Source organism: Canis lupus, chromosome 29 (genome assembly GCF_003254725.2).
Source record: "Canis lupus dingo isolate Sandy chromosome 29, ASM325472v2, whole genome shotgun sequence".
Taxonomy (NCBI): Eukaryota; Metazoa; Chordata; class Mammalia; order Carnivora; family Canidae; genus Canis; species Canis lupus.
The window spans coordinates 39262277-39331863 of record NC_064271.1 but is presented as its reverse complement, the minus strand read 5'-3'; the positions used below and the strand labels follow the sequence as shown (position 1 = coordinate 39331863).

The 69587-nt window shown below is 53.3% G+C and overlaps 1 protein-coding gene and 2 long non-coding RNA genes across 7 annotated transcripts in view; 2 read left to right on the top strand and 1 right to left on the bottom strand.

The window, feature by feature from the left end:
• Positions 1-10931, top strand: part of LOC125754004 (uncharacterized) — a 16015-nt gene extending 5084 nt beyond the window's left edge. The window contains exons 2-3 of the long non-coding RNA XR_007407158.1: positions 5871-5967; positions 10833-10931. This is a non-coding gene — a long non-coding RNA (uncharacterized LOC125754004). The remainder of the gene's footprint in view (positions 1-5870; positions 5968-10832) is intronic.
• A 29872-nt stretch (positions 10932-40803) lies between these two features.
• On the bottom strand, positions 40804-41920 carry LOC112650725 (uncharacterized). Its single transcript, XR_003130396.1, has 2 exons — positions 41263-41920; positions 40804-40912 (listed from the first exon to the last, which is right to left on the bottom strand). It is a non-coding gene; the product is annotated as an uncharacterized LOC112650725 (long non-coding RNA).
• A 561-nt stretch (positions 41921-42481) lies between these two features.
• Positions 42482-63754, top strand: GEM (GTP binding protein overexpressed in skeletal muscle). Of its 5 annotated transcripts, XR_007407068.1 has the most exons (7): positions 42482-43010; positions 44240-44579; positions 51385-51461; positions 52363-52567; positions 61682-61801; positions 63218-63356; positions 63543-63743. XR_007407068.1 is itself a non-coding variant. In XM_049103864.1 (6 exons), the coding sequence occupies exons 2-5, from the start codon at positions 44249-44251 to the stop codon at positions 61783-61785; spliced, it is 717 nt and encodes a 238-aa protein (XP_048959821.1). In that variant the 5' UTR covers positions 42482-43010; positions 44240-44248; the 3' UTR covers positions 61786-61801; positions 63218-63754. The 5 variants fall into 5 exon arrangements, 3 of the variants coding, with proteins under 3 accessions (XP_048959821.1, XP_025289379.1, XP_025289380.1); XR_007407069.1 differs by lacking the exons at positions 63218-63356; positions 63543-63743 and adding an exon at positions 62192-62280 and having other exon boundaries at positions 61682-62142; XM_049103864.1 differs by having other exon boundaries at positions 63218-63754.
• Positions 63755-69587: the final 5833 nt, after the last annotated feature.

The window sequence follows — 69587 nt, the reverse complement described above, 5'->3', positions numbered from 1 at the left end:
GCCGGCCACCGAGTGGCACGACGGTCATTGGACCCCCTTCTCTGACTTCGCGTCCTTGATGACGACACGAGGTGTGAGGGCAAGGGCGAGCCGGGCCAAGGGGGTGCTCGGAATGCGAATCGCCTGCTTAGAAGCTCGCTTATAGCCAAAGCAGCATAGGATATGTGTGAACAGTCGGAATATTTATGCTTTAGCTAAATAAATTCAGCAAATTCAGTTTTAATCCTACCCAGAGGTCACGAGTATTACATCTTCCCAGGAGACCTCTAGGTGTGAAGGCCCAATTTAAGAACAATGGCAGGCGATTGTGCGTGACATAAATTTTACTGACTCTACTGGCCATCTCCGCCCTGCCGTCCTGATCTCTGGTGCCCTGGCGGACAGAAACCCCTCACTGGATTTATCCGGCCTCCTGAGAAGAAGCATTTTAATCAAATTTACTCCTAGCCTGTTCTTCAAACTTGTCATCCACATTCATTCTCATTACCCTCCCCGACTCTTCTGAGTCATCTCACCTGAAGGTCCCAGAGCTCTGTCTGAGGCGCTGTGGCCAACCACGTAGACAGATCATGTTTGTTCTTTCCTGATCTCATGAAAGTAGGATTGTGACTCAGTGACATTCTCCAGAGAGCTAAGCTTTTATTCCTGTGTCCAGGCAAGGAGTCCGTCACACAAACAGTGAGGGGTTGCTAAGCAATGTAATACACACCGCATTAGTAGTAGCCGTGGTGGCGTGTGCTCCCAGGGCCAGGATATATGGGGGATTCCAAGCTAACGTCCTGGGGACGCAGGTACCGTGAAGGCCGGAAGGCTCAGGCATGATAATTTGGTTTGAACCCCATATTCTCCTTTCTCCTTCCCAAATCCCTTGGTAATCAGGGGTGAAATAGAAGTCAGGATGGGAGAGGATGCTGATGAGCTGGTCAGTGCTTAGTGTGTCCATTGGCTGAGATAGCAACATATCCGGGCTGCGGGGTGGGGTGGGGGGACTTAGTTCTATGAACACTCATGACCAACATCTACTCATTCTTTAGGTTTCAGCTTCAATATCACTTTTCCCCAAAGCCTCCCAAGAGCGAATTAGGTATCTCCTGCTATGAACCTTTATTGTTGTTTCTGGTTGTTAACATCCAGAACCCTACTGAATTGGGGGAAGAGTTCCCTCATGTGTAGTATTTGTGGGATCCCTTCCTCTTCTCATGGGGGAAGCTCAATGGGGGCAGATTCCTCTCTCACCCCTTGGCAGTCCAAGTCTCATCCAATCAGATTCTATTTTCTGGAATTTTGGATTGTGAGTGACTGACACAGAGAAAGAAGAGATGGCCAGAAATCATTTCCTATTTCCAGTGGCAGGAGCAGTTGCCTGTTGGAAGAATTGTCCTCCCACTTGGTGTTTGAAGCCTTCTGGAGTGCTTCCGCCTTAGTGAGCCGCTTCCTTCAGCTTTTCTAGATCTTTTCCTTTGCCTAAATTAGCCAGAATTGGTTCCCAGACTTGACCCAGGAACCCTGGAGGAGCTACTCTACTATGAGCTCCCAAGGAATCTGTATTAGTTCCTTATGGCTCTCCGGATAAATAGTCATGAATTTTGTGGATCAAAAACAGAAATTTATTCGGTCACGGTTCTAGAGGCCCAAAGTCCAAAGTCAGTAATACTGAGCCAAAATCTGAGTATTGGCAGGGCCCTGCTGACTCAGAAAGGGAGAGTCCCTTCCTTGCCTCTTCCAGCTTCCAGCTTCTGACGGCCGCCACCATCCCCTGGCTGATGGCTCGTGGCTGCATCACTCCAGCCTCAGCCCCCATGGCCACATTGTCTTCTCCTCTCCTGTGTGTGGTAAACCTCCCTCTGCTTTGCCTTTTATAAGGATCCGTGTGATTGCATGTAGGGCCCACGCAGATCATCTGTACTAATTTCCCCATCTCAAGATCCTTAACTTAATTATATCTGCAAAGACCTTTTTTTTTGGTCACGTAAATGAACATTCCCAGGTTCCAGGGATTTGTCCAGGGTCGTGGCTATCTGTTGGTGGCCATTTTCGGCCCATGGTGCAGTAGCCTCAGTTTACGTCTCTGTGGTCCAGGAGATTGGTTTAGTTGTGTGTCTCCCTTACTAGACTGTGAACTCCTGGAGCTCGGCAACATTCATCCTGCCTATAGTTGATTCCTAGTGCCAAGCTTCTGGTAGGCGCACAGAGAGACTTATTGGACGAATCAATAAACAAGGTAAATCCAAGATAATAGTCACTGTCGCGTCCTTTATTCAACACAAAGTTTGAAATGTAAGATTTTAGGGGCAAATTTCCCCTTGTAATAGGCATGTTGATATCAACACCGTCCCACTGAGTTAGTTTTGCTTTCAAAGCTCTTGCGGCCCTCCTTCTTATAGGGCCAAGCCAGCAGACGCGAGGCTTGCGCATCCTGTCCGACTCCCAGGGCGGACACTGCTACCTCGTCATGGCCCTTCTCTCAAAAGCCCAAGCGCTGCCTGAGAGCCTTGACATAGCGTCCCGGGCAGGTGCTCCCTATCAAATGAAGTTGGCCTGCAAGATACAATTTTTCACATCATCATAAGCAGAAGATCAAAAGCCAACCTCCTCCGTCTGGTCCCATCCGCATAGCCAGTTTCTCATTATCCCCAACATTAACTCTCTCCGTCAGCGGGGATCACTCATTCTCCACTCTAAGCTCCTAAAGCTCCTCTCTCTTTCCTACCCAGGTGATAGCCCCCCTTCAGGCTCCAGCACAAGTCCCCACATCAAAGAGATCTTTCTTTAACCTTGACACATCTTGTCATTTCTCTTCGTGCTGCCAAGTGCAATTCGTTTTCTCCCCACGTCTCCAGTTGCAATCAGTACCTACTTACCCCAGTAAGGTTCCTTTACTTACTCCATCATACTGACATTTAATTTATTATCTCTCCCCAAATTCCAATATGTTAAACACTTTGTTTCTATTCTGAGTCGCTCAGAGGAGACTCTCAGGACCTGCCAAAGGCTCCGTCAGTTGCCAAGTGCTGTTGAGGTGGCCCCCAGCTATATTACGTCTGATTAGAGCCAGGTTTCTGATGTGTCTGGTTCTGACCAGTTGGAACTCTGTTTCGGGCCAAGTTGGAAGGATCAGACTTCCCATACAAACAGTGTAGTCACTAATCCATACACCCTTTCCCTGCCTTCATCGAGGAGAATACAACAGATGTTCCCCCACAATAATTTTCAGCTGCGTTATGTGCCACGAAACCCACTTAACCTTGGAGAAAGGACAATGTGCAAAACAAAATCACCAAGCTGTCGTCTGGCTTCAGAGTTAGGGGTTTCGGCTGCCAGGTACATAATATTAACAGGTACAGATTGTATTGTACCATCTTTCTTATAGGAAGGTAAATGTAATGTGGGACCTATCACCTGAACCTGGTTTTTGATGACATGTGGTTTTGATAGTATGTAGTTAAACTTTAAAAAAAAATTTTTTTATACAAGGCTGCCATGGTTTGGATATGTTTTTTTTTTTTAATTTTTGGTCATTATGATCTCTGGGATTGATTCTGATAGGTTGAATATTGCTGTTCATAATGATATGTAGGTGGTGGTAGAGTCAGACTCTGTTGGAAATGGCTTTTAGTTGGATAAACCTCCTAAGACAAGGGAAATAAAAGCAAAAATTAATTATTGGGACTACATCAAAATAAAAAGCTTCTGCACAGCAAAGGAAACTTCCAATAAAATGGAAAGACAACCTACTGAATGGGAGAAGGTATTTGCAAATGACATATTTGATATAGGGTTAACGTCCAAAATATAGAAAGAATTTACACAACTCAACACCAAAACCAAATAATCCATTTTAAAAAGATAGGGTGGAAGACATGAACAGACACTTCTCCAAAGAAGACAGACCTATAGAAAGCCAACAGACGCATGAAACAAATACTCATCATCACTCATCATCAGGGAAATGGAAATCAAAACCACCAGGAGATATCACCTCACACCTGTCAGAGTGGTTAAAATAAAAAATACAAGAAACAACAAGTATTGGTGAGGTTGTGGGGGAAAAGGAACGCTTGCATACTATTGGTGGGAATGCAAAGTGGTGCAGCCACTATGGAAAACAGTATGGAGGTTCCTCAAAAAATAAGAAATAGAACTACCATCTGATCCATAATTCCACCACTGGATATTTACCCAAAGAATATGAAAATATAATTCAAAATGATATAGGCAAAAAAAAAGAAAAACAAACAAACAAACAAACAAACAAAAAAACCAAAATGATATAGGCACCTCTATATTGACTGCGGCGTTATTTAAGGTAGCCAAACTATGGAAGCAGCCCAAGTGTCCATCCATAGGGATAGGTAGATAGATGTGGAGTATTACTCAGCCACAAAAAGGGAATGAAATCTTGCCATTTGCAACAACATGGATGGATCCAGAGGGCATAATGCTGAGTGAAACAAGTCAGAGAAAGACAAATATCCTATGATTTCACTCATATGTGGAATTTCAGAAACAAAACAAAGAAAAAAAGAGACCAACCAAAACCCAGACTCTTTAGAGGACCAACTGGTGGTTACCAGAGGGGAGGTGGGTAGGGAGATGGGTGAAATAGGTGATGAGCTTGAGAGCACCCTTACCGCGATGAGCCCGGAGTAATGTATGGAATTGTTGAGTCACTATCTTGTACACCTGAAACTGATGTAACACCGTGTGTTAACTACATTGACATTGAAGAAAAGACTAATAAAAATGCTAAAAGAGTAAAAAAGAAGTGGCGCTTTAGGGCTGGGAGCGTGGGCTGCAAGACCTGGCCCTCATCCAGTGGCATAGTACAGGTGGGTATCTCTTCAAGTCTTGGGACGTGCAGCTGGAGCCGTGAGGGGACCCACGTCCTTTCCATGGTGTGCAGGGAACACCACCAGGGCCTTAACTCCTCAAGCAGCTCCCCGGCTGCTGTCTTGGGAGCAGCCCCACGGGTGTCCACGGATGGTCAGCCATGGTTAGCCTGCCCCAGCTCCGGATGGTCTCCCTCCTCTCTTCACCTTCCCAGCGGTGTCTCCACAGCCCTGGCCTGAGGGCCGCAGAGACCATGCCACGTGCATTCTTCTCTCGCCTCCACATCCACCATAAGGGAGGCACTACATGCGGAAAAAGCTCTTTGCGCTTTGGCAGAGTTTAGGAAATCCTTTACGCTTCTCACGGGTGGAAAGAGGGTGCATGTGCTTTTTTTTTTTTTTTTTTTTGTGCATGTGCTTTTGTATCAATTTCTAAAGTATTTGATTTTTCAAAATATTTGGCTCAAAATTCTTCCATCCTCCTTGATTGAATTGTCTCGTGATTTTGATCCTTGGACTCAAGGAGCACCACCGGGAAAATGGAAACATTGTCCACTATTGTCCCCAGGCCTCCCAAACAACAGAGGCCTAGCTAACCTGGCTTTAGTGACCTTTACCTTCTCCCACTCCTGTTTTGGAGGTGGTGTTGATGTGGGGGAAAAGAAAAAAAGATCAAAATGAAGATATCCGTGAGACCAAAGAAAGGCAGCTGGGAACTTTGGGCTGGGTTGTCACCCCGAGGACCGGAGCAGCACAGGCTGCAGAAACGCCTTGCCTAATGTGACGGGGCCATACAGAAAGGACGTGATGCTTTCCAACCAGTTTTGTGGTTTAGCAATTGTCAAAAACCTCTGACATGACTGAGATAACATCTCTCATGTTTTAAAATAAAAACTGCAAGGAAAAGTCCCTATTATATAGATATTAGAGGTGAGCCTTCTATGCCAGTATCTTTTGGGGGATGGGGCAGCCTTGAGCTCCGGCGACTACCAGAAGCTGCCCAGAGCAGCTCTCCAAACCCAATTTCTGCTTGTCCTTCAGGCCAGAAGCAGAGCAGTGAGAAGCCAGGCCCCAGCTGTACCATTCGCTTTGCAGCATCAGAAGATGGAAACGTTGCTCGCGCCCCGGTGATTCCGCGGTACGCAATGCCAACCATCTGATATTTGTGCTAAGTGGGATTGCTGAGCGAAACATCCGGGGGGCAGCTTACCAACATGACAGGTGGCGGGAAGGGCTCTGGGCTCCAGCAAGTGGGCATCTGGACTCCCTAATATCCATCCAGGAAGGGAGATGCGAGCCCACATTCCTCCGAAGCCCGGGATTGCAGCCTTGGTTGCCGCCTCGCTCAACATCTGGTCAAGGCTGTGGGGCGGGCAGGCCACGTTGGTTGGTGGTGGTGACAGCTGTCGTTGACAGCCAATAACGAATCACCTTATTTGGAGAAGAGTATTTGCCTGCCCCCCCATCCCCCCACCCACATTACCTGGGTCTGAAAGGCTAGAATGTTCTCAGAGAAGGAACTTTTCTTGGCAAATGTTGGCTTCATAAAGGATGAAGTCATGACGAAAGAGAAGACCTTGCAAGGGCACGAGTCTCATTGTTTGCAGGGACAGCGCTGCTTCTCGAACCTTAAAATGCTCATTGGTTTCAAGCCGCAATCGTGCTTCTGCAGTGGGGCCTCTGATTCAGAATTTCCATCCCGCGTTCATAGGGTGGTGCTGGCCCCATGGACCCCTGTCCGAGGACTAAAGGCTTGTGTCCATGAGTCTTATGGGGACGCATAGATAAGAACCACCCGGAGGGAATTCTTCCCCTCTCTCCCCCACGAGGACTGCCATAGGGGGTGATGAGGGGCAGTGCATAATTTTAAAAAGGATTTTTGAGACCTAAGTCATATGCCATAAAATCCACCCATTTTGAGCGTACGTACAGTTCAATGGTTGTTAGTATTCGTTGTGCAGCCTTCACCACAATCTGAGATTAAATCATGTCCCTCACCCTCTCCTCGTTCCTCTTCCATCATTCCCCACGCTCATCCCCCAGCTCTCGGCAACCACGAATCTATTCCCTATTTGTATAGATTTGCCTTTTCCAGGCCTTTCATGTGGGCAGAATCACCAATATGTGGTCTTTTGTGTCTGGCTTCTTTCACTTAGTGTAATATTTTTGAGATTCATTCATGTTGTAGCCTATGTGCCAGGACTTTGTTCCTTTTTATGGGCACATGTGCTTGTGAAAAGCTCAGTGTGATTTCGTGGCTTCCTGGTGGAGGACCACCCCATAGAAACTATCAGCTTGGAAAGCATCATCTTTTTTTTAATTTTCAAAATGGGGAAGCAGAGAGGCCGAATAATTCCTTTGTGCAATTAGTAATTGGACCCAGTGTCTTTTGACTTCAAACCCCAGGTCCTTTCCTTGATGCAATGTCCATGAACCCAGCAGATAACACATCTGAGGTCACCTCAGGCTGTAGTGTTCTCCCAGAGCTTGCTCGCCGGAAGGCAACCGGGATGCCTTTGCAACAGTCTTGGCAAAGGACAACATTCAGGGGAACATTTCCAGCTTCAAGAAGGTCTTGTAAAGCCTTTTGAGTTTTTATTGAAATCATTGGAGGAGACACATTACACGTCATGATACATAGCAAAATCATCCTTTTTGAGTGTCACATCCCCACATTGCACAGTACAGCAGCTGTCCCCTCCTGGGGTATCCCTCTTTCTTTGTGTTCTCTCTCTCTGTCTCTCTTTCGGGCTATTGGCTGGGTTTTTTTCTGCTTCCTCCACCAGGAAGGAGTTATTTTCTTTGTTGCTTAGTCCTTGCACTTTAAAGCAGATCAACTTAGTCATTCTGGGCTGTTCTCTCCTTCTCTGTTTATACCTTTATCCGTTTCTCAGAATGGTGCTCTAAGGACTGGTGAGGTTGGAGAAGGCTATGGCAAGTTTGGAAATATATTTTTTTAAGATTTATTTCCTTTTTTAAGAGAGAGAGAGGGAGCAGGTGTGTGTGAGCACACACAAACTGGGGGAGAGGCAGAACGAGTGACTCCTGTAGACTCCGCTGAGTGTAGAGCCCCACACAGGGCTTGATCCCACAACCCACGAGACCATGACCTGAGCTGACACCAAGACACCAAGAGTCAGATGCTTAACTGAGCCCCCCCACCCCCAGGTGCCCCAGTTTGGAGTATTTTCTGTGCTGTGCTACAGGTGTTGGAGGTGGGTCATGTTCTGGGCTACCACGGCCTATCTTTGGAGGAGGCGTCCAAGGGCCCAGGCATCAGCCGCCTGGCTGATGTCCAGTCCAAAGAGGGATGAGAAGCCATCCTTCTTCTTAACCTCAGCTTCAGGCCAGAGTCTTCTTGGTAAAGGCCTCATGAAAAACAGCTTCCTCAAGAACTTTGACCCTTTTATCAGTCACTGGTCTTCCTCCCCCCCAGCCTCCTGGTTCCCCTCTAGCTCTGGACAAGCTGAATTGTGTTCAGAGCCTCTTGTAATTGAGGCCGTTACATGCTGGGCTCAGAGCAGAGCAACTTGGCAACTCAACAGCTTTAGCGTCCCTGCTCTCGACGTCGCCCGTGCCCCGGTGCCTCTCCCTGCCTTGAGCTGCCTTTGCTCATTGAAAAAGGAAGACCTGCCTGCTTGGGACCTCAGCATCTAGGACAGGCCTGCAAGGGCCCTCCGAGTTTATCTTCTCCAACACGCCCAATTGTCAGGTGGGGAAACTGAGAGCGTCAGGAGCCAAGTGTCTTGCAATCGTCAGGATGTTAGCTCCGAGTGTGTGTGTGGCCGTGTGAGAGTCAGAACAGAAGCAGCAGAAGAGAGCAGATTCTATAGAAAGCAGAGAGCAGAAAAATATATCGCAAACTGGGAAAACAAGAGCATTTGAGTTGGAGGTAAATTCCCGAACCGTCTCTGTTGCCTCATCGTCTGGGGCAGAGGAGTGATGGGAATATTAATGTGCCATGCCGGCCTTTAGTTGCAGAGTGCGTGAGTTCTAACGGGGAAAAAGATCCTGGAGAGCTTCTGGAAACCACGTGTCCAACACAGTTCTGGCACACAGCAGGCGCTCAATAAATATTTGTTGATTGATTCAAAGTAGAACAAGTAGGCATGCTCCACATGTAGCGGCAACCCTGCCAAGTATGTGCTGCTTTTTAAAAAATATATATAATTTAATTTATTTTTCCTTCTCTCCCTACCCCCCGCCCCCGGTAAGTATGTGCTTTGTTTAACAGGCTGCAATTTCTGCATTTGGCTTGCAGGTGTCTGTGGGTACCAGCCCCGGGCATGAATGTCACCCTTTCTTCCCGTGTCCCTTGTACGGGTCTTTGAAGCTGCCCAGTAGTGAAGGGACCGTGTCCCTTCACCTGCAGCACATCCAGTTGAATTCGACTTCACAATCAAGACATTCTGAGTGCTCCCTCCTCATTCATCTTTCCTGCAGAGTGGGACTCAAAGGGGATAGAAGGGAGGGGCAGGGAACATTATGTCTTGTAGGTCCGATGTCTGACTTTTGTTTAATCACAACGTCTAGAGGTAACAGTGCGTAAAGCTTGCAGGACAGTATCTCATCCATTTTCTCACTTGGTTCCTTCGATAGCCCGGTCAGGGGCTCCTGGGAACGAAGGTCAGGCTGCCCACCCCAGGTCAGTGCCCAGCTTCCTGTCTGCTCTGAGGTCTTTCAGGCCCCGCCACCCAGTGCGGTTTCCCCGGCACCCTGATCGGTTCACCCCAGCACCTCTGACGGGGCCTTCCCAGGGTGCTTTTGGAGCAGGGCTCCCTTGGGCAGAGCTCCCCTTAGGGCTCGGGGCCCTGCAGCCATGGCTTCCCTCGGGAGATGTTCTGTGCTCAGAGACCGTGACTCACAAGCTACAGGAAGTTCTTGGCAAGCTCCCTGCACGCTGCAATAAAATTAATGGCTCAGAAGGTGTGTTTGGTGAAGAAGAAGGACACAAGCAATGACTGTACAGTTCCTGGCTGGAAAGCACCTGCTGGGACCTGGGGAGGTCGGGCCCTGGTTTGGCAGGACGGCTGCGGCCTCCATGGCATCAGGGGCCAAGCGGTCTGTGTGAGGGTCCCCGGGAGGCCTCCATTCCCTTGAGCTTGCCCCGCTCGATCTGGGTCAGGTTCTCTGGACCTTGACACATCTGTTGGGATTCTTGCTTCACCCCGCCCTCCTCAAAAGGCCACCCTCCTCATCAAGCCATCCTCGTTCCTCTGGCGCCTCGTCTCAGCTAGCACCGAGGAGGAAGGTAGCCGCCGATGCCAAGCCGCGCGTAGCCTGACGAAGGCCGTTCTATGAGGAGGCGATTGCCCCTTGTGCATGCAGGGGTCCAGTCATTTTTTTTCCAAACAGTGAATATTTATTAAGGTCCCACCATGTGCTAGATTCCTGGGATACGATGGCAAGCAGATAACACCTGCTCTTCACACGGATAGGGCTCCTCAGAGGGCCTGGTTCTAGGGCAGGACAGTTACATCGGCAGCAACAAGACGGCATGAAAGGGGAAGGACGGGGGCCTCAGAGCATGTGGCAGGACCCTCCAGTCGCTTACGGGTGCGGAGTCAGGGCTTCTTAATTCAGAAGGGAACTCTGATGGTGGAATGCCAGGCAGTGCGACAGACTCCCATGGGAGAGGCCAGTGCCACGGGCTCTGGGTCCCAGGCCCCGCCTCGGGCCTAACCAACCACGTGGCTTCCGCAAGTCAGCTCACTTCTCGGCCTTGTTCTCCTTCTCAGCACAATCAGGACCCTGGTCTTGAGGGTATCTAAGGTCCCCTTGAATGCTGAAACATCCGGTGAGCCCCGGCTGCATCCGGTGTTTGTTTGGCACATCGATTCTTTTAAAATTTAATGTTCTACTGTATGTTAGTAAATTGAACACCAATAAAAAATAAATTAAAAAAATTTAATGTTCTAATTGAGTAATCGACAAATATAACCATATATTTAAAGTGTGTAACGTGGTGATTTTTACCCAGAGACGCTGTGGTTTGATTACTAGGTCAAGATGATTGACGACACATGCATCACCTTGCAAGTTAACCGCCCCCCCTTTCCTGTGGCGAGAATGCTCACGGTCTACTCTCAGCGACTACAAGGTACACAATCCCGTGGTATGAACTATAGTCCCCAAGCATCCGTCAGGTCCTCAGAACTTAGCCTTCTTAGGACTGGAAGTCTGTACCCCTTGGCCTCTGTCACACCATTTCCCTCTCTCTCCAGCTCCTGGCAACTGCCATTCTATTCTCTGTTTTAACGAAATTGGATTGTTTGTCTGTTTAAGGTTCCACATGTAGGTCACATCACGCATTATTGATTTCTCTGTCTGGCTTAGTTCACCGAGCCTCATGTCCTCCAAGGTCATCCGCGTTGTAGCAAATGACAGGAGTTCCTTCTTTTGTATGGCTGAATAATATTCCTCTGTCTGTGTGTGTGTGTGTGTGTGTGTGTATCACATTTTCTTTTTCTAGTCATCCATCGAAGGACATTTGGGTTGTTTCTATATCTTGGTGATTGTGAATAATGCTGCAGTGAATACAGGCATGAGGAGGCTGATTCTTTTTTTTTTTTTTAAAGATTTTATTTATTTATGATAGTCACACAGAGAGAGAGAGAGGCAGAGACACAGGCAGAGGGAGAAGCAGGCTCCATGCAGGGAGCCCGATGTGGGATTCGATCCCGGGTCTCCAGGATCGCGCCCTGGGCCAAAGGCAGGCGCCAAACCGCGGCGCCACCCAGGGATCCCGAGGAGGCTGATTCTTAATCTTTTTGGATGACCAGATCCCCCAGAAAACTGTCGAGTTTCTCCCAATGCCACCCAACATTTTGCATATAAATTCAGGGGACTCCCATGGCGTTTGGCAACCCCTGGTGAATTTCCGATGGCTTGACGCCAGGGCAGTGGAAGGCAACGCATTTGACCGTGTTTGCGGAACACCGACACCTCCCTTAAAGCAGAGAGAGGGCTTTTCACTTTCAGAAAGTGACCCCCTGGAAAGTGTCTAATAGACTCCCTTCTGCTTCTGTGTTTGGGGAGCTGCTTTGCCTTCCAAGGCTCTTCTAATTCTCTGAGGAGTGGCGTAGAGGAGCTGTGCGAGCGTGGGCTTTGGTGTTACGCCATGCGGTGCAAAGCCTGCCTCTGCCACAAACTGGCTGAATCATTTGGGCAAAGTACTCAACTTCTCTGTGCTTCAGTATCCCCATTTGTAAGCTATTGAGGGTAATAGCACCACTTACTGATCTCACGGGGTTGTTGGGAGAATTAAGTAAGATGAAATCTGTGGCCTGGCCAATAATCAAAGCTCAATATACAAGAGCTCCATAACAAGAGTGGACATCAACATTAAAGCAACCGTGTGCGTTGCTTTTCTGTCTCCCAGACTGGGGGAAAGACTCCGGAGCTTGGAGACCTGGAGAATGAATTTAAAACTGCTGCCTCATACCGACTATCAGCTGCAAGTATCGAAAGACCTAATAAAAAGCTGCCTCTGTGGTAAGGACATCTGGTATCTCACACAGGACGTCTGGAGTTGGTGACTTCAGGGCTGGTTCATGGAGCGCTTGAGGGGTTATCCATGAGCTGGTCCCTTCCATCTTCTCAAGGGTCCTTGGCCATTGGCTCATTCATGAAGTTGTCTCTTTTGAGTCAGAATATGGCTGCTGCTGCCTTAGGCATCACGTGTGGAGGGTCTCCTGCATGAAGAAGGGGCATTTCTTCCCATGGATCTCTTTTTTGGGAGAGGAAGCACCCTCCCCTGAAGCCCCCGACCCCTGCTTCCCCCAGCAGTCTTCTCCTCAGGACCCCTGGCCAGGACTGGGCCACGCGTCCGTGCTTTCTCTCCAAGGAAGGCCGTGTTGGTAGCTCCGGCGTGGCATGGCTGTGGGGTGGCCCATCTGTGCCACCTGCCTTACCAACGTTGGGGTGGCCTTGGCCCAGACTTCTCACATCAGCATACCAACCTCAGCCCTCCGTGTCTCTTCCATGACAAGCCCATGCTTCTTCTTGGACTAAAATATATTCCATCAATACCGCCCATTGAAATCGATGCTTTGGGAAGGTATCCAGCGTAGACTATGGCTTCCATGACAGTAGGTCCGTGTGGACCCCGGTGTGAAAAATCCAGGGAGAATAGGTTTTTGCGGCATTCACTGAAAGCTTTTTGAAAAATGGAGGGATTCCGACAGAAAACTGGGGACCCCCAGATTCTAGGTTCCGAGCTCCTTGGCTGGAGTGGTTGGTGGAAGGTGTGGAGCGGCGGCAGGGGCAGGACTTTACTGGGATGGAGAGAGCGATGGGCATGGCCAGTCCTTGGCTGGAACGTGATTTCCGGTGAACCCCCAGCCCTGGGCCTGCTCCTTGCCCCAGGTGAGGAGCGGAGGGAATTCCTTGCACAGCGTCTCTGGGAAAGGGCACTGTGTGCCCAGAGGCCTACCTGGCAGCCGTCCGGCAACGGAGTCGGCTGAGGGAGATTCCCAGGTCCCTGCCTGCTGTTGAGCCCTTATCTCGTCCCAGGCTGCGTCCGAGCACTGAGCGCTGGTCGCGCACTTGGGCTTCACAGCAGCCGGTGACATTCTGGTGACGCTCCTTCCCCGCTGCAGGTGGGGAGCGTCTGAAGCAGCCCGGCCCGGGTCACTCAGCTGGTAAGGGGTGGCGCTAGGGCCGGGGACCCTGCGGCTGACTTGGGGGCCCTCTGACCCGCGGCGAGGGGTGTCCGTGTGAAGTGGGCCCCACGCCCTTCTCTCGCGGCCTCCTACCCTTTCCTCAGCTTCCCGCAGTGGCTCTGCGGCCTCCCCGGGGATGGTCAGCACGTGGCCCCTCCCGGTTCGCTCGTAGTTTGCTCGTGTGCACCCTTGTCCACACACACGCACACGCACACACGCGTGGGACTCTGGCTTCCCAGGGGAGCAGAGAGGCCCCGTCTGAGGCGTGGGGGCAGCGGGAGAGGCGTCGCGCCCGTCCCCGGCCCCGCGGCTTGGGTTGCGGCCCTGGGGCTGCAGGGGGGGGAGGAGGGCGCACAGGCCGGGCCCCTGCCCTTCCTTGTCGCCGCACCCGTTGCCGTTGGCTCTCAGTACTTGGCCTTGTAGGAGGACGGGGGTCGTCCGGGTGGGTGACAGGTGGACGGCTGTGGGACTCTGGCCGCGAGGTGCGCCCGGGACCTGCTGCGGCCCGAGGGCGGCCCGGGTGGCCACGGCTGGGAAGGCCCGTTTGTTCTCTGCTGACGGGGGCCGCGGCGCTGTGGACTCAGCCAGCTGTCGGGGGTTACTGAATCCCGCGGGGCAGAGGACCCCCAAGTCAGACGCAGGGTCCCCCGAGGAGGACTCCGGCTCGCCAGCTCGTAGCCGGGCCACAGGTACGTGTGTCCCCCCCCAGGGCCTGGCGTTCAGTCAGACGGGTTTGTTTTTCATTCCAGAGATTGGCTGGAAGTTGGCTTTTCAGGGGATAACATTTTTTTTTTTTTTGACTTTCAATCAACTGATTTTTTTTTTTTTTAAATCAACTGATTCTTTTCAGACAATTCCTTCCTGTAGCCAGGACTTCAGGACGGGCCTCTCCTGAAAGTGCTGGACAGGAGTCGCGGAGAGGGCCAGGCCCGGGCGGGAGCCGGAGGGGGCGTGGGGTGCTGGGCCCGGCTGGCGGGTCTCCGGTGACAGGCCAGGCACCCCGGCTCTGTCTTGGGTTTTTCCCCCCAGATGCACTTGGTTCGTGTGGTGGAGAGGGGCCACAGTGCCCCAGAATGTGCTATTTCTCCGTTTCCTTGGGCTGGAAAACCTTCCTGGCAGTGTTTCTGGGAGTGTGTAGAGGCATAATGTGGGGGGATGCTGAGGGGTCGCCCTCTGTCACCGAATAATCCTGTTGGGAAGACAAGACGGACACTTCCACAGCGACATGACGTGACTTAAGCAACAGAGTGAGGGTCACTTCCGGGGGGCGCCTGGGTGGTTGGGCGGCTGGGCCGGCCTTGGGCTCAGGGCGTGACCCCGGGGTCCTGGGATCCAGCCTGCTTCCCCCTCTGCCTGGGTCTCTGCCTCTCTCTGTGTCTCATGAACAAATGAATAAATTTTTTTTTTTTTAAAGGTCCTCTCGCTTGGTACCCAGGGACCGGAGGAGAAGCTGGTGACTGAGGGGCAGAGCAAGGGAGGGACGCGGCCAAGGAGACCGGGAGGGCGCACGCCCAAAGGGCCCCCAGCAGGCTGGGCTTTAAAGACCCGTGGAATTGGGCCCCGGGGACATCGGTGACGGTGGCAGTGTGGGCCCCGGTGAGCTCTGCGGGGCACCGCGCTGCAGCCTAACAGGCAGGTGCTAACTTGACCTATGACCGCTCCATGGTGAATGCAGCTCTCTGTGTTTTATAGACGAGAAAACTGGTTTGGAGAAATCCAGAAACAGGGGCAACGTCGCCCCACCAGTAAGAGGGGTCCAGGGGCTTGAACCCCGTTGCGCCGGGCTGCGGAGCCTCTCCCCGTGGGCTACCGGGGTCTTGGCAGACACCTGTCGGCGGCTCCGAGCTTCTGGGGCCCGCGTTCCAGCCACGTGCGCACAGCCGTGATGCTCCCCCTGGAACAAGGGGGGAGGGAAGGTCCGGGTCCCTAAGCGTTGGGTCCCCGTCCCGTCGGGGAGCCTCCCCGGGGCGTGTCCGCAGTGGCCGGCCTGCGGGAGCTGGGGTGCAGGGACCGCCCCCGCCCCGCCCCCCACCTCCCCCCCCCCCAGCTGCTGGCTGCGCGCTGAGCAGCTGCTCTTGTTTCAGCCCCCCCCCCCCCCCCCGCCAGCTCCCCTGGGGGCCTCACGCCCTTCCTCCCTGGCCCTCCCGGGGGCGGCATCGGGGCGTCGGGAGGGTCAGTGCACAGGGGGGGCTCGCGCGTCCCGGGGGTGCTGGCTCCCCGCCGGCTTTGCAGGTGGCCCGAACCGCAGCTGGGGATGCGCGGCCGCGACCCGCCCCCCGACTCGGCGGGGGTTCACAGGCCCAGGCAGGTGTTCTAGGGCCCCGCGGGGACGGGACGGGGACGAGGGGGCGCGGCTCACCCGGGAGTGGGGTGACCACCTCCTCCGCCCTCCTTCCTGGTCGCTGGGCGCCTTCCCTGGCGTCCCTAACCCTGCGGGGCGCGTGCCTCCTGGCCCGGGGCTGCAGGTGCGCTGGGAACGGGGGGCGTGGCCAGGGGCGTGGCCGGGGCGTGGTCTGCGCTGGCCCCGCCCCCTGGCGCTCCGGGCGGACTGCGAGGCCTGAGCATCACTTCAGGAAATGCATGGAGAAAGGAAAGAACCAGTAACTAATTAATTAACTAACTAACTAATTAATTAATTTCAAGCTAAGGGGCTTCATTTATTTATTTACTACCCTTTTTTTCTCTTTCTCTTTTTTCCCCCATACATATAACTCTATTGGAGCTCGATTTGCCGACATAGAGCATAACACCCAGCGTTCATCCCATCCAGTGAGCCAGTAATTAGGTAAAAAAATATATATATATATTAATCCTAATTAGGTTTTCAATTTTTTTAAATTTATTTTTAATTTTTTAATTTTTTAAAATTTTTTTAGGTTTTAAGCTGCTTTTTGTCTTTAGAGGCTTTTGAAAAGAAAACTGATTTAGGTCCACTTCAATATCCACCTGTAAGAAAGGAAAATTTTGTTGTTGTTTAACTTGTCTTTTCTGTTATCCAAATGAAGACTATTTTTTTTTAATGTGTAGTTCTGTTTGTGTTATTTCAAATATCAAAAGAAAGATTCTTCCACTAAATTGGCTTTGTAATATGAAAATGTATTAGTACGAACGAATAAGATATGTACTATATATATAAAAAAACAAGAAATGAATGAAAAAAAAATGAACTGAGTATCAGTGCGTTTCGGTACCACCCGAGGGGTCTACACCAGGTGTATGATTAGAGTCCCGGGAAGGGGGTGGAGGGGCAGGAAAACAGGTGAAGAAACGGCTGCCTTGGATTTCATCGTCCTAATGGCCCATAACTCGTGGGATCGAGCCTTCGGGTTGGACATTGGGGTGATTTCCAGTTTTACACCCCCGGGAATAACAGTGTAAGGATGCTCCTGCGTGCAAGTCCTTGCACGTCCTTCTCTTGTTTTTAAATCTTTTTTTTTTTTTTTTTAATTCATGAGAGACCCAGAGAGAGAGAGAGTGTGAGTGAGCCAGAGACACAGGCAGAGGGGGAAGCAGGCTCCATGCAGGGAGCCCGACGCGGGACTCTATCCTGGGACCCCCGGGTCATGGCCTGGGCCCAAGGCAGGCGCTAAATCGCTGAGCCACCCAGGGATCCCCATCCTTCTCTTGCTTTGGGGTAAACGCCCGCAAGCATGTATGTGGGGCCAACGGTCATGAGCACTCGAGGCTCCAAGACTTACCCTGGCCCTCCCCTTGGGCAGCCTGCAGTGTGCCCGGCGCCTCGTGCCCACATGCCTTGGCTGGTGTGGGCCCGTCCGACAGACTCTCCGTTGTTTTCATTATTGCAGAATTTCATTTCTTTGGTGAAAACTGACATCGGATATTACGTCTCGTTCTCATGTTCAGAGCTGTCTGTCCATGTCCGCACTCACTTCAGTGCTGTGTTGTTACCCACTTCTTTTTTTCCCCTCCCTGGTTATATGATCTTTCTTCCTATGTTGACATCCATCTGGCCTCTATTAGCAGGCATTTCTTCCACTTTCTCATACTTGTATTTGGCATTTTATACATCAGTGTCCATCGTGGTTTGTTGCTAATCACCTTCTGGACTGGTGGCACCAAAACATATGATGACCTTTTGCAGCCCACAGTTGGGGTGTCCGTCGCTACGTGCCATTCCTGGTGTTAAGAGTAACAAGGACTACGAATAATAAGCCCTCTGTTCGATAATGAGTTGGCCGTGCAGGATGTGTGCACGGCCGCTGTGCAGAGTCGTGCAAGTCGTGTCGTGCAAGTCGTGCAAGTCGTCCTAGGGTGCCAGGAGGCCCTCTTCCTCTTCTGGTGGGGGCCAGTCACACCTTTGGATACCTACTTTTAATTCTCAGGAAGACACTATGTTCTTCAGGGTTCTTCAAAGAAACAGATCCAGTAGAAGATAGATAGAGATGGTGCCCAGGTTACGATGGGTTACTTACAACTTTCAGACTTTAAAGGGGTGTGAAAGAGATATGCGTCCAGTAGAAGCCATACGTCACGCTTTAAATCTTGACCTTTTCCCCTGGCTGGTGATATGCCATGCGATACTCTCATGATGCTGGGTTGCAGCAGCGAGCCTCGTCTCCCAGTGAGACACAGGCAATCCTGCAGGTAAACAGCCAACACACTGATAGTCATTCTGGACCCATCTGCCCACTGTGTTTTTCACCCTCCGTAGGGTGAGATGACGTTTTCAATGACGTCTAGGAGATATTCAACACTTTATTATAAAACAGGCTTTGCGTGAGATGACTTTGCCCAACTGCAGGCTAATGTGAGTGTTCTGAGTGTGTTCAAGGTCCGCCAGGCTAAACTCTGATGTTCTGTAAGTTAAGTGTTTTATTTTTTTTTTAAATATTCTATTTATTTATTTATTCAGGTGGGGAGGCAGAGGGAGAGGGAGCAGCAGACTCCCTCCGTAGTGAAGAGTCTGATGGGGGCCTCGATCCCAGGACCCCGAGATCATGACCTGAGCTGAAGGCAGGTGCCTAACAAACTGAGCCACCCAGGCCCCCCAAGTTAAGTGTTTTTTTTTCAAGTTAAGTATTTTAAATGCATTTTTGACTTACAACAATATTTTCAACTTGCAATGAGTTTATTGGAACATAACCCCCACTGTAAGTTGAGGAAGACATATATAAGATTTTTTTTTAAAAAAAGATAAATTGGCTCATGCAACTACAGAGGCTAACAAGTCCAGCCTGCAAGGTGGGCCAACAGGCTGAATGTTGGACCCAAGGAATGTCCAACATTCTAGCTTGGAGATTGTCAGGCAGGAACAGCCAATGTTGCAGATGAAGTTAGATGAAGTCAGAAGGCAGTCAGCTGGAACATTATTACTCAGGGGAGGGTCGGGCTTTTGTTCTATTCAGGCCTTAGCCTGATTAGATGAGGCCCGTTCATATTATAGAGGGCAATCTGCTTTACTCTGCTGATTCACATGGGAATCTAATCAACTGTTAACGAGAATAAAATATGAATGTTAATCTCATCCAACAACACCTCTGAAGAAACACTCAGAATAATGTTTGACTAAATGTCTGGGTTCCCCATGGCCCAGTCACATTGATATATATAATGAACCATCACAGACATCCAGGGACCAGCAGTCCCTGATGATGCAAGAGGGTAAATTTGAGCCTTGACCTCTGAGTAAAGAACTTAATCCTGAAAATACTGATCTTTAAGAGCCTGGAAATGAAGTAATTTGGAGAAAGTTGTGCTAGAATGTGACACAGATTTGTTTGAGATGAAGTCTCAGCTGTTACAATGAAATAGCCTAAGCGAGGGGAGGAATATGATACAAATATTAAAACAAAGTAGAGTAGGGAAGCATTTTGCTCTCATCTTTACTTCAAAGTGATATGGCTGTTAACATACAGGTTTGTATCCACACTTTCCTCAGTAACTTGGATTGAGTGACTTTGAGTTTCTTCTCAAAGCTTGTTAAGGTTTCTTCTTACATTTCATCCTTACAATGGTCCTGTAGGGAAGACAGACAGACACTAGGATTCTTTACACCTGTTTGTCTCTCAAACTCCAGTTACCTGCTTTCCACCTTCAAGACTGCCTCGGTGTAGTGGAGACTATACCTGTGCCATTACTTACTTTATTGTGATTATTGCCACTTTTTATTTAAATCCTTTTGATATATTTTAAAGCAGAACTTTGTATTACTTATTTGTTTTATTTTAAAAATATTTTATTTATTTATTTGACAGAGAAAGAGAGAGCGCTGGGCAGGGTGGACGGAGAAGCGGACTCCCCCTAGGAGCAGGGAGCCCCATGCGGGACTTGATCCCAGGACCTGAGATCGTGACCTGAGCCCAACTGAGCCACCCAGGTGCCCCTGTATTACTTATTTGTAAATGGAAAGCCAGTATGACCTGTCTTAGACAATAGGTACCCATGACAGTAAAGATAGTGAAGAATAGAACATTGAAAAGGTTTAGCTATTGTTATCTGCAGAAATCTCTGAGCTGGAGGCCTGCTCTTTATTAGTATTTGTTAAAAAAGGGAAATTAGCAAATAGTAGAGTCTTGTTTAAGGCTACGGCCAAAGGGGAACTTTCTCCTTGATAGAATCCGAAGGCTTGAAAGGGATCTGGAAAGAGATTTCCTCCTTCTCCCTCCGATTGAGTGTCATTTAATCATCAGAGTTCGAAGTGTAAGAGATGTTTTGTACCATTTGCCTTCCACATATTGGAGAATGCCGCCATCTGCGTAGCTCTGCTATCTGTATCTGTATAATCTAGAAAGAACTGTTTTTACTCATTTCTGTATTTCTGGGACTCAGTATGGTCAGCGAGCAACAGATAATGAGGGAAGGTAGGAAGGGAAGGAGGGAGGGAGAGAGGGAAAGAGGGAGGGAGACAGGGAAGGAGGGAGGGAGAGAGGGAAGGAGGGAGATTCCCTGAGGATGCTCCGGGTGCCTGAATTAGGATCAGAATGTACATCAAGCCCCCGTGAGCTCTCCTGGATCCGTCAAACACTCGAGTTTACAGAGGCAGTCGTGAGGGTTGGTCCTGCTGGGTGTCTCTCCAGCTGTAGGTCTGGTTCTTTCCTCAACTGGCTCCTGGCACCAGCCAGGTTGTGCATCCACTGGCCGAGGACCGCCGACAGAGCCAGGGAGGATGAGCCCTCAAACAATCGCTTCTTTAAAAACCTCAGAATAATTAACAATGGAGAGGCTACTGCTGGGTTTCCTTGGGGGGGAAGGACAACAATCCTCCAAGGCTGTGCTTCTACTTGCCCGTCCTTGAAGGCCCACGTCCTTGTGCCAGAAGAATATTGCCGAGACTTGGGACCCAAATCAAGGTAATTAAAATAAAATCTCGGAATCTTCCTAGGGAACAAATGAAACTTTTCATAAGGGACTGATTGTGAGGCCATCTGTAGATACTTTGCAGAGCTGAGTAGCTGGTTCATATTAGCCGGGGCTATTTTCCCTTATTGCTTCCCTTGCAACAGACTGACTGTTTTCACTTAGGTGCCGCTCTGCCTGCTGCATTTTTCTTCTCTCCAGAAGCTACTGCTGATTCAGTTCATTAAGATCTTACGGGGAATGACTGCTAGGCCCTCTGCAGGGACATGAAATGTAACGTGACAGCCTTGCCCTCCGTGCCATGAGGGTAATAGCAGGTAGCCTGTGGGGTTCCAGGCCACGTGCTGAGCATCCGACACGCGTTATTTCAATTTCCTTCTCACAATGACCCCGGGAAGCAGTCGTCTTACTGGGGCCCCGTCACCCACGCGGAACCTGAGAACGGAGCTTGCCGTCGCTGGCCTGGGTCACACAGCCAGGACTCACACCTACATTTTTCTGGCCTCAGAGCTTGAGGTTTCAGCCGCTGCCCTGTCCAGTGGACCCTTGAACAACACAGGTTTGAGTTCTGCGGGTCCACCTACACGCAGATTTTTTGGATACGGTACAATATTGTAAAAGTATTTTCTGATGACTTTCCTTCTTCTTCTTCTTTTTTTTTTAAAGATTTATTTATTTATTCAGAGAAAGAGAGAGAGGCAGAGACACAGGGAGAGGGAGAAGCACGCTCCATGCAGGGAGCCCAATGCAGGACTCGATCCCGGGTCTCCAGGATCACACCCCGGGCTGTAGGCGGCGCTAAACCACTGTACCACCTGGGCTGCCCTCCTTTAAAAAAAAAAAAAAAAAGATTTATTTATTCATTTGTGGGGGTGGAGGGGGAGAGGGAGAGGGAGAGAAAATCTCAAGTAGACTCCCTGCTGAGCGTGGAGCCCAGTGCAGGGCTCTATCTCACAACCTTGAGATCATGACCTGGGCTGAAATTGAGAGTTGGACGCTTAACCAACTGAGCCACCCAGGCGCCGCCACCTCCCCCGCCCTCACCTTATGACTTTCTTTATAACATTTTCTTTTCTCTAGCTCACTTTATTGTAAGATTACAGTATACAATACATATAACATAGAAAATCTGTGTTGACAACTTACGTTATCGGTAAGGCTTCGTGTCAATAGTAGGCTAGTAGTCGTTACCTCTTTGAGAAATTCAAAGTTATACTTGGATTTTCTGGGAAACCTGGGTGGTTCAGTCGATTCAGTGTCCAACTCTTGGTTTTGGCTCAGGTCATGGTCTTGGGGTTGTGGGACTGGGCCCCAAGATGCTTGGGTTGTCTTCAGCACAGAGTCTGCTTATCCCTCTCTCTCTCTGCTCCTCTCTCTCTCTCTTATAAATAAATACAATCTTAAAAAAAGTTATACTTGGATTTTTGACTATGCAGGGCCAGCTCCCCTCCCCGCCCCCAACTCCTGCATTGTTTAAGATCAACTGTATACTGTTTAGGGAGCTTAAGGATGCACATTTGGTGATAAAATGATCAGCAGCCAAGGAAATGATCATGTATCATCACAGGGAGGGTCGAGGTGGGGATGGTGAAAATAGGGGAGTTTCTGGGGTGGATGGTGAAGTCCTGTTTGTTGGGCCGAGTGAGAATCAAATGAATGTGCTCATGGTAATTCATTAAGCTATACCGTGGTTTTGTGGGTTTTCTGTATCTTTCTTTTATAGTAAGCATGGGCCACTAGTAAGAGGTGTTTATGATATCATGATTCATGTAAATATAATTTCCTGTAGGACACTGACGTGCAACTGGAAAGAAACGTAGTCCTCCGTCACAAAAACCGAGTTTCACAAAGTAGACTGTTCCGAACACCAACATCATGTGGATGGTCTTTTCACTTTCAAGGTGACGCAAGATCGTGCTGCATTTCAGTTAGCTTCGTGTGTGGGTTGTGACTTTCTTACTTTTGTGCTCCCCCCCCACCCCCACCCTAGAATTTCCGTTTGTCTTTTTTCTCCTGTGGACAAAAGAAGCATATGCCTCCACATCGTCACCAAGACCCTCCGGCTGCCTCATCAGAATACTAACTTGCATTCGTGCCTTCTTGGAGGCTTATTCTCAGAGTTCTCTGATTTCTTATTTTAATTGGAACTGATTATTGCTGCACAACTGACAACTGTTATCCTGGGCCTTTTTTTTTCTTTCGTTTTTTTTTCTCTCTTTTTTTTTTTTAATGGGTGCCTTATTTACTGGATCCCATGTTTCCCTTTTCTCTTGGATTCCTTTTTGCTGTTGTTGTTGTTGATTTGCTGGTTACTTTGAAGAGAATTTATTTTCCAAAAAGTTGGCATAAGAGGTCTTTTTTTTTTTTTTTTTTTGAGTTCTTGAATGGGAAACAATGTCATTGTTTTTAACCTCATGTTTCACTGAGAGTTCGGCTACATATGGACTAGTAGGTTGAAAATAATATTTTCCTTAGAAATATTTGAGAACGACTTTCCAGCATCTATTGTTGCTGATGCACATGACACCAGTCTGGTTCTCATTCTTTTATAGTTAGCCTTCATTTTTTTTTTTTTTTTTTTTTTTTTTTTTTTGTCTCAGCTCAGGACAAAAGGATTGTCTCTTTGTCCTCAGGGTTCACAGTGATGTGCCCTTGTGTGGCCTTTTTTTTTTTTTTTTTGTCTTCTGTACTTGCTGAGCCATTGTAGTCTGACACCATATATCTTTCTTCAGCCCTGAGAAATTTTCTTCTGTTATTTATTTCCTCTTTTGCTCTCCTGTATTTGCACTATTTTCTCTTTCTGAGACTCATGTTGGGGATAATTCCTGCAGAGGTCCTCTATGTGATGCTTACCATTCTGCTTGTATTTTCCATTTCTTTGACTTAGGCTCTACATTCCAGGAGAGCTCTGTGACTTTTTCTTTGTAGCCTTTCTAGTAACTTAAAAATATTTAGTTATTTTTTATTGTTCCTTTTTTACAGAAGTCTGCTCGAAGGGTTTGTTTTTTTTTTTTTTAGATTTATTTATTTGAGAGACAGAGAAAGAGAGAGTGCATACGTGCAAGTGGCGAGGGGGAGAGGGAGAGAGAGAATCTCAAGCAGACTCTACGCTGAGTGTGGAGCCATCACAGGGCTCAATCTCACGACCCTGAGATCACAACCTGCTCCAAAACCAAGACGCTTAAGCAAACCAGATGCCCCTGCTCTAGGTTTTCTAGGCATAGTTGTCTTCAGTCGCTCTGTGTATACTGGTGAAAATTCGTTTTAGGTTGTCTTTTTGTCACTTCATTAGCTGTTTCTTTTGGGGTCAGGTATTGGATCATCTAGGGAGGTCCTCCTATTTTGTCTGTTGGCTTTTCTCTATTGTGTATGCCTGCCACTCCTTTGAATGGAAGGTGTCATTGGCAGCCTGGAACGAGTGTGTGTGGCCTGGAAACCTTGCTTACAGGGTAGGTGGGCAAGGAGACAAATGCTAACTGAGAAGGGCTTGACTCTGGGCTTATATTAGTCATGGTTCTTTGGATGCGAGGGAAACTTACAGGACAGATATGGAGTTATGAAGCCTAGGGTAACTGGAAAGAACTAGGATCAGGGGCAGGACAGGAGCCGGCACCCACAGGAACCAGAACGTTTCCAGAGATTTACCTCTAAGCAAAAACCAAGGTTTAGGACAGCTTTTTCTTCAGGGTAACAGAAAGAACTTGAACCATATGTAGTCTTTGAGTCACTCTATTAGAGAGATGACCTGATTGGCCTCATTTGGATCAGGTGTCCACCCTTGACCAAGAGAAGAAGGCACTTTGGTCCACGGTTTCCTGACTGACCGGACTACAGGCAATGCAAGATGCATGGTTCCCCAAAGCAACACCTGGGTTCTACAAGAAAGAGGAATAAATGCAGGACAGGCAACGGTTGGTGCCCATTGCAGGTTCTAGCATGTGCACCGGTAAGCTTGTTCCTCCCTAGAGAAACATTCACTCTCTTTATTAAGTGTGTCTTTTTTTTTTCCCAAGAAATAATTTCTCCGCTGACCGTTGTTGTCCAGATGTCAAGGTGGGAATGCGCCTTAGTCTGCAGGTGTTCCAGGGACAGACCTTCAGTGCAGCAGCCTGATCTACTTCCCACTCCTCCTTGAGCAGGTCTCGAACTCAGAGCCCCCGCCCCACCCTGCATGGCTCTGATCTTAGCTACGGCGTTCTCTGCTTTATATTCCTCTCTGCTTTCTCTGCCGGTACAACTTCATGGATTTTTCTCAGAAATCTATCAGATTTCTGACCTTCTACAGGCTTCCTTTAGGTGATCTATTCCCTTTTCTTCTTCTTTGTCACATCAGTGTGGTTGTAGGAAGAGGCGGCAAAGGCCTGTTCCGCCTGCCATCTTGTATCAGGAGTTTTGGTGGCTAGATTAATCCTTTGAATATTTCCGTGGAGGGTTGATTTTAAGGGCTCCCTTATTCTTGGCAAATAACCCACATCTGTTGGCCATCAGATGAGAAGCCCCTAGCTTTTTCTTTGCTCAAGAGGGAAAGAAGATTTACTATTTATGTAATGCTACATTCAGATTTTATCAGCCGGCGCTCTGTTGATCCAGGTCCGGGGGCCCTGGCGTCCAGCTGTCCTCTACCGGCCGTGCTGACTTCATTGCCGACAAACGTCTTCCACGTTCATCCTCTCCCGTGACTTTTATGTTTGCTCGGATGCTGAATTTTAAGGAGAACTTCCTTCTCTCATCTCCCAAAAGACACAAAGGAGCATCTGTTAAACTCTCAAAGGCTGAGGTTCCCTCTCTTCTGAGTGACATTTTCGTTTTAGGAAAGGGAGGGAACTCAGAATACATGTATTCTCAACATAGGAATGAGGCGACCTGAAATTGTAGCCCCGGCCTTGTCCCTTCCCCGTGTGTGACCTCCGGGAGTCTTCGAGCCTGAACGGCAACATCTGAAAAACGGGGCTAGGAGCACTGACAGTATTTGAAAAGCACTTCGTGAACTATCACATAAATGAAAGCTATTATTCGGGAGGCTCAGCACTGTGGAAGCAACACTTAAAATTGCCTTAAGCCCATGGCCTCTAGAAAAGCTGATTCTGGAACCCAAGGCAGATTTTAATGATTAGATCCACTCCGTGCTACAGGGAGTGTTGGCTCTAAGGTGCATTTATTTGTTCAATGAATATTCACTAAGCACCTTCGCTGGGTCCTTATAGGCATTCCAAGAGGAAGATCAGCTAAGTAACCTGTTTACATCTTTTTTTTGGAGCGAGCAACTGAGCGTGGAGGTGGTGGGGGGTGGGCAGAGGGAGAGGGAGGGAGAGAATCTGAAGCAGACCCCAGGCCCAGCGCAGAGCCCGACCTCACGACCCTGAGGTCAAGACCTGACCTGAAGTCAAGAGTCGGACGCTTAACCTACTGAACCACCCACGGGCCCCGACACGCTTGTATCTCATAGGTAGGTTTGTAGATCCTGCCTTCATCAGACAAAATGTGTAAAAATCTGGCTCCCCAAGGCGTTAGGTGATGCTTACTTACTTCACAAAATGTTTCCCTTTGTAACTGATTCCCCACAGTGAGTTCTCCTAGTGTTTTTATTTTATTTTATTTTATTTTATTTTATTTTATTTTATTTTATTTTATTTATTTTATTTTATTTTTATTTTTATTTATTTTTTTTCTCCTAGTGTATTTAAAACACGATTCTGTTTATGACAATCGTAAACACGATTCCAGGGGCCTCTTACGGGAAGAAGCGAGGTGCGTTTAGATCACGTAGGGCATTACGATTTCTTCTTCTCAGGGGACTGTTGCCTTGTTCTGCCTCCCAGACAACACTTGGAAAGGGCAGGAGATAACTACCGAAAACCGAAAACCGTGCCCCCTGGGCAGAAAGATTGTCAGGATACTGGTTCGGTTGCTGTCGCAGAGGCCAGAGCACCAGTGGCTTGGGGGAGACTGAAGTTTCTCTCGTAGACAGAGTAGTGGCCTCCCCCAGATATCTAGGTCCTAACCTCTGGCACATGTGAACGTTACCTTGCACGGAAAAAGGAATCTTGCAGCTGCGATTAAGGTTACAGACCTTGAGAGACCTGGGAGGTCATCCTAGAAGATCCAGGTGGGCTCTCCCAGGCAGACAAGCGCGATCAGAGGGAGGAAAAGAGCGGTGGTGAAAGAGGGTCAGAGAGGCGGCCCCAGAGAGTCTCAGCCGGCGCCGTTGCTGGCCTCGAAAATCGAGGAGGGGGCCACAGGCCAGGGCCAAGGGCCGGGGCGGCCTCGGCAGCTGCGAACGTCCAGGGGGAGCCAGGCCGGGCCGCACCGCGGCTTTAGCCCCGTGAGGCCCCTGCCCCGCTTCTGGGCCGTAGAACCTGGAAGTAATGGCCCGTACGTGCTGCCTGAAGCCACGTGCTCCGCGTCGACTGTTACAGCAGCAGGAGGGGACGAACTCGTGAGGATTGCGGCGCCTTGGAAACGGGGAGGTCGCTTCGGAGTTGAGCAGGGGCAGAGGCGGGAGCATCCGCAGGGCTTGACTGCCCTCGACGGACCGAGGGTAGGACTTGGGGTGTCCAAGTGTCCGCTGCCGGGGGCTCAGCAGAATCATCCAGAGAACTCCTGCGGCTTGTGAACAGGCTGCTAACAGGAATCGGATGCTCAGGGCCCCTCGGGCGAGGGCCCAGGAGACGCAGGCCGCGCTCTCGAAGCCCCACGAGCGTGGGCCCTGGGCCTGGGGCAGAGGCTGGGCCGCCGAGGCCCGCGATCCCGTGGGCAGCCGAGCTCGTGGAGGAGGAGCGTGGCTCTCCCCCCGAGGAGGTCGTCGTGCCGCGCCTGGAGCTGGGCCCACGTTCCTCCTGCAGAGTTTAGCCAAGTGCAAGGGGACGGGAGCTCCGTTGTTTGGAGAGAGCTCCCGGGGACAAGCTGAGGGTGTGGCTCCGGGACCTCTGGCTGCCACCTCGGACAGGCGCGAGGCTCAGGGTGTCGCCTGTCGCACAGAAGGCCGCTGAAGGGGACGGGCCTCGGCACCCGGGCGGGAGGCCGCAGACCTGGGACTGGGCAGCCCAGCCTGCGGCCCAGCGTCATGCCCAGGAGGAGTCCCTGCGGCCTGCACCGGAGACTCCCAGCGTTCTTGATCATTCTGTGCCCGTCGGCGCACCGTGGGCTCGGGCCGGAAGGGACAGAATGGAATGACACAAAGCTGTTGGGCCCCCGAATTCCAGAGCTGGGGAGCAGGCCCTAGAGCTCCCCGGGGGCCAGGGCGCCCGTCAGGCCTGCGAGAGCAGGTCAGGATGTGGGGCTCGTGAGGTGGAGCCCGGCGCGGGGCTCCGAGCTGGGCGTGGGGGCTGCCCGGGGTTCCCCCTCCTTGTCCCTCGGCCCTTCCCTCTCTCCCTCTCTACAACGAAACAAGACTATGCAGCGGCCAACACGGGCCGAGGCGGGCACATCGTCGGGGAAGGGAGGGCACAGTCCGCGAGCCCCTTTCCTCCGCAGAGCTCGGGCGTGACGCGGGGCGGGCTGCAGGCACACCTGCTTCTTCAGGTAACGTGTCGCGGTCCCTCGTGCTTCCAGATGGCGTGCAACGGGGCGTCGGTTGTATTTACAGGACAACGGTCCGCGTTGTTTTGAAGGAACCAGAAGCTGGTATGGAGAACCAGCACGTTTTTTTCAAGGAGATGTCAAAGTGAGCCTCATCCAAGCTTAGTTATTTGAAGGACACACTTTTTTTAAAAAAATATTTTATTTATTTATTCATGAGAGACAGAGAGAGAGATAGGGGCAGAAACACAGGCAGAGGGGAAGCAGGCTCCATGCAAGGAGCCTGATGTGGGACTCGATCCTGGGTCCCCAGGATCATGCCCTGGGCTGAAGGCGGCGCTAAGCTGCTGGGCCACCGGGGCTGCCCAGGACACACGTTTTTATGCCAATGGAAGTAGAAAGAAGGGAAATATATAACGGCATAAGAACAGAGTTAGTTTGTTTTTTTAAAATTCTATTTATTTATCCATGAGAGACACAGAGAGAGGCAGAGACACAGGCAGAGGGAGAAGCAGGCTCCATGCAGGGAGCCCGACGCGGGACTCGATCCCGGGACCCCGGGGTCACGCCCTGAGCCGAAGGCAGATGCTCTACCACTGAGCCCCCCGGGTGCCCCTAGCTTTTTCATTCTACAAGAGTTACCTGGGAACTCTTTATTTAGGTCTGTGGTAGCTCCACTCGTTGAGTTTCTTACATTCACATATTTATAATATGTCTTTTTGTCCTGCGGTCCAGATGGTCCGGATAGCATGTGCTACTCTTAGATTTTGTTAACAAGAACTGATTCCATTTTGGATCCTAAGGGAAATCACATTGGGAATGTGTTGGGCTCCTCGGCAGAAGATGTTTTATACCAAACGGGGAGGGAGGGAACTGTGGCAAGGAAGGACTATCCAAACTGGATTTGGGTTCATTGCTAGGAACAGGCCTGTAGCTCTTGGATAAGTCCCCTCTCCTGACTTCTGAGCTGGAGCATTCTAGAATCCTTCCTCGGGGCTGGAGCGCGAGAGTAATTCTGGCCTCCTGATGGAAAGAGCGTAGGAAGCTGGATCTTGCTCTTGGGCTCCACGACCATTTTTAAAAAAAATATTTATGTATTTATTCATGAGAGACACAGAGAGAGGCAGAGACACAGGCAGAGGGAGAAGCAGGCTCCGTGCAGGGAGCCCGACGCGGGACTCGATCCCGGGACCCCGGGATCACGCCCCACCCGGGCTGCCCTCCATGACCATTTAAAATAGCATTTTACATTTCCGGGATGCAGCCGAGCCCCCGAAGGGAATCTGAATCTTGTGTGACACGAAGGAGCGATTGCTCTGCTGTGCTTGTCAAGGGGATGAACTCACCACCCCCTCGGCGAGTTCCCCGGGCAGGAGGCCTCATCGGGCGGCCTGCAAGTTTGTCTCCAGTCGTGGGCGAGGGGCCGTCCCTTGGGAATCCTTTCTTCGCTATAGGGACCGCTCACCCGTGACTGGGTGCCTTAGGCCATAAAGGAGCCGGAGGCTGCGCTTGTATCTAGGAGATCAAAATATTTAGCATCTTTTGTGTAACATCATGTGTCCTTCCCTTAAATTCCCACCGGTTCCCAATGATATATTCTTTCCTCTTACTTCACGTCTGCGTGTTATATTTCTCCCCAGTTTATGGCAGGGATCGAGCCGTTGTAACATTTAATATTAATTAGCTCATATTTCTCGGCACAGGGCAGGAGAGAGAAAACACTGTGGGTCTGTACTTGTTTAGAGAAGCCGTTTACAGAGGATTTTACGAGAAGAATCGCGATCCTACCACCAAGATCATGAGGACTTAGTCACTGAGAAGTTATGTAGCAGTCTTAAATGATTTTGTGATGTGAGCGGAGTTTTTTTTTTTTTTTTTTCTTCTTTGATCTATCAGCTACTCACCCCGTGTCACTTTGAGATTCTCAGAAGAAGGTATCTGAGGAGAATAAGGCTCATTAAGATACCGGTCGAGGGTACGCTAGCGCCCTGCCTGGAAGAGTAGTGATTTCATTAAATATGTTTGAAATGTCAAACTAGTTAGTGTCTGAAAATTTAAAATGCTCACAGAGATTCCCAAGGAGCTCATTTTACGTCCAGAGAGTGTTCGGAGACAGTGTTATGACTTCAGTGCTGGAAGTTTGTGACATTTTTTGAGGGAAACTGCTGGGCCCGGAGCTCTTTTCTGGGAACAACAGAAGCAGTTTTGGTTTCTTTTTTCTTTTTTTTTTCTTTTTTAAGATTTTACTTATTTATTCATGAGACACAGAGAGAGAGAGAGACAGAGACCCAGGCAGAGGGAGAAGCAGGCTCCAGCAGGGAGCCCGACACGGGACTCGATCCTGGGACCCCAGGATCACGCCCTGGGCTGAAGGTGGCCCAAACCACTGAGCCCCCCGGGCTGCCCGCAGTTTTGGTTTCTAATCTGTGGCTTGTAGCCCCACACCCTGGCCGCTCCGGTGGGCCCGGGGACTGATGGGCTGGTGAGGGGTTGGCGAGTGACCCAAGGGAGCCTCGCGTCAGCTGGGGTCCAATCCACTATCCTTTCCCGGAGAGCGAATCCCGTTCGCTCAGACAGATGGTGGCACTAACGTGGCACAGAAGCCAAGAGACGTGGACACAGGCAGTGAGTGGAGCCCCGAGAGGGGAGAAACGTTGGTCCCCGGGGTCACTCTACGGAAGTGCCCGGGACCGGGGACAAGGGAAGCCTGTAGGGAGAGGTGACAGGACGGCCCGAGACTAGTAGACGCTCAGGGCCCCTTTCACGTGGGAGTGTCCTCCTCTCAGCCACCCGCCTGTGCTCCTCAGCACCCCCTTCCAGGCCTCGGGGGCACCAGGGCCGGCTCCCATCCAAGCCCGACCAACCCAATGGCCTGTCCTGGGCCTTGAGAATTGGGGCTCGGAGATGTCTGTCTCCGCCTGTGGCTGGAACAAAGGGGCACAGAGCTACGGGGTGAGAAGACAAAGCTGGGACGTGCAAGGAAAGAGAGCCCCGGCGTAGGGAGGAGCCCATCGGGCCAGGCCCTGGGGAGGGAGCGAGGGGGGGGACGGCGTGGGGGTCTTGGCTCCTGCGGGCTTTCCACGTCCTGGATCGGGGCCTGCAGAGGGGGCCATGGGGCCCCGAGATCCTTGTCTTTTTTACCACGTGCCACCATTTTCCCCATCAAGGTAGTTGCAGTGTCTCAGTCTCCATGAGAACGGACAGCTGGTGTGGTGACCTGTGTGTTACCCGGCAGGGCAGCGGTCAGGTTGGTGTCTCGTGTCTCTTCCATGAGCTCCCGGCGAAGCATGTCCCATCCTCTGGCGACCTCGCTGGGCCCGTTAGCATCCCCGGGGGCCTGACACCATCACGGGGTGTGGGACTCACGGCGTTAGATCTTCAAACACCAAATACCAGTTTCTGTTTGGGGATATTTTCGCTAGTTACCGTTACTCCACAGGTGCTTGGTTTTTTTTGGGGGGGGGGGGCAGGGACTGAGTGCAGTAGGAACGGGGGAGATCTTGGGTTCAGAGATTGCCCCGCAGGGGGGGGCTCCCTATGATCCTGTTCTGACAGGGCCTGGGATTCTTGTTGAACAGAGACCTCAGTACCGAATGTGGGGTCGTCATTGTGACTCTACCGAGGACAAGGATCCTATTGCTTCCATTTGTGTGCCCTGGGGCCTCCCACTTGCCCCAATACCGGGTAGGCCCTTCGTCAAAATGTATTGAGTGAAGGCCTAGATAAATTATTTTTATCAATGGCAAGTTATGAAAAAACAGAACATAAAATCTGCAACCGAGCCACTTATTAAATTATGTAACCTGAGCACACAGATGAACAGATGCCTAATAAAATTCTGCAGGGTATTAATTAGGATGATGGTATCTTCCCCACGAGGTTTCTTAGCCCTCCAGCTGTGAATTCCCTCGAGTGCAAACAGAGATCAGAATTTGGGGTCTACGTGTCACTTGCAAGGAGCTTGCTTCTCTCTACCCCAGACCGTGCTTTCGTTTTGAAAGAAAAAAACCGCAAGCCCCGTTGCCACCAAGTCATGCATCATCACCCCTGCTGGATTCCCCAGGGGAGAAGGTTTCAGTGTCTTGGAGGCTTCTACTTATCTCACTCGCCAGAGGAACATTTATAGTTTTCATATACATTTTAATGGGTGGAAACATCCGTGGCCCATCCAGCCGTGATGGTCGCATTGGGCATAGAAGAGCGTCTGGCTGAGCGTGTACTGTATTTGCTGTTTATTGGACGCTCAGAAAAATAACATAACCAAGGACAAAGGTGCGTGGGGGGAGAGGAGAGCAGAGGGGAGCGAAGGAGGAGGGAGGGGGAGGAGGTGGGTGTGTGGGCAGGAAGCCCTTCCCTGTTCCAGTGGGTGGAGCTGTGTGTTGACCTGTCCCTCCTGGGTGCTGTGGGTGGTCCCCGTGGATCCCAGGCCTCCCTCCTTCCTCTGGGAGCACCGTCAATGGGCCCCACGAGCCTCTTAGCTCCATTTTATGGAGCTGCTCCCTCAACATTGTGGGCGCCTCTTGCCCCTCCTATGGGAAAGGGGGGATGTGCACCCACGTGCCGTGTGTGTCTTTCGTACCCATTGGCCTGCGAAGCTGACGGCGCTGGCGGCTTCCTGCTTGCTCCTGCACCTCGCGAGGCTTCTCTCTGCCTCGCATCACTTGAGCTCCTAGGGTGCACGAAACAGCGCGGGGCTTGTCCCTCCATAGCTCAGAATTTGCAGAGGACCCCCCCCCCACCTCCTTCCGGGCCCTATTGCTCATCCCTCCTGCACTTTCCATGTTCTCCAGCCACCCCAAATGACCTGTGGTCCCCCAAATGCCCGTCCTTCTGAGCCTTCGCTTCTGCTATTTAGTTGTGAACCTAGAATGCCTTCCGTTTCCATCCCCTGCTCACTGAGTGTGTGTCTACAGGCACAGAGCACGCCCGTGAGCACAGACGCCCACCCGCCTGCCCATTTCCCTGCATACCTGAAAACTCAAGACTCGAAGTTTTCTCTGCGAGGTGGTCTCTGGCCCTGGCCAGCATCCTGCCCCCGTGCTCTGTGACAGCGTCGGTCCTGTCCGTTTGCAAAGCCAGTAGTGGACAGGAGAGCTCTGGCTCTGAGGTCAGGTTGCTTGGCTGCCTATCATAGCTCCGTCGCTGGGCTGTGCGATCCTGGGCAAGCTACCCAATCTCTCTAGGCCTCAGTTTCCTGATTTGTAAAATGGGGATATGATTAATAATACCACATACGGATGTGAAGAGAATTAAGTGAGATGTTATATATAAATCATTTAGCAAAATCTTTGGCTTCACGAAGGGCAGCTATTAATACTATTAACTCATCAGGTTTGTTTGTTTTTTCTCCCCCAGCCACGTGCAGGGACTGTCTCTTACGCACCCTGCGTTCCTAGAGACTGGCATGTACTAGATCTTTCCAATCTGTTTGTGGAGTTCAATTGTCCCAATGGTTCCCAATAACTATTGGAGTACGTCCATGTTCCCTGGAGTCAGGAGCTGGGGTTCAAATCTTAATTTTACCAGTTTCTAGCTATGGGTCCTTGTGCAAATTAATTGAACTTTCTGTGTTTCCATTTCTTTGTCCGCAGAATGGTAACTAGGATTGTACCCCTCTCGTAGGGTAATTGGGAGGATGAAAAGAGATAATGCCACACGCACAGGGCCTGGAATACGGAAAGATCTCAATACATGTCGGTTGATATTATTCTCCTTAGTGTTACGAGCACTACTTCATTTAAAGGCTCCTCTTGAGTATCACTAACTTCAGGCTGATGAAGTCTTTCCCAGCCCCTCTAGCTGGAAGTGATCTCATTCCTTATTCAGACACCCAATGTAATCATTAAATGTCAACCACAAGCCAGGCACCAGGCTAGACACCAGCTGTGTCGAGGTAAATATATCAGAAAGATCTCCACCTCCGTGTAAGTTCAGGTTTGTGGGAGGGATAAACCTCAACTTGTTCTCGAAGTTCTGAACCCACTGAGCTACTGATTCGGGAGACAGACGGATGGAGACCAAGCTATCAGCTTTACGGCTCATTTTGCTGGATGGGAGAACATGATGTGGTCGGTCACATTTAGTTTTTCTACCACTTTCTTTGCGGAATGAAACGCATTTGTCTATCAAGTTAGTTTGGGCTGCAATGAACAGAAGATGTAACCAACGGTGGCTTATTACCTGATACAAAAGTCTGGAGGAGGGTGACTCCAGGTTTCCTTCCCCTGCAGCTCGGTGGCATTGATAAAGACCCAGGCTCTTGCTTGTCATCATCCATGTGTTGCCTTGCTCCCGGCATCCACGTTACCGTCCGAAGACGGGAAGTCCAGCTCCATGTGTATTCCCAGCGGGAAGGGAGTCCGAGGTGGCCATGAGGACTTCCTGTTCATCAGTGAGGACATCCTTTCTCAGGAGCTTTCAGACAGACCTCCATCTACGTTGTATTGGCCAGGACAGGATCCCATGCCCAGTCCTCCGCACAGGGGGTGAGCTTTCCCTGCCCAGCTTAGGCCTCTTCGTTCTCTGATGCAGGGGACGCCCGCCTAGAGGGAGGAGGGGAGGAAGGACTGCTGGCCGGCCATCCCAGTGACTGCCACGCTGTGCACGCAGAGAGCAGCTGCTACGTCCCCTGCCGCGGCCTGTGTGCTGCTCACAGGACAGCAGGAGCAACAGGGGGGTGGGCAGCAGGCGGCCTGGCCCCAGGGAGCATGGAGTGGAGCCTGCCTCCAAGCTCAGTTTTCCCCTGATCGTACCGGTGAGGAAGGCCATCCCGTCTCCGCTGCAAGGAGTCCAGGGCAGACGCGCTTCCCAGGGCTGTTTTTCCCAAGGAGGAGGAGACTAAATCAGGCTGGTGTGCGGGAGCCTGGGCAGGCGAGCTGGGAGCGGGAGGGAAGCCTCTCCTGCAACAGAGCCCATGTGGTCTCCGCCTCTGTCCTTGGTGCTCGTCCCTCTGGGCCCCTCACCTCTGCATCAGATCACGCTCCTGCCTGCCTCTCCCGGGGTGTCCTGAGCTCCTTGACTGTGTGGCTGTGTGTGCTCGACTGTGTGGCCTGCACAGCATCTCACATGCTCTTGCACATGGTCAGGGCCTGGCACACGGTTGTTGGGTTGCTCAGCCCCATTGCTGTGCATGGTGGCTCATTGCACTCCAGCCTGTTGACGGAGGCCTGGTCGGCCAGCGGGTCGCATGAGATGTCATAATTAGGGAATCTGAACTAACAGACCAGATGAGACGGTGGTGCCTGGTGGTCATCCATATGCCGTCATTCACCAGACACGTAGTGGGTCCTTACCAGGCCAGGTTTGCTCTCGGGAGCTGGGATACAGAGGTGGACCCCATACTCTCCTGCCTTTGGACAGCTCCCACCTGCATGAAGGTGATGCTTCTGTACCTGCTAATGTGGCATCGTGGCTTCGTTCACCTTCTTCAGGCTACCCTGGGGGAGGGAGCGGTGCCAGGGTCCGTCCTTAGGAGCTGTGGAGACTGTCCTCACGTAGGCCAGAGTGGTGGCCGAGACTCCGAAGGATTGAATCTGCCGGTCCCAAGCTGTGCACCCCTTTCCCTCATCCCAGTTGCCATATATGTTTAATGGGGGTAATAGCGGAATGCACTTTATAGAGCTGCCGTGAGGATTAAGTTAGAGGCTGCACGCCAGTGCCTGGCCCCTGTCGCATTGTGCCACCATTAGCATCACACCTCCAGCTAAGGAGCACGCTGGGTTAAAAATAATCCATGCTTATTTAGAGAACAAAGCATGTGTTTGTTAGTCAAAGATTTTTGTCAGATTTTAAAAATTGGTTGTGAAGGAATCTTTTAAAAAATAACAGTAACTTAGATGTACACGTTTTCATCAAATAGGGGCTTGCTTCATTAAAAAAAAAAAAATCTGGACGATATTCACTGCAGGGGTGAGTCAAATGCATTCTACCCAAGCCAAAACATCTTGCTGGCTTTTAACTGCTGGAGAAACAATCCAATCGTTAAAGATACAGGGAATCAGGGAAATATGCAATTAGGGGGAAGAAAAAAGCAGGAAAATGGGAATGCTTAGTATACCCACGTGTGAAAGGTGTTGACTACGCATGTCCTCAGCCCGACTATTCATTCTTTTGGCCTTTTTAAGGATATCATTAAAGAATTCTTGTGTCTCCATAATTGGTTAAATCAAGGCCTTTGCCTTAGGCTGGTTTCGACTCCTCGGATTAAATAGTCTCATTGATTTTTCTGTTGCTGGAGAAGGGAACTCCGGGCGAAACATGCTGTTGGCTGGGAAACCAGATTACTTTGGACCACTCTTGGATGATCCCTTCACGGGTTTGGTAGTTGCTAGGGAAGGGAACACCCGACCTTATGCTCTTTGAGGATAGGAACTTGGTCTTATATAACTCTGTGTCCCTGGAGCTTGGCATATTGCTTGTAATAATAACTGCTCAATAAATATTTGTTTAACTCACACTGTTGAACAACAGTTCAGGTCAACGAAAAAATCCAGGTTGACAGTTTTTGTTTTGTTTTGTTTTGCTAAGCACTTTGATCTTGTAAGTAACTGTTTACTGGCTTGTTGTTGCTTTGAGAAGTCTACTGTCCATCCAACTGCAATTCCCCTCTTTCTCAGAGGTAATTTTTATTCTGAGGTTCGTGTGTTATTTTTCTCATCCATGCTCTTATACTTTTTTTTTTAAGGTTTTATTTATTTATTCATGAGATACACACAGAGAGAGGCAGAGACACAGGCAGAGGGAGAAGCAGGCTCCTTGCGGGGAGCCCAACTCGGGACTTGATCCAGGGACCCTGGGGTCACACCCTGAGCCGAAGGCACTTGCTCAACCACTGAGCCCCCCAGGTGTCCATGCTCTTATACTTCTACTAAATGTATTTAACTATCATATATTAGTGTGGAGTTTTAAAAAATTATATAAATTAATACCCTGTAGATAAACTGCAGTTTGCTCTTTCAAATTACTGTCATGATCTTGATATTTATCCATGTTGATGCAAGTAGATCTGTGTCATTCTTTGCACTGCTGCGTAATATTTCACCGGTTGCTTTCACAAACAAGGGTTTGATGAGCGTCCCTGCGTCTGTCTCCTTGTATAGTATAGAAGATGCACAATTATGAGCGGAGTTGCTGGCTTACACAGAGGGTACTACGCATCCAACGTCCTGGATGTTGACGGTTGACCTCTGAAGGTGGCCATACCTACCTAAGCTCCCACCAGTAAGGCAAAAGAACCTCCCTTTACATTTTCGTCAGCGTTGGCATCGTCAGACTTCTGAATGGGAATGTGCTGGGCCCCTACTTTACACATCTTCTCCGGGATTATCATTCCCTTTTACAGATGAGAAGACTGAGGCTAAAGTAAGGAGTGCTCCGAGTATGAATGAACGAGGGAATGAATATGGTGATATTTTGTTTATTTTATTATTTCTCCCACCAGAACTTCAGCTCCATGAGTTATAAGTACCTCTTCCTAGCCCTTAGAACAGGCTCTGGCATCAGGGAGATGCTCAGCACTTACATATTGTTGAATGAATGAATGAATGAATGGAGGAAGCTGGGCCGAGAACAGAGACCAGGAGCCTCCCCTTGGCTTGCGGAGATACACTCTGCACTTCCTCACTCACACTGCAGGGTCTTAGCAGGAGCCGTTCGGCCTGCGGCTGAGCTAACAGTGGAGGAAGGGGGAAAGCTAAGAATTTTTCAATGGAAAATTGAATCTGCTCAGCAGGAGTCTGATGAGGCGCTGGGGCCAGCGAGGGAGGATGCAGCTGGAAGGAGTGTCCATCTGGATCCCACAGGCCTCTGGGTGTTGAGAGGTTATTCTTAGCCATCTTTTCTTCGGTCTTTATTTTCTCTTAATCAGGGCTCTCTTGATTTTGCAATTGGAGCCTTTTTTTTCCTCCTTCTGTAAAACTACGATTTTCCATATAGTAATTCTTTCCTTCTTTAGACTTCCCGGAGGGGGTGGGTGGTTCTTTTTGTGCTCAGACACTTTGCACATTGCCTCCCACCCAGCTCCTCCCGAGCGCTTTTGTGGCTGGTGGAGACCTATGATGTGAGCTGAGTATTTGACCCCGGCTCCCTGTTGGTTTCCAGAGAGCTGAACCATAGCATTCTCCTCCCTAATTATTTTTTCCCAGTAACATCAGTGTGAGTACATCCCCCGCCCTCCCTCCCGGTGCCTCGTGGGTCCTGCATTCTGCTGGATTAATTTAACTTGAGCCTTAAGAGGCAGCAAAGCCGAGGGCAGGTGGCCCAGCTCCAGTCTTTGGTTCCTGCGTCATAATCATAATCACTGGCATTGACATGGTGCTCTGGGGTTGACACAGCACTTCCACACTCAGTAGCTCTTCCGAACGACAGAGGTCAAGGCCTCTGGGGTCTGCTGACATGCCCAGCATCCCGTGCCTTAGAAGAAAAAAGGCCTGGGTTTGAACTTGCTTTTCTTTTCTTTTTTTTTTTCTTTATTGGCGTTCAACTTGCCAACATATAGCATATCACCCAGTGCTCACCCCGCCGGTGCCCCCCTCAGTGCCCGTCACCCACTCACCTCAACCTCCCGCCCACCTCCCTTTCCACCACCCCTTGTTCGTTTCCCAGAGTTAGATGTCTCTCATGTTTTGTCACCCTCACTGATATTTTCACTCATTTTCTAGCTTTTCTGCTGCTGAATCCCCTCCTTACCTTTTCTTACAGCTCCTACAGGGGTTACGAAGTCAGATCCCCTTAGGGCCAGGTACGTAATCAAATGAGAGAAGCTGGCTGGGGTAGAAAACGGTAGGGGCTAGTGAGGACTGTGGGAAATTGGAGAACATGCCTGGCCTAAAGGCGTTGAAACGCAATACATTTAAAAAGCAATTTAAAAATCCATTTATTTTATCACCTCCTCGGTGCCCAGTCTGTGATCCACCTTCTGTTAGTGGGAAAGGGAGAGCATATGGACGGTGTCACCTTTGCCACTGAGTAGCAAGACTTGGTGGCCTGGGTATGCACCCCTTGGTTGCAGTAGGTGTCCAGTGTCGATGAGGCAGTTTGTTATGTTAAAGGCCGAGTGATTCTCTTGCTATTAGGGTCGTGTTACCTACTGAGGATGCGCGGATCTTGGGTCTACCCGTCATCTCACCTCCCCTAGAGTTTTCAAGGGATGAGAGTCTGAGAAATATTAATGGTTGCACTGGTCCCTAGTCTCCAACCCACAGTCCTTGTCAAAGTTCTATCTCCTCCTTCTTTCCCACCTCTTTCCACCTGCTCTCATCCCTTCTTGAAATCATGGGACTCGGGGGCTCAGGTCTCTATTCTAAGAGGAAGAGTGACAGAGACAGAGAGGTTGCTGGGGCCTTAAATGAACCCCAAGTCCCCATTCTCATCCAGGGCATGGAACCCAGAGAAAGGAGAGGAAGAGGATGGCTCATGCCTTTAAGTAGAGAAAGCCTGCCCCTTGGTAAAATGTGGCCCAGTGAAGGTCAGGGGCTTTGGCCAATTAGATAAAAACTCCTCTTTCCGAGGGGAGTTAGGAGGAAGGTATGGCCTGAGGTGGCAGCATGGGAACGGCTGACGTGTCTCCCCTAGGACGGGTTAAGATCATGGCCCTGGAGGGTGGGCCCTGTGACCTTGGACAGATTGTTTCACCTCTTTCCTCATCCCCTTCACCCGTAAACCATGGGGACGTACAGTGGTGATGACGATGAAGATCTCCTTAGTTTGCTTTATGAAAAATTATTTTTGTTGATTCATTCATGTCCCCAAATAGTTTGTCTAGGACAGTCACCGTTAATAATCTGGGAGACGTGGAAGGCATGCGTATTCAGTAAATGTTAGTGAATTTTGAGCTCTGCCTTCCAGCGACACGGGTCTTCCTGTTAGCTGGGGCCCAAGGGAGCCCTCAAATGCTGCCAGAAGGACTATGGAGAGAATCATTCGTAGACTAAGAAGCTACAATATTCTGCCAATATTTTCCTCTTCGGAACTTGCCACTTGTCCAAATGCCCTGATTCTGCCTTTTTTTTTTTTTCTTTTTCTTTCCCCGGTTCCACACCCTCAGATGGTCCCAGTGAGCTGGAATCCTGGACAAGGTAGCTGGGATTCTGTGGCTAAGCTCTGGCTCTCGAATGTGCTTTTTGTGAGGTATAAGTGTGATTTTTGTCCACATACTCCAACTTAACTGTCGTTCAGTTGAAACTTTTGCTGAGTAGTTGTTTTCCCAGCTAGGTTTTGTGGGAAGAGAATTTAAGAAGGCAGATTCATTCATTCATTCATTCATTAAAAGATTTTATTTATTCATGAGAGACACAGAGAGAGGCAGAGACACAGGGAGAGGGAGAAGCAGGCTCCCTGCGGGGAGCTCGATGTGGGACTCCAACTCCGGACCCCAGGGTCACACCCTGAGCCGAAGGCAGACGCTCCACCACTGGGTCCCCCAGGTGCCCCAAGAATTAGGTTCTTATCAAAGGCAGAAATAGCATTGAGAGGCTATATAAGATGCTTAATAGTTTCTCATTTATTCTTAGGTTTTAGCCACATAATGTTTCAGTGGAGACCAGTTGACAGAGTAGGAGGCTCAGCACGGAAAAAGCCTGGTAAATTCTGAAATGCAGATAATCCACAAATGACAGGTGTTGCAGCATGCAGTCAGCTATGTCTTAGATGATCTCTTTCCCTCCCCCAGGCAACCCCCCCCCTGCGCCCCCATACTAATCTCCTTTCTCTGCATCTGTGGCCATCCCCTCCTGCCTAAGCCCAGAAAAAGATTCAATGGTGATGAAGGGCACCATCCGGGAAATTATGATACCCGGTTCTAGTTCCAGCTCCAGTTACTACCAGCTGAGTGGTGGTCATCCCCCCGGGTCTCGAGTTCTTATGTATAAAGTAGGAGACTGAGGCCAAGCACCTGGGGTGGAATGAGCTCTAAATTTTCATGACTCTGTGGATCCCACCTTTGCCAGCTCGGGGCCTGGCAGGTCTCAGTAGCTGGTCACTTGGATAGTCCCCAGTGCGGATAACTGCATGCGGGATGACTGAGAATGGGCTGTAATCACAGCAGAGCCCAGCCACTCGGATGGATGCGGGCCTTTGGCTGCTTCCCGGAGCCGCCAGCCAACCCAGAGATGGAGCTGGCTGGAAAAGCGGATGGATGTGTTGGAAAAGGCCGGTGTCATCTCCAAACCCAGCGTCTGGGAAAGGCCCATGTCCCCAGAAAGAGGTCACCGAAACCCTTCAGCTGGTGGTGCAGTGCAAAGAGTCCGGCAAACCAGGCTTTGGATCCTGACTTTGCCACTTCCAGGAGCTGCGTGACCTTGGGCAAGCTCCCCGGCCCGGGCACTCTTCTCCACGGAATGGGGGAGGCTATAGCGGCTGCCCTGCAGGCCTGTGGCAGGATGGACCCCACCTCCCTGCCGAGTGGGCCTGGGTACTCCGAGGCCCGAGGTCCTCGGTGCTGGTAGTGGTTAATGTTTGCCCGGAGGGTGGAGGGTCGGGTGGGGGACAAGGCCCGGCCTGGCTCAGGGCTCAGGGCTCAGGGCTCAGGCTCCTCCCCACGGCGGGACCGGGAGCTGCTGAGGGAGCACGGCATGGGGCATGGGGCCGGCCAGCAGCTTGCACCTCTGAGCCAGTGGGTTTTCGCAGCTGCTCTCCCACGTCCCGACCCCTCATCACCTCTGCGGCCCCTTCTCTGTGGGTCGTGCGGGAGACGGGAAACAGCGGTGTGGGGCTGTCCTGCCGCGTCCCCCAGGGACAGGGCGCGGGGGGGGGGGGGGGGGGGGGGGGGGTGAGTGGAGGGGGATGGGGAGGGGGAGGAGGGAGGAGGGGGCCTGGGGGGTCGGGGAGGGGGCCAGGGGAGGAGGGGGCTGGGGCTGGGTGCCGGGGTCGGGGAGGGGGCCGGGGGAGGAGGGGGCTGGGGCGGGGGGGGGGGTGCTGGGGGCGGGGAGGGGCGCGCGGTGTTTCTCCATCCTCGCGCACCCACCTGGTAACAATGGGAGGAAACGAAATAAAGGAGCCCGGGATGAACCGTCGTTATTTTTCAAAAGGGAGAGGTTGGGGGGTCACATGACTGCGAGTAACCGTCTGGGCGGCGAGGCCGCGACTCGGGGTTCGCTGCAGAGACGCCCCTCCCGCGGGGGCGCTGACGTCACGGAAAAGCCCCGGCGCGGACCGGCCGCCGCGCTATAAACTGCGGCCCGCGGCGGCTGCGGCGGCGGCACGGACGGCGGGCACCCCGCGAGCGCCCCGGGACCACCCCGAGAGCACCCCGGGAGCACCCCGCGAGCACCCCGGGAGCACCCCGCGAGCGCCCCGGGAGCACCCCGCGAGCACCCCGCGAGCACCCCGGGAGCACCCCGCGAGCACCCCGCGAGCACCCCGGGACCACCCCGGGAGCACCCCGCGCGCACTCCAAGAGCACCCTGACAGCACCCCAGGAGTACCGCGCACGCACCCCGAGAGCACGCACCCCAGGAGCAACCCGAGAGTACCCCGAGAGTACCCCGCGCGCACCCCAGGAGCACCCCAGGAGCACCCCGCGCGCACCCCAGGATCACCCCGAGAGCATCCCAGGGGCACCCCAGGAGCACCCCGCGCGCATCCCCGCGCACCCCAGGAGCACCCCGCGAGCACCCCGCGCTCGGCGACCCGGGACCGCAGCGCACCCACGCACTCGCGGACTCGGGCGCCCCCCAGGCCCAGCCAAGTAAGCGGGCGCGTCGGGGCGGGGGTCCTGGGCCGCGGCGGGAGCGCGGGGAGCGGGGAGCGGGGAGCGGGGAGCGGCGGGCGGGGGCACGCGCGGGCGTTCCCAGCGCAGAACTTTCTGAGTTGAGCCGGGAGCCCCGGGAACTTGGGTGCGCGCTGTGGCTCTGGGGGCGCGGAGCGGGGCAGCGGGTGGGGGGGCAGAGCCCAAGGTGCAGACGAGGCCCTTGGTCCCCAGGTTCGTGGGTTCAGGCCCGGACAGGGTCACCTCCGCCCGCAGGGGCCGCCCCAGGAGCGCCGGCGGGCCAACTGAGGCACGGCCCGAGCCCGAGCCGCTGGTCATCCCGGGTGGTGCGTCCCGGAGGGGAGGCGGGTGTGCGTTTCCCACGCTCCCCACGAGTGGCCTGCGGGGACCTCCGCAGAGGAGAACTTGTCCCCAAGTTGCTGGGGGCGTTGGCAGGTCCTTGCGCCTCCGATTCCCCTCGGGGGGGTGGAAATCTGAGCTGGATGTGAAAGTCCGCGAGTGGCCGTGGCTTAGTGAGAGTGGGGCCTCCTGTCTGCAGAGGTGGTGGGTCCCGGCGCAGCCGTCACCTCCCTGCCGCCCGCGGGCTGGGGTCTGGGGTTTAAGAGGCCGTGTCTGTGGGCAAGAGGGCAGAGCTGAGGCAGGAGCCTCAAACCGAAATCCTTTTATACTTTTTATTTTTTTTGCCCCCGGCACTAGCTCACTCAGCAGCTGCAGGGCGCCAGGGCAACTTTACTAAACATGGAAGTTCCAATGAGTGCTGGTCCCGGGCAGCCCGGGGTGATGTCATTGCCACGTGTCTCCCGCCCGGGCACAAAAGCCCTCTGGACGCGGGTGCAGCTAGGAGCCCTGTTTGGACCAGAGCCGCTAACGTGGCCGCCGTCCCCAGCTCCGTCCCCAGCTCCGTCCCCAGCTGCTCCGGCTTGTTGCTCGGCTGCCTGCCTGCGGGGTGCGCTTCCTGAGGACGCGGGTGATGCTAGTGGCTCTTGCTTCCTCTTGCAAATGAGCTGGTTACTAATCCTGTGTGTGTGTGTGTGTGTGTCCAGTGGAAAGCCTCTTGGATTTGGAGTTTCCTTGGGGTTCCTTGTATCAGGCTTCCTTGGGGCTCAGCCCACCTGCTCGGCTATCGGCTATCGCTGCTGGCTGACGGTATCCCCCCCCCCCCCCAGCTGTGCTTACTAACGGGTACCTCTGGGCTCTTTGCTCTCCAGGACCCAGCGATGACTCTGAATAATGTCACCATGCGCCAGGGCCCCGTGGGCATGCAGCCGCAGCAGCAGCGCTGGAGCATCCCAGCGGACGGCAGGCACCTGATGGTCCAGAAAGAGCCCCCGCAGTACGGCCAGCACCACTGCCAGTCGGCCGCCCCGGAGGACCCCTGTCGCCGGAGCTGGTCCTCAGACTCCACGGACTCAGTCATCTCCTCCGAGTCGGGGAACACCTACTACCGGGTGGTGCTCATAGGGGAGCAGGGGGTGGGCAAGTCCACTCTGGCCAACATCTTTGCAGGCGTACATGACAGCATGGACAGCGACTGCGAGGTGCTGGGAGGTAGGTGGCCCAGCCCCAGTGGGCTTCTGTCCGCGGCGGTGGTCCGGCCTGGAAGAGCGAGGGGGCGGCCGTGTATCTGCAGAGCTGGGAGTGGCCGGGGTGCGTTCTTGGCGCTGGCTGGGGAAGCCGAGTCCCCAGAAAAGCCCTGGCATGGGTTCTCGGGATGAGAAGATGAAAATGCTCGTAGGTGGAACCCGGGCCAGAAAGGGAATTTCTTAGATTCCAGCGCCACAGGGACTAAGGGGTAGACGGAGTCAAGAGGGCAGAGCCAGCGCCTCAGGATGCCACGTCTGCCTTTTGCCAACTCTGACCTGGATTTTTCAGGAGCTCAGTGTAGACACAGTTTTTTTTCCGGGGTTATACATAAAACCAAACCGATTAGAAAGGCTGTTAGGATGGATTTATCAGTTTCCACCCTTATTAGAGTTAGATAGTTTGACATCTGAAAGAGTACAAGATTTTTAAAAAAACTTTTTAAAGTATAACATCGGTGATGCATATGTTTGTATAGAGTCTTGCAGGTTTTCAAGACACTTTTCCATGTCCAATCTCGCTTAAAATAGTGATTATTTAAGACTCACCTATTTCCCAGGCTGATTTGAGGTGACACAGTGACAAAATGCACATGATCCTCAAATACCCCTAAAGCGCAGCACTGTATTCTGCGAAGTAATAGGATCATGATCATCGATGCTACTCATGCGATGACCTTCAGCCACGGCTCCCACCGGAGCGTACATGACGAGGGCAGCTGCAGCTCCTTGTCTGCAGCTACAGAAATGAAGGGAGAACCTTCCAGCCCCGTGCGAGGGGTGGGGTCTATCTGTACTTCTTGTTGCGACTCACCGCTGAGCAGGGACTCCCAAGGTAGGCAGATGCCTTGGTGATGCGTGGGTGCAGGAGCCCGCTCCTCCCTCCCTCCTTCCCTCCCTCCCTCCCATCGGCCCTTGTCACCAACAAATTTTTCCTGGTTCCCTCCGGCGTCAGGGAGTTCACTGCTTCATGTGACAGCTCTTGTAAGTGATGACTCATGGATAGGACATTGATTTGTCCCCTCACTTCTGGAATCTCAGGGCCTACAGCTAAACGAGCATCCAGGAGAAATAGGGTCAGAGGCGCGTTACCTGGTTCTCCATAAAGGCTGGTGGGTGACCGTCGATCCTGGAGCGAGGGAGGCAGGAATGGATTTCTGGGATGAGCGTCTGCCACAGGAGACGTGCTTTGTTGGGTACCTTACGTCTGCCAGTGTCTATCTGAGTGCTTGGAAGATTCCTGTACTCCGGTGGCCAACCGAGTCTCCCGGATGCCGGGGATCAGTAGCTAGGATTAGAACTCAAGGCTTTATGATCTTAGTTAGGTGTCGTTCTCACACTGCCGTCGGCAGGGAACCTGCTCGGTGCCAGGCACTGTGCTGAGTACTTCTCATAAGTCATTTTCTGATAATAGAAAAGTCGAACCGAATTCGTGTTACTGTCCCCATTGTACAGGCGAAGACAGGGAGGCTTGCGGCATCAGGTCCCTGTCCCGGGGTGGTAAAGCTGGTCCATGGTGTCACAGACCTAGGGAATCACACCTGGGCGTGTGCATCCAGTGTACCCTGCAGGCCCCGAGGCTGGATCCGGCTGCCGCTAGCATCGGGTGCGTGCCCGGCTGTGTAGGCCCCGGGGCACCCCGTGACGCACGCGTGCGACGCCGAGGCCCCTTAGCAAGGAGTGAAGTGCCGGTGACTCATTCAGAGCGGGGTCAAATTAGTAAATCGCTTAAGAAGTAGCAGTCAAGTGTTTCGGGAGGCGGGCAGGAGGGAGAGGTCCCCCAGAGGCTTTCGTTTGTTTTTGTGGAGGGAGGTCTTGGAAAAGTTAGTGGGGGGCAGCCTTTCAAACATGTGTGCCCCCCCCCATCGCTGGGAGGCGAGTGGCTCTCGCTGGGAGGCGGTATCCCCGCAGGCACGGAGCGGAGCGTGGGAAGCCCGACTCACCCCTGGACCTGGAAGGCAGAGGCTTCTCTCTTTGGGAGAGCGCTTTGTGTCACGCGGGGAGGGCGAGGGGGACTCCTTTCCTTCTCCCCTCCAGCAGCGGATCTCTGGCGAGAAGCTTCTCAGGTGACCCGTCCTACTGAACGTGTCCCATTTGAGTGACTTCATTCGTCCTGTCTAGGATTGCATCTCTCTCTCTCTCTCTTTTTTTTTAAGATTTTATTTATTTATTCGTGAGAATACACAGAAACGAGAGAGAGAGAGAGAGGCAGAGACACAGGCAGAGGGAGAAGCAGGCTCCAGGCAGGGAGCCCGATGCGGGACTCCATCCTGAGTCTCCAGGATCACGCCCTGGGCTGAAGGCCACGCTAAACTGCTGAGCCACCCGGGCTGCCCTAGGATTACACCTCTTATCCGTAGCCAGCTGTTGGAATCACTAGGGGCTTCATGTTTCCAAAGAAGAAGGTTTTCCAAGGCATGTCCCCCACATTGTTCCTTTTTCAGCATTAATCATTAAAAAAAAAAAAAAAACCCAAACCAAAACCCCCTACACGGTACTCTCATCAGATTTTCTTCTAATAAAGATGGTGTGGTTACAGCTATCTTGCAATAATCTTATGACTCTCTTGGCACATTTGATGCCACTCATTCATCCTTCCTTCCTTCCTTCCTTCCTTCCTTCCTTCCTTCCTTCCATCCATCCATCCATCCTACCTTCCATCCATCCATCCATCCTTCATCCATCCTTCCTTCCTTCCTTCCTTCCTTCCTTCCTTCCTTCCATCCATCCATCCATCCTTCCTTCATCCATTCATCCTTCCATCCATCCATCCATCCATCCATCCTTCCTTCCATCCATCCATCCTTCCATCCATCCATCCATCCATCCATCCTTCCATCCATCCATCCATCCTTCCATCCATCCATCCATCCATCCTTCCATCCATCCATCCATCCATCCATCCATCCTTCCTTCCATCCATCCATCCTTCCATCCATCCATCCATCCATCCATCCTTCCTTCCTTCCTTCCATCCATCCATCCATCCATCCATCCTTTCATCCTTCCATCCATCCATCCATCCATCCATCCATCCATCCTTCCATCCTTCCTTCCTTCCATCCATCCATCCTTCCTTCCATCCTTCCTTCCTTCCTTCCTTCCTTCCACCCACCCACCCTTCCTTCCTTCCTTCCTTCCTTCCTTCCTTCCTTCCTTCCTTCCTTCCTTCATTCCTTCCATCCATCCATCCATCCATCCATCCATCCATCCTCAATAGTTACTGAACGTACACCCTGGAGCTTGGTGAGTCACTGCAGAGACATGCAAGTCTGAGGGCTTCCCCTACAGATGCTCACACACCTACAGGGTGTGTAATGGAGATGGCTTTACAGCAATTCTACGCCAGGATAAGGTGTGACGAGCGTCTTGAAGGAGGTACGAGGACAGTGCTGGGGGAAACTGGAGGAGAAAGGATGACTTTTGGCTGTGGAGGTCAGCACAGGGGTCGCGGAAGGGGTGATCTGCGATGTGGACCCTGAGGCCAGCTGGGGTTCGGGAGTGCTGGAGAAGGCCCTGGACTGCAGCCCGTTGGGTGGATCTGAGGCCCAGCTTTGACACAGATGGGCCGAGTGCCGTTGCACAAGGCCCGGACCCTCCCCAGACGTGCTCATCAGTGAAACGGGGACAGTGCCTTTCCCAGGACGCTAGCGGCCGACAGGACGGGGCATACGTGATGCGTGTAGCGTCGTGCCTGGACGTCCGTTCCAGCCGATTCCGAATCTACCCCTTCCTGTCCCTGGACGCAGGGTCCCAAACCGCCACTTCTGTTCCTTGTGGCCTCGTCCACCTGTGTCCTGCCCTTGCCGGGGGCCCCGTGACACGTGCGGAAGACACAGATGCCGCCAGCGGGGAGGACAGGGCTCATGGAGTGGCCGCCCCTTCGGAGTTCCTGGGGCTGCAAGGGCAGAGAGCGGAGGAGAGTTCCAGGGGGACGGGGGTACTGGGGCCTCACAGCTTTGGAGGGGGCACGGGAGCCTGTGGCAGCGAGAGAGGGCACCGTGCGAGTCCCACGGCCTTGGACGGGGGGGGGGCCCTCCTCCCACAGTGGGGGTCGACTGAATGGTTAAAGTGTGCCAGCCCAGGGAAGGCCGCTGGTGTCACCCCATCACGGAGGCTCCACCCCACCCCTCGGGATGATCTCTCGTGATGCACAGCGTGTGCCTGTGCCCCCCGCTGCCCCCCAAAAGCCCTGGAGAAATGAGGACTGGCCCAGACCCAGATACCAAAAACCCCCACAAGCCAATAGGCCTCAACCCTTTCTCCACATGCCTTAAACCCAGGACTCTTCTAGCATCCCATATTCTTTAATTTCCCTTCTCCTTACCCGATTAGCCCTTGAGAAGGCGACAAGGTGAGCGACAAGGGGAGAAAGAGAAAGGAGCCTGTTGGGTGCGGCAGGTGCTCCCAAGCTTGGCGCAGGGCCCGGAGCCCGGGCATGGGCATGGGCAGGGAGACAGGGCCCAGATACGCTGTTTCAGGCTCTTGGATTTGCAGCGCAATGATTTTCAGGTGGAGCTGAGTCCAGGAATCTTCCAGAACAGTGGAGCACTCAGGTGTCTACTATTTAAGGTGTTGACCCTTAATCCACATTTTCTCTAGGATGTTCCCATATCTCCTGGACCAGGGAACAGTCTGAGCTTGCTCCCCCACCCCCCACCCCCACCCTGTGATTACCGTGTAGCGTGTTTCGCTTTGAACTGCAGGGGACGCACGGGAACCCTGGGGCCTGCTTGTGGGTGCCGTGTGGTGGGCTGAGGGCACACAAGGTGCTGCTCTGGCGTTTGTGAGCACGGGGAAGGCTTTTTTAGAGAAGAGGAAAGAAGTCCGAGGCAGCCACCAGGCCGCCAGCTCCCCCCCGCCCCCAGTGCGGCTCAGGCTGTATAAATAGGCCCATTGAGGCACGGGGCCTGCTCTGTGCTAAGCCGGCACGTCCCACCGCGGTCCCGCTCGGCTGCACGTGGTGGATGGGCTGCGCGTGACGGATCCGCTCACCTTCATCCAGTGTCCTAGATGAGCAAGTATTTAAACCAGGAGCGTTGCTTGCCGTAAACCCCTCACTATTCTAGAACAAGGAGCGCCCCAGTTTCCCCGAGGTGCTTTAAAGCGAGGGCGCGCGTAGAATAGGAATAATGGCACATGTGGCGTCGGACCCTCTTTCTCCTTGACTCTCGCTTCGCCCAGCCTCCTCCGCCCGGACGAGCGATGACAACAGCTGACATTTGTGGCCTTTCCGCTTTGAGCCCAGGCTTAACACGTGTCCTTGTCACGCGGCCTTGAGGCACGAATGCTGTCGTCAGTCCCATTTCACAGATGCGGAAAACTGAGGCTCAGGGCACGTAAATGGTCCAGAACTGCGTAGTGCAGAAGGGATGGCATCCAGATCCTAGTTCAGGTTTGCTTGTGCTTGTATCCCCAGGGCTGCGGTCGGCGTTCGTTCATTCTCTCGATAAGTTATTTGCTGCTCACCTGCAGCTTGCTGGGCACTGCCCAGGGGTCGGGGGTAGAGTAGCAAGCAGCACTCATGCAGACCTCTGCCTTAACATTCCAGGGGTAAGAGGGACAGAAAGTAAGAAAATAAGTTAAATGGGACACCCGCGTGGCTCAGTGGTGGAGCGTCTGCCCTCAGCTCAGGGCGTGACTCCGGGGTCCCAGGATCGAGTCCTGCAGGGAGCCTGCTTCTCCCTCTGCCTGTGTCTCTGCCTTTCTCCCTCTGTGTCTCAGGAATAAATAAATAAAATCTCTATAAAAAATAAGTTAAATGGATTGCATGTTAGGTGCCTCGAAGTATGATGAACAAAAACAAAAAACTGGGAGGGAGCAAGAAATACTGGTGGGAGAGGCGTGGTGCGGTTCTAAGTAGATGGCGAGGGAGCTTCCCCTGGACGGGGGTAAGGGCACAAGCCTTCGGATGATCCAGGGGACAGATTTCAGGCAAAAAGAGCAGCAAGAAAAATGGTAAAAAAACAAACAAAAAAACCCATCATTATGAAAATCATAATTTTCAAATGATGAAATTCCAAACGGAGCCTCACTGTGAAAATAGAGTAGGGGACGGGCTGACTCATGCCGAGTTGATGGGACTCCCTCCTGCAGAAACCCCGTTCCCTCGCCCCCCACCTGGTCCCTCCGGGCAGGGGCTGCTCCGTCCTCGTTCGTTCGCTGCCCCTTCCCCTCCACCTACACTGGGTCTGGGCTGCAGGGTGGGGAGGAAGGTCTCGGGGGTCGTACTGAAGATGGGGAGAGAAGCCGGCTTAGTCCCAGGGAACCGTAATTTATTTTAAGGACGTGCCCGTGAGCCAAAAGAGTGATAGTCCCGGGATTTTTCCCTCGCTCGTCTCCCAACAGGAGCGATGCCTCGGGATCGCCTAGGGCTCCCGAAATTGCCAGTGAGTGTCCAGCAATCAGCCTCCCCCACCCGAGAGGTACAGGGGGTGTTTCCAGGGAAGGCTTAGGAGTGGGGCTTACAGACCCACCGGGTGGCGAGCGTGTTCCCTCCCGCAGCATCGTCCGCGGAGTCGGAGTCAGAAGCTCAGAGACCGTGTCCCCGTGGATGGTTTTCCCGGAGCAAAGGTCTAGGAAGGACGAGGACTTGGGGAGGCTCGGAAGACGTCGGTGTTCTGCTCGGGAAACGCTGGAGGAAGGGACGGACGTGGAGTGTGGCGGGAGGGGTTAGAGATAGCAGCCGGCCCCCCGCGGCTGTGTGCCTGGTTGCCGCGTGGAAAGCGTTGCCGACTTCCCTGACTCCCGCACCACTGTCCTTTCTTTTCTAGAAGACACCTATGAGCGCACGCTGATTGTTGATGGGGAAAGCGCGACAATTATACTCCTGGACATGTGGGAAAACAAGGTACGCGGAGCCCGTCTCTGGCAGTGGGTGCCTCGCGGGCCTGCCTTCCAGTGGGCCGTCTGGGGCAGGGGCAGGGGTGGGCCTGGGGCCTGTCCTTTTCCGTGTTCTAGCTGAGGTGGGCCCATTTGCTTCATTAGATGCTTCTTTCCCCCCCCGAAGTAGGAGCCTGTTCTAAGGAAGAGGCCACTCGCGGACGGGCTCTGAATAATAAGCAAGTTGCCGCGATTTGCCTTTAGTTCTATTTAAAATGAGACAAAAGCATTATGTCCACTTTAGGGAAAGTGCCAAGTATGGAGGATAATTTAAAACTACATAAAACCAGGTTATATGAAGTTGACATTCTTTTTTTTAAAAGATTTTATTTATTTATTTGAAAGAGACACAGAGAGAGAGAGAGAGAGAGAACAGAGGGAGGAGAGGGAATCCCAAGCAGACTCTGTGCTGAGCGTGGAGCCGACGCAGGGCTCGATCTCACGACCTTGATGTCATGACTTGAGCTGGAACCAAGAGCCAGATGCCACCCAGGCGCCCCCGGCATTGACATCCTTAACACCAGTCTCCAACATTTGCCTTTTTAAAAGATTCTGGGCTTCCGAGCACGTAGGCTCGACCTTGTGTTTACGGAGAGTCCTCCTATTCTCACCGAAGGATCCTAAATTTCATCAGCTGGGAAAGGGACAGGGAGTTTCTGGAAGTCAGAAAAAAAGCTCATTTTTGGTCGGTTAGATAGAAATTGGAGATGTGGTTTGGCCAAGTCGTCGTATTAATAATTCACCAACCCAAGCTGTATGTGGGAGGAGTGGACGGTAACAACTTTAGGAGGCGCGTATTGTTTCTCTGCGAAGGACACCTCACTCGCCAGGCCAACCCGAGCTCAGGGAGGGTCTTCTCGTTGTACCAGGGGGAGAACGAATGGCTCCAGGACCACTGCATGCAAGTCGGGGACGCCTACCTGATTGTCTACTCCATCACGGACCGAGCCAGCTTCGAGAAGGCATCTGAGCTGCGGATCCAGCTCCGCAGGGCCCGGCAGGCAGAGGACATCCCTATAATTTTGGTGGGCAACAAAAGTGACCTGGTTCGGTGCCGGGAAGTGTCTGTGTCAGGTAAGCGGAGCGGCGCCAGGACCGGGGCACAGTCTTGGGGTCGCCTGGCTTTCCTCCAGATGGGTGCCCTTTTCTCTTCTTTCATGAAGCCGGAGCCAGGGAAATGCCCCGTGGAGCGTCGTGGGGGAGGCTCCAGCGTTCCCCGCAGATCCTCTCTGTGCCGATGGCTGCGCCCTCGTCCTTCTGGCCCATGTGCCGCATTCCCCTGTCCCCGCCCTGGAATTCCGTTAGGGAAAAGAGCATGCTCGGCTCAGGGGAAGGGGGGGATTTACTAGCACTCCCCAACCTTTTCTCCTTGTCCTTTTCTCTAGGGAACTCTTTGGAGTTCAGGGAAAGAAACGTAAGATGGGAACTCTGATTGGGGGCAACTGTGAGAGTTTCAGTGAGAATAAGAATTCTACTCTGGTTGCCTCTGGTTCCTGGGGCCCCTGGGAACACCCTCCTTCCTGTCCCCTACCTTTTCCTTCCTAGATTTCCGTGAAGGCACCAACCTGATGGGGTCACACAGACATTTCCATGCATAGTTCAGGGATATCGCCTCTTTCCTTGGGTCCCTTGAGATGTTATTGGCCTAATACAGATCTGGTTCCTGGTACGATGGTAAAAAAATTAAATACTGCATTGTCGGGCCCCACTCAGGAGAAACGAAATCTGATAAGGACGTACCATATACAGCTAGCTTGGGGATGTCTCACTCTTAGGGGACGACTGTCTACAGCAGTCATTTTTTTTCTAACCAAAACGTGGATACAAGGTCAGGGAACACGACCGAGTGTTCAAAATTGAGGCTCTTCCGGAAAAGCCGGTCCATGCGGTTTGCTGGTGACCGTGTCGTACATTGGTGAAATCATCGAAAGTTTTTCGAAGTACCTCATCGAAGCTTTAAAATTGTTTTTTGAGAGAGAAAAGGCAAAGAGTAGGATTCTTGTTCAATTCAGGAAACTGAGTCAGGTGAAAGAGTTCCGAATCTGAGCTTGAGGACGAAGCAGGTCTGGATTCAGACTTAACAGGCTGTGGGAACTCCCTCGCATTTTGATTGATTGATTTTTGGAGATTGTATTTATTTAGTCATGAAAGGCAGAGACACAGGCAGAGGGAGAAGCAGGCGGGGAGCCTGATGCGGGACTCGATCCCAGGACCTGGGGATCACACCCTGAGCCAAAGGCAGGCAGACGCTCAACCGCTGAGCCACCTGGGCATCCGTCCCTCATGCTTTATTTTTTATTTTTTAATATTTTATTTTTTTATTCATGAGCGGCACAGATAGAGGCAGAGACACAGGCAGAGGGAGAGCAGGCTCCCTGCAGGGAGCCCGAGGTGGGACTCGATCCCAGGACCCTGGGGTCACGCCCCGAGCCAAAGGCAGGTGCTCCACCGCTGAGCCACCCAGGTGCCCGTCCCTCATGTTTTTAAGAGATCCCCCTCACCCCAGTTTCTTCATCTGTCTGAAAGGGAGAATGGAGTTTTCGGGGTTGTTTTGAACCTGGGCATACGGTTCGTGCAGTGTTCAGCCCGGCGGCGCGGGCAGCGCCGTAACTGCAGGCTGTGGTTTTCCCGTTGGAGTTAAGGTCACGTCTCTGCTGGAGGGGCCCTCCTCCCGGGAGCCTGAGGCGGGCCAGGTGCCCAGCCCGGCTCCCCTGCTTCCAGGAAGCTCCCCGCCACCCCGCCTGTGCACCCCTGGGGGACCCGCGTCGCCGTGGCCTGCGGCCCGGTGGCGCCGAGCGGCTCTGACTGTCCCGCCCTCCTTCCCCCGCAGAGGGCAGAGCGTGCGCCGTGGTGTTCGACTGCAAGTTCATCGAGACGTCGGCGGCCGTCCAGCACAACGTGAAGGAGCTGTTCGAGGGCATCGTGCGGCAGGTGCGCCTGCGGCGGGACAGCAAGGAGAAGAACGAGCGGCGGCTGGCCTACCAGAAGAGGCGGGAGAGCATCCCCAGGAAGGCCAGGCGCTTCTGGGGCAAGATTGTGGCCAAAAACAACAAGAATATGGCCTTCAAGCTCAAGTCCAAGTCCTGCCATGACCTCTCTGTGCTCTAGGCCCCCGGGGTCACCCAGATGTCCCCTGACGGACATCGTTGAGCGCCATCGGGACCGATAATCTATATTAGATTGCATCCTTCGGTACTATTACGTGCGGCTTCCCCCACTGTAGCTGGGAATTCACGTGTTAGCCTCACGGGCAGCCAAGGGCATGGCAGACCACAGGTCTTTGTAAAAATCAGTATTTATTTGCAGGAAAGCCTGACCTTGCTACTGGAACACCCGAGACTCCTGAGAGGGTGTGTTTGGTGTTCACACGTGTTTCCTCTCTCCTCCGGATAGTAGAGGATGGAAGGAAGCCTGCACCAGAACGCTCAGAACGAGGACTTTTCATTATTAAAATTTGTCCCGGTGTTCCAGGAGAGGAAGCTGAGGCCAGGGGGCCATAAACAAATATAGGAAAGCCGTCAAAGGATTAATCCGCGGGCGGGAAAATGAATCTCTCTGTACCGTATACTCATGGAGCTAGGCTTGTAGAACCGGGCTCCTCATAATCGTGACTATTATTGCTCCATCAAGCTGTGAAAAGAAATGATGGACCTTGCTGGAAACTAAAGCTTAGCAAAGGATTTTTGTGCAATGCCCACAGTTGGGGATCCAGAAATTTATAGCATTGGAACTGATACCGATACCGCTTACGGGATCAAAAATCCTATCTTCGCTTCTGTGTCTTACAGTGTTTTGTTTGGGGCAAAATTATTTAAATCACATTCTACGTAGTCGAACCGCCTCTCATGTTTCATGGTTTTTAAAGTCTTGGGGCCATCATGAATATATTTTTCAAATCTGAATTGTTGATAACCCGGAGTGCGAAATGCCAAATTTTGAAATATGATCAAAAGTCTGAGTTTTTATAAAACACGAAAGGCGAATACTTCCAGTGCTTCGGGTTGACCCTTGTATGCCACAGCTCTGCTCTATTTATTGTTATTTTGCAAAATAATAATCATTTTAACATTTGATAAAGCATATTTATGAACATATTTCTTAATAGGAAAAATGTCCATTTTATTACCATTTTCTATCTTTTTCAGAATATGCGAGTTTTTACCTATATGTCTTATAATAAAAAGAAATAAAATCTTTGGGAAAAAAGGCATTCTTAAAATGTTTTTCCTCCCCAAATAAGCCGATTATGATGCTTTCCGTATAGCTTCTAGGGAAGCCGTCTGTCCTCCCTGATCCAACCATCCTATGTCGGACATACGCAAGCGCACCCTATGGAAACATACCTGTTATTTTATATTTTATATTTATTTCTTCTTTTCGTCGGTGGTGGCCCCGTTGTTGTTTGTTTCAAAGACTACCCCTGACACCTCTCCTCTGGAGCCATGGGTCACAGTAACACAAGGTTATTTTTGGCTAATACAGTTGGGAAGTATTTGGGGTCCTCTAAATGCTAAGTTACGGTAAAAGCCAGATTGATCTTTTGGTTTGGCAAATTCCTGACTGAGCAGATGGGCCTTTGCTCCCCGAAGGCTCATGGTCTTAAGCTTGACTAAAGCATTAGAGGAAATTATAAAGGATTAGGGGGGAAAAAAAGGAACCTGGTGATTTTCAGCCTGAGATCTAGCCAGGCAAGGAGAACGTGGTTAGCGCTTTGCCCTCCCTGCGTTTCTGAGTCTGTAATGAGACACGCAGCCGTGGCACCTGCGACACCGCCTAACGCAACAGCTTTAGGTAACTCAGTTCTGCAGGCCCGTTCTCCTCCTTTTTTCCGAATTGAGCGCGGAGGTACCCATCTCTGTGCACCCCGCCTCCTTGGATCGCTCCAGGGAACGGTACAGGGAGGTGATATTATCAAGAGTGAACCTTCAGGTTTCACAGGTGACATCAGGGCCATTTAACGTCAGCGGGTCTTTAGAGCAAAGGCGAAACCTCTGTGACCATCGGTGTTCTCATCTGCAAAGTGGGCTTGCCGACAATGCCTCTCTGGTAGGATGGTGAGATGAGCATCTTCTGATCAGCCGCACGTGAAGGGCTCAAGACGTGTCCGTTTTCATTGCCTTACGCCTTCCATGGTGTGAATCGTTTCCTGTGTCTGCCTTCCCCCAAGTGGAACTGAAGAACTCCTTAAAGGCAGGGCCTGCTGCATTTCCCTTTTTTCCCTCTGCTCTTCAGCGCCGTCCCTTGTGAGTGTTGGGCTTTTATAGTGTTTCTTCTTGAATAGACCTCCCGACGGCCCCATGGAGTGCGCAGGCCATTTTATAGCAAACAAGGTCAGGGGGATAAGCGGCTTGGCCCAGTTCAGATCTGAAGTGTCTGAGCTACAAGTGGTGTCCAGATGGGACTTGGAGTCCTTGCATCTTCCCGTATCCCAAACTGTTTCCCGGAGACACAGCTCTTTCCATCCCCAGGTACCACCACACACACCACACGTGATCCCCCCTCCACATCACCCCCCACCTACACACATACCCCACCGTATACACATACCGCACATCCCGTACCCCACTGCACACCTCGCACCCCACTCATTCCACACATACCACACACGCTCTCGTCACACACCCCTCCACACAGCACACATGTACATGTGAGCATACAGCAAACACAGCATGTATATCCCACACCACGTGCACTGCATCCCACCCACACACCAGCACACACACACCCTGTACATATGCGTTCTTTACACTATTGTCTGTCCTCCCCGATCCGACCATCCTACTCGCGTATGTTGGATCTTCCCAGCCAAGGGACCAAGAGCTGCCAAGACTCTCTAGCTTAAGGGCCCCCGTTTGGGATCGTCACACTGGGGCTCCCTCAGTTTGAGCCGGGGCAGGACAGTGCGGGGTGTGTTCTGCTCCAAGAGGCTTTCTGGTTAGGAGCTACCACTCTGGAGTCAGACAGACTTGGGTTTCACTCTGGTTTCATCACTTAGATGTGTGGCTGGGAGGAACCTCCTGGCCTCAGTTTTCCATGTGTGGCATGAGAATGCTGGGCTCACAGGGTTGTGGTGAGGATGGTGGAGACCTGCAGAGGTTATCCTCCCACGAGAACTCCAAGGCCTTCTACTCTAATACAACGTCTACCCCTTCATTCCCTCATGCGCCCTTCAGTGTTATTGGGCACCCAGGACCTGCTGGGTGCTGGGAATGTAATGACTGAGACCCTATCCTGGTTCCCAAGAGCCCTGAAAATAGTGCAGTTGCATGTCCCAAGAAGCCGAAGATGGTGGCATTGACAGTAGGAAGGAACCAAAATAACCACGGGAGGAATATACCTGGAAGGGACTGGACGTGCTGCCATTAGATGAGATCAAATGAAGGAAAAAATTATTAAAATGATTGGATTTGATGTGGAAAAGTAAATTGGGCTATTTTTTAAAAATTCCATTTTGAGGAAGTGGGAACATTGGGGAAACGTTGGTCTTTAAACATCCTACAGTTTTGCTCCTTAATACGTGAGCTCTTCAATAAAGGGAGAGGCAGATGGTTATGAGTTCACTTGGCTAAATTTATGGACTCTTGCTGTGCAAGGGGCTGCAGAGAATACACGTTACGAGGAGGTTGTGCCTCTAAGAAGCTTGTGATAGGTTAGTGGGAAGTGGGCACCGTGGTGAACGAGGACAAATGCACAAAAACCTAGAATAGACTGTAGAAGATCAGAAGGCCCAGCAGAGATGTGTGAGGGAAGGCAGTTGGAGCTGGGGTGGGAGAAAGAATTGCTTGCTTGACCGGTGCAAGCATGAATGTCTGCTTGGAGGAAGTGGCATTGAGCTTGATCTCGAAGGCTCTTCAAGATTTCCACAGGTAAGATTGGTTGAAGAAGAGAGAAAGGGAGAGGTTGGTCTATGTCAAGAAAATAGCATGTAGCATGAGCAAGGGCAGAAAGGCAGGAAAGTGAAAAATCTGTTTAGAAAAATGAGAGAGCAGCTCTATTTTTAACTCTTTGAGGAACCTCCCACAGTTTTCCAGAGGGGCTGCACCAGGTCACATTCCCACCAACAGTGCAGGAGGGTTCCCCTTTCTCCACATCCTCTCCAACAGTTGTGGTTTCCTGCCTTGTTAATTTTCCCCATTCTCACTGTTGTGAGGTGGGATCTCATTGTGGTTTTGATTTGTATTTCCCTGATGGCCAGTGATGCAGAGCATGTTCTCATGTGCGTGTTGGCCATGTCTATGTCTTCCTCTGTGAGATTTCTGTTCATGCCTTTTGCCCATTTCATGATTGGATTGTTTGTTTGCTGTTGAGTTTAATAAGTTCTTTATAGATCTTGGAAACTAGCCCTTTATCTGATATGTCATTTGCAAGTATCTTCTCCCATCTGTAGGTTGTCTTTGAGTTTTGTTGACTGTATCCTTTGCTGTGCAGAAGCTTCTTATCTTGATGAAGTCCCAATAGTTCATTTTTGCTTTTGTTTCTTTTGCCTTCGTGGATGTATCTTGCAAGAAGTTACTGTGGCCGAGTTCAAAAAGGGTGTTGTCTGTGTTCTCCTCTAGGATTTTGATGGAATCTTGTCTCACATTTAGATCTTTCATCCATTTTGAGTTGATCTTTGTGTCTGGTGAAAGAGAGTGGTCTAGTTTCATTCTTCTGCATGTGGATATCCAATGTTCCCAGCACCATTTATTGAAGAGACTGTCTTCCTTCCAGTGGATAGTCTTTCCCCCTTTATCGAATATTAGTTGACCATAAAGTTGAGGGTCCACTTCTGGGTTCTCTATTCCGTTCCATTGATCTATGTGTCTGTTTTTGTGCCACATGGATGGAACTGGAGGGTATTATGCTGAGTGAAATAAGTCAATCGGAGAAGGACAAACATTATATGTTCTCATTCATTTGGGGAATATAAATAATAGTGAAAGGGAATATAAGGGAAGGGAGAAGAAATAGGTAGGAAATATCAGAAAGGGAGACAGAACATGAGAGACTCCTAACTGGAAAATGAACTAGGGGTGGTGGAAGGGGAGGAGGGCGGGGGGCGGGGGTGACTGGGTGACGGGCACTGAGGGGGGCACTTGACGGGATGAGCACTGGGTGTTATTCTGTATGTTGGCAAATTGAACACCAATAAAAAATAAATTTATTATTAAAAAAAAAAGAAAAATGAGAGAAATTCACTATGGCCAGGAGTGTTCTAGAAGGTGGATAAGTGATGTCATTAGTTAAGGATCTCAAGATGAAATCATTCTGGAGTCCAGGTGGGCCCTAAATCCAATGAGTACACAAAGGAGAGAGAGACAGAGATCGAGACCGAGACCCGGACGCAGAAGAGACAGACAGGGAAGAAGCCCCCGTGAAGATGGGACCGACACAGGAGGGATGCAGCCACAAGGCGACAAATACCGGGGAATGCCCGGGACCTCCAGGAGCCGGAAAGGGAAGGAGGGACTCTCCCCTAACGTCTTCCCAGTGACTACGGCACTGCCAACACCGGCGTTTTAGGTTTCTAGCCCCCAGAGCTGCAAGAGGATACGTTTCCGTGGTTTTGAAGCCACCAAGTTTGTGATAAGCTCAGGGGCCCTAGGAAACCCGGGCCTTCGGGTTATTTAGGGCAACATACTTGGCATCTCTAAGCCTCAATTTCTTCATCTGAAAAACAAGGATAATACCCATCTCTAAGGATTAGTGTGAGGATTAAGTATAAAGCGCTTCATTTATCGCCTGGGGGAGGTGGGAGGTGAGCAATCTGCCGGGGAACTCGGCCACGCTGGCCCAGTCGGTCGGTTTCCAGGCCGAGAGGTTCCGCTTGGTTTGGAGGCGAGGCTGGCGCTTGAATGTTTCCATCAAGGATGGGACAAGGCCACGTGGCCGTGCGGGGACAGCCCGGGAGCTGGAGGCCTGAGATGCCTGTGCGGAGGCCAGTGAGGAGGCCCTGGGACGCCTGGCTTGGGCCCCGGGGTGCGTGCAGGCACAGGGAGGGCGTCATGCATGGGGAGGGGCAGCCCCCCAGTCCGTGGGGCATAGTCGTGCATGGGGAGGGGCGACCCCCCATCCACAGGGCACAGTCGTGCATGGGGAGGGGCGGCCCCCTAGTCCGTGGGGCACAGTCGTGCATGGGGAGGGGCGGCCCCCCAGTCCGTGGGGCACAGTCGTGCATGGGGAGGGAGGCCCCCCAAGGCAGCAGGGGCGACGCGGCGCACAGCAGAAGCAGGTGCACACCAGGAGGTGAGGCGGGCAAGGTCCCACTGCACCTAAGGCCTCGGCCCTGGCGACTGCCTGGGGACAGCCCGGAGCAGGAGGCTGTGACCATGGGTCCGCGTCCAGGTCAACTTCCGGGGACGTGAGGACGCCCCGCGGCACACCTGCCTTCAGTCGCGCGGCGGCTGGGGAGAAGGGTGTGCAAGGACGGGCTGGGCATGCAGGTGACCGGGCTGGGCTGTGCACCCGAGGATCGCGCGTGGGGGCGCCGGCGGGGCACAGAGGGACGTCGCATGTCCCCTAGACTGTGGCCCTGGTGCGCGTGTCAGGGTGGGCGCCACGTGGAGCGCCGGCGTGGCCCGGCTTCAGTGTGGAGGGAAGGCAGCGTGCGAGCGGCCGTGCTTCCAGCCGCGGGGATCCGCTCAAACAGGGCGAAGCAAAAGCTGGTGTGCGGCGTCCTTCACCCCTGACGTAGAGCAGCTAAGCCCCGGCGCTCAGCTTTGAGAACAACAGCAACGGAGGGGGGCCCGGGAGGCGCCCCGCATCCTCCTACCACCCCGAGGCCCTCGGGCAGCTGTTTGCCCCAGGAACCAGGCTGCCTCGCGGGGACACCGAAAGTTTTGGAAGGAACTCTCTCTAAGGTGTTTGCGGTCCTAGGTGCACGCGCGTGCACACACACACACACACGCTGACAAACACGCAGACGGGTGTTCACACACACGCATCCACATTTGCAGCCCCGCGTACAGGCGGGGAGAAGATCCGCCCCGGCAGCTGCGGGCACTGCGGGCCTCCCGGGAGGGCTGGCAGGGTCCTTGCCAGGCGCACCAAGCACGCAGGTAGGGCACGTGTGCAAGAATCGGGGCGCGGGCAGGCCACGGGCTGCTGGGGATTCAGCGCAAGCCACCGGCCGGCTTTTAGTTGGCTAAGAACACGCCACCATCCGATGTACCTGAAAGCAGTAATTTCTCTCTTTTTTGTAAACATCAGGCTGCGCAGGCCAAGGGGCCGCAGTGGAAATCCTACTAAAAAGACCCGGAGGAAGTCGCCCTGCGGTTCATCTATTTGATGAGAAGCCGGAGCCGGTGGCTTAGGACGCAGCGGTGTGAGGTGCTGGGGGATCGGCGGGGTGACTGCGCACAGAGGCACCGAGCGGGGGCAGGAGAGGGTGGGGAAGGGCCCCCTGCACCCCCCCCGGGTCTTCTGGATGAGCCCGGCCCCCCCCACCAGGCACGGAGAGCGGCGAAGGAGCGGCCCGGGACCTGCCTTCTGCTCCGGGGAGGTGGGGGGCGCCCCGATATAGGTAGTGACCCCGGGGTCACTTGCCCTCAGCCCAAGGGGGGGCCTGATAGTAGGTAGTGACCCTGGGGTACCTGCCCTCAGCCCCGGGGGGCCTGATATAGGTAGTGACCCCCGGGCACCTTCCCCAGCCCTGGGGGCCCCTGATATAGGTAGTGACCCCCGGGCACCTGCCCTCAGCCCTGGGGGGCCCTGATATAGGTAGTGACCCCTGGGCACCTGCCCTCAGCCCCGGGAGGATGGGGGTCCCGATACTAGGTTGTGGGCCTGGGAACCTTCCCTCAGCCCCAGGGGGACCCCAATACTAGGTAGTGACCCCTGGACACCTTCCCTCATCCCTGGGGGGCCCGATATAGGTCATGGGCCCGGGACCTTCCCTTGCCCTGGGGGGCCCCGATACTGTCGCCATCAGTGATGGGTCGCCTGAGTCCCGGCCGGGAGGATGGTTGATGGGGAGGGCAGTGTCCCACAGTCCGACTGTCGAGGCTGACATTTGTCGCGGGGAGCAGGGTGCCAGGTGCAGAATCAGGCCTCCAGAGCAGTGGAAATAGGGTTTGGCCCATGTCCTGGGCCTGGGGGGCCACGGGGGCCGCCGGGGCAGCCGGCAGGTGCAGGCGGCAGGGGAGCAGGCCCGGGCCGGGCAGGGGGGATGCAGGGCTCAGGCCGCGCTGCCCTCCCGTGCACTCGGGCTCAGGCTGCTTTGGGAGGGGTCGGAGGGAGGCGGCGGGTGGGAGCGACCCCCGCGCCCTGGAGGTACAGGCTTACGGCTCGCCCGCGGTGCCGAGGCAGAGGGGCCTTCAAAATCCCCGCGCGTGAAATGAGAAACGCGGTTCCAGCCGCACAGGACAAAGTGCTAAGCAGCAGAAGGGAGGCTTCATCCTGAGGAACATCCAAGTCCCTACAGGGTTTAAAGGGTCGGGCACGCAGGCGGCGGTGCCGGGCCTGTCTGCCCATCAGGCCCGACCGCCACGTCGGAGGGGGTTACGGGGTGGCCGGCGCGGGCAAGGGTCCTAAGTAGCGGGTCTCAGCGCCCCCCGTGCCCCCGCCACCTCTGGGAGTCCAGCAAGCAGACCCTCGCCCACCCGGCTGCCCGACCGCCACCTCCCGGAGGGTGTAAAGCCGTTGAAAGACCCCAGCCGTTGGGGAAGTGCCAACGCGCTCTCCTGGCAGCGAGGGAGGGAACCGTTAATTCGATTTCCTTGATCGTGTCTTTGAGACTCTCTGCAGACAACGGACAACGAGACACGCTATTTTGGGTGTCGAAGATGAGGACGCTTGACTCTTAAAAAATCGGGTTGATCGTGACCTTGGGCCCTGCCCTGCCTCCATCCCGCAGATGAATGCGACCTGAGGGGTTCACACGCAGGTGCCTCGGGCGGTGCGGGGCGCGTGGGAGGAAGTGCCCAAATCCCTGGTGCCGGGCGGGGAGGTGGGGACGGTGGGTGCAGCCGGGTGCACGGGCGGCTGGAGACGTGGGACCGTGGGGCCGAGGAAGGGGTCGGCTCTGGAGCCCAGTGGCTGAGGTCTAAATCCGGGCTCCCCTAATTCCCAGCTGGGTAACCTGGACAAGTGATCCCGTCTTCTGTAAGCTCAGGTTTCTCATCTGAATGAAGAAATCGAATAAATGAATTAAAACATGGGATCCCTGGGTGGTGCAGCAGTGGTTTGGCGCCTGCCTTTGGCCCAGGGCGCGATCCTGGAGACCCGGGATCGAATTCCACGTCGGGCTCCCGGTGCATGGAGCCTGCTTCTCCCTCTGCCTGTGTCTCTGCCTCTCTCTCTCTCTGTGACTATCATAAATAAATAAAAAAAATTAAAAAAAAATAAAACATTATCTCCCTATTATTATTTTTTTTATAGGAAATGGGAAAATGCACACAAAGCCCCGTCACCGGCTCGTGATGAAAGCCCCAAAGCGTTCAGCTAAGGTTCATTTTCTGTACTCGAACCAAAGGCCAGGAGCTTTCAGAGCTTAGCTTTGAGGGGGCCGGAGCCAGGGAGGGTCCTCCTCACCCGCAGTCTTTCCCGGGGGCAGGCCCGACTCAGCCCGCCTGCGCTGGCCCACGGGCGGCCCACACTCGCCGCCGGGGTTGCACGCAGGGGCTGAGAACAGGCTAAACAGTTCAAAAACCTTTTTCAAGTTTTTTTTTTTTTTTTTAAGTTTTGAGGTTGCTAAGCAACCTGCGTTCCGTCCCTAAACAGTCTGTGAAGTGGGGTGGCCGTGTGAGCAGGGTGGGGGTGCACCTCTTGCGGCCTCTCCGGTTTCTGACCTTCCATGACCTTCCACGTGGGGAGAGGGCTCTGGGAGCAGCGGAGTGTGCCCCCCCTCCGCCCCTGGGTGGCTGGCCCACTGTCCCCCCTGCACCGGGGGAGAGCCTGACCCCCACGCCCCATGGGGCCTCATCCTCGAAGGCCCAGCCACGGCCCCAAGGGCCCCAAGTGTGTTCTGTGGGACCCTTGCCTTGTGGGTTTTCACGGGCCGGTGGAAGGGGAGGTCAGCCCAGGGCCAGATGCGTCCAGGGCAGGGCTCCTTCACTGTGATAAAACATCCGTACGCCGAACTGGCCATTGGGACCGTTTGTGGGTGCAGTTCAGCAGCCTTGCAGACGTGGCTGAGGTTGTGCAACCATCAGGCCACCACCTCCAGAGCCTTCCATCCACGTTGTGCAATACCCTGCCGGGACCCCTCCCGCCCTGTGGGTCACCTTTTCACGTGGCTTCCGGGGTTGTCTGCTGCACGAACATTTTTAGTTCTTTTTTTTTTTTTTTTTCATTTTTAGTTCTGATGAAGTCTCTCTCTCTCTCTCTCTCTCTTTTTTTTTCTTCTTCTTTGCTTGTACTTTTGGGTTTGTGGCTAAGAAGGAAACCATGGCTGGATCCCAATGCTCTGGAAATGTTTTCTTCTAGAATGTTGCACTTTTCACTTTTACGTTCAGGCCTCGGGTCTATTTCATTTTTGTCCCTGGTGTAAGGTGAGGGTCCAGCTTCACGTTCCTGCGTAGGGAAGACAGGTGTCTCGCCTCATCTAGAGTTCCTCGGCGGCAAGCCACGGAAAGTGAGCTGGGCTACTAAGTGGGACACGTCCAGCTAGTTGGTAGGAGTCGGGGGGAAATCTGAACCGGAGAATCTCTGCAAGTACAGGGTATGACTCAGCTCAGTAACCGTGTGTGTGTGTGTGTGTGTGTGTGTGCACGTGTGGCAATGAGGCAGCAGAGTCACGGGAAGATCTCGATAAGCAAGACCACATGCAGTGCAGGGTCGGGGTGGGGTGAGTGGGAGGGACGGAGAGTCTCCCCAAAGGGAAACCAGAAGGGTGTCATGAAGGTGGAGCAGGACCACCGGGCAGGCCCAACGGTAAACGCCCGGCGCCTTCTTCCGGGGGACTCCCTCCGAGCGGTGGCGGGGCTCCGCGGGGCTCAGGTCGGGGCACCGCGGTGTGTGGCGTTTCTCACCCCCGTCTGCCCAGGTCCACTCCTGGTGCGTCTTACAGGATTATGGATCTGCAGACCATGTCCCGGGAGATGCTCTCCTATGCGAATAGAGAAATGTGGGCTCGTGCAAGAGCAGGTCCAGTCCCGGTCGGCTCCGTCCTTCAGCGTGTAAATTGTGCAAGAGGCCAGGACCTGCGTTGTACCTGCATCCGTGCAGGCGCCGGGCCACGCGGGGTTTGGAGCTCCAAGCTCACGCTGGGGAGCGAGGGGTCAGGTTTGGGTGATCCTGCCGTGGGCTCACGGCCTGAGCGACGGCCTCACAGGAGCCAGGCAGGGATCCGGCTGACGGGTGGCCACCCTATCTGTGCGATGGGCACAAATTTCTCTGTGATATGGAGGTAGAAGGAATGACACGTTTCTTCATTTTCTAAAGGACAATTATGTCTTAGCCCAGCCCCTCCTCAGCAGGGCCGGTGTTCTGGGGGGAGACCTGCACACCTTTGGACTATTCGTGACACCATGGGGTTTATTTCAGGCCAAGGAGGGTCACCTTTACCGCTGTGCTTCCTTGGGCTACTCAGCACCCCGCTGGGCGCTGACACCTGGTGGGTTCCTGAGCTCCCCTCCCCTGCATCCTCCTCCCCGGCCTCGGGCTGGGCACAGGGCTCCTCTGGGGGCTCCCTGGATCTCTAGCGCCCGTGACCCCAGGCCCCACCCGAAGTCCGCCGGCGTGGGGTGGCGCCGTGGGGGCCTGCAGTCGCCCTGCGGTCGCCCCGGCTCCTCCACAGATTCCATCTACATCCAGGGATTTCTGCTTCGTACCGCCAGGCTCTGTCAGCGGCCCCACGGCCCCCGCGGAAGGTGGCGATCCAGCCCCGACACTCGGGGGCCCGGGGGCTGCGGACTGGTGATCGAACTTCAGTTTGGGGGGGTGTTTAGAGACCCCAGGGCCCCAGTGTCCGGAGGCTCTGCTGCCCCACGGGAACGGGCTCCCCAGCAGAGGCTGGCCCAGCAGGTCCCGACCTGGACACCAAGGCCCGAGCAGCCTCCTGGGGGTGCCGAGAGCTCAGGTCTGCAGCGTGGGCCCCCGGCGTCCAAAGCGGACAGCTGCGTTCTCCGGCCGTGGCGACGGTCCGACGGCTCAGGCTTCCTGCTCTGCCCCGACGTGCCCGCACTCGGGCCCTGGGGCTCTGGGGACACAGACGACACTCTGGCCGTCGCGGCCTGGCCGCTGTTGGCGGGACCTTCGCCAGGCTCGAGCTTGCGGGGTTGGTGGCCCGTGTTCCCAGGGCGGAGCTGGGAGTCCCGCCACCGGCCTGACACTCTGGTGACTTTCGGAACCCGCGCCCTTTCCTCTCGGCGTCGTCTCGATTCCACGCGGGTGTCGGTGCTTCAGCGGGTGCTGGAGGGCGGTGGCCGCTCCCGGGGCGCAGGGACCTCCCGGCCTCAGAGAAGGGGGCGATGGCTGGTTTTCATTCCAGACCTTTGGGCCGGTTGGCAGGGCGATTTGGGGGCGTCCGGAGACGGCCTCCGGGGAGTGACCGGGCTCGGGACGGGCTGAGGCCAATAAGCTGAGGGTGAGCATGAGCACGGGCGGTGGGAATGCTCCTGCGCTGAGATCGGGGTTTTCTAGAATGTGAACGGGCGATGGGGGCGGGAAACCGGAGACACGGGACCTGCTCGGTTCTTCCACAAATGTCTGGTCACCTCTGTGCTTCAGGATCTTTCCTTTGGTGGAGCGAGGAGGTTGGGCTACATCCAGTCATTCAAAAAGAGACGTTTCCTGAGCTTCCGCCGGGCGCCGGGCTCGGCGCTGCAGGGATGGCCGTGAAGTAGGGCGGGCGCCGCGCCTCGTGAAGGCGGTTCCATGAATAATCTCGTCTGATCCATAAAATAATGCCTCGCCCACGGCGGCCCCCACGCGCTGCTTCCACACGTGCGGGCGCGGCTGCCCAGGGACCGGTGTTGCCCTCCGCCCTCCCGTGGGGCTCAAGTGACCTGAGGTCACACCGCTGTTAAGCAGCCGAAGTGGATCTGAATCCAGATCTGACTCTCAGTCCCGTGCTCTCGGCTCTGCAGCCTGCTGTCTATGACTTTCCCCACTGTCTGCGTCGCTCCCACCTCCCAGATTTTTCCACCCAGTGGAAACACAGCTCTCACCTGCCAAGTGCTTCCTTTAGGTCCTGCTACGCGCCTTCCCGCGGACATCTCACAGCAACCTCACTAGGTTCTATTATTATTATTGTCATCTTACAGAGGACGACGCGGGGCTCAGACAGGCTGAGGGCCTTGCGCAGTCATGCAGCTTGTCAGCGGCGTTTGAGCCCAGGTCTGTTCTGGGGCTGCTATGCTACCCCGCCTTCTGGAATCATTGAGAGAGATGACGGGAAGCCCAGGGGGCTGACGGGTGATGGGGTCCTTCCTGGGCTCCCCCCCGAGGATGGGGAGAGAGCCAGAAGACTCCAGCGAGCTGGCTGTGATGAAGCCTTGGCCAGGGCCTGCTCTTGGGGGCTTCTTGGGGGAGACCTCAAAGGCCTCAGACACATCCCGGGCCCCACAGACCCAGATGTTCTAATAGGACTCAGGACAGGCAGGAGCACCCTGGCCTTTTGCAGGAGAGATGCTGTGCCCTGGCTGGGGAAGCCGCTCATCGGGGCGGAGACCGTCCCTCGCCCGGGCTCCCTGCTCTCCCAGTCAGGCCAAGCACAAGGCCTTCCCTCCTCCTGAAGCCTGCCTGTGCACCCCCTGACCCAGTGCTTGGAAGTCTGAAAACAAGTTAACCTGTGGCTAGGCAGTGCCATCCCCTCGGGGCCTCTGCTCAGCCTCTCGCCTCTGTGGGAAGGCCCAAACCGAGCAGGGGGCACCCCTCATGTGCACGGGGGAGCGTAGGTTTAAAGGGGAGAGAGCCCAGCCCCCTGACCCACCGCTGAAGGAGGGAGCTGGGCCCGAGGCCTTGACCTTGCCGCTCCCCAGGGCAGCGCGGAGCTGGCCCAGCCACGCGGGGAAGCACTGCTCGCACCCGCGGTTTGCTTTTCGCCCCTTTCTGTCTTCCCCACGGCAGCTCCGTGAGGCAGTAGTCGTGTCTCCACTGTACAAAGAAGGAGCCTCAAGCTTGGCGCGACTGAATAACTTGCCCAAGGCCCGTGGGTCAGAGGGCCACAGGGCAGGACTCGAACTCAAGCCCTCTTGCTCCCCCACCTGCATCTCGCTCCGCCTTCTCCCCCTCCTGCTACCTGTGCTCCTCTCGGCTTGTAGGGTTCAGAGTTCGGGTGAGTTCACTGGATGTGAGTGAGGCGCAGACAGACGGTCCTTTATGGTGGGTGGCTGGTCACTGGGGTCGCGTTGCCCACTGATCGCTGACCCTCCAGCCCTGGGTCTGAATTCTCTTGCAGGCTGCTCCGATCCTCTTACACTCAGTTGTTAGCAACAGGAGGTGCGGGGACGTGCAGAGGCCCCCGGGGACCTTTCGTAAGGTGGCCGGCAGCTTGGGAACAGCCTCGGGCAGCGGAAGCACAGGTGAATCCACAGGCCGCAGGGCCCCGGGGGGGCTCTGAAGGCTGATGAGGTCACCCCCAGGTGACAGATGCTGACAGACCAAAGTCATGGGCTCTTAGGAGTGTGCGGCATGCGAGTGACCGCAGGGGAGGCCCAGGCACATCCTGAACCCCGGGGACCCCGAGCGGGCCTGCTCCACCGCGGCCCTCCCGTGACACACTCGGGTGATGATGGTGAAAGCTTCTTACCATCCATGGGGTGTGCAAACCGGGCAGATGGGGGTCCCGCAGGCTTAACGGCCCCCGTTCCCACCCCCCGGGCACCGGGGAGGTAAGAGCAAACCCATCCTTTCGGATTCTGAAAGAGAAATCAGGGGGCACAGGTTTTTTTTCTTTTTCTCAAAAAGGCATAATTCTTAAAGGGGGGCAGCTTCAAGTGTACGCCATGGGGTTGACCCTGCACTGGGGGGGCTCGAGCCATGGGGGGGCTCGAGCCATGGGGGAGCTCTGTCTGGGAGCCGGGCCCGTGAGCGGGCCACGCCACCTGCCTCGGTTTCTCCTCCTAGTAGCGCAGGCCCTGGGGCAGCAGGCCACACCTCGGGATGGATCACTGGGGGGAGCGGAGGCTCCCAGCCCCGCCGGGTCGGGGAGGGCAGGGTGGTCACAGGGACC

Excerpts from the sequence above, each read along its gene's own strand:
- GEM (XM_025433594.3), top strand. The coding sequence starts at position 44,249 with ATGACTCTGAATAATGTCACCATGCGCCAGGGCCCCGTGGGCATGCAG. Across the intron at positions 44,580-51,384 it reads CGACTGCGAGGTGCTGGGAG|AAGACACCTATGAGCGCACG; the intron begins GTAGGTGGCCCA and ends TTTCTTTTCTAG. Across the intron at positions 52,568-54,323 it reads CCGGGAAGTGTCTGTGTCAG|AGGGCAGAGCGTGCGCCGTG; the intron begins GTAAGCGGAGCG and ends CTTCCCCCGCAG.